Source organism: Liolophura sinensis, chromosome 2 (genome assembly GCF_032854445.1).
Source record: "Liolophura sinensis isolate JHLJ2023 chromosome 2, CUHK_Ljap_v2, whole genome shotgun sequence".
Lineage (NCBI taxonomy): Eukaryota > Metazoa > Mollusca > Polyplacophora > Chitonida > Chitonidae > Liolophura > Liolophura sinensis.
Window position 1 is genome coordinate 20,093,478 of NC_088296.1, and position 72,089 is coordinate 20,165,566.

The 72,089-nt window shown below is 41.0% G+C and overlaps 2 protein-coding genes across 5 annotated transcripts; one reads left to right on the forward strand and one right to left on the reverse strand.

Annotated features, from left to right (window-relative positions):
- Positions 1-9,539: 9,539 nt before the first annotated feature.
- On the reverse strand, positions 9,540-21,701 carry LOC135462891 (sulfotransferase 1C4-like). Of its 2 annotated transcripts, XM_064740189.1 has the most exons (7): positions 21,552-21,701; positions 19,389-19,590; positions 17,378-17,479; positions 15,735-15,847; positions 14,997-15,132; positions 13,435-13,698; positions 9,540-10,248 (listed from the first exon to the last, which is right to left on the reverse strand). In XM_064740189.1, the coding sequence occupies exons 2-7, from the start codon at positions 19,546-19,548 to the stop codon at positions 10,136-10,138; spliced, it is 888 nt and encodes a 295-aa protein (XP_064596259.1). In that variant the 5' UTR covers positions 19,549-19,590; positions 21,552-21,701; the 3' UTR covers positions 9,540-10,135. The 2 variants fall into 2 exon arrangements, with proteins under 2 accessions (XP_064596259.1, XP_064596258.1); XM_064740188.1 differs by lacking the exon at positions 21,552-21,701 and having other exon boundaries at positions 19,389-19,671.
- Positions 21,702-24,154: 2,453 nt separating this feature from the next.
- Positions 24,155-38,796, forward strand: LOC135462977 (sulfotransferase 1C4-like). Of its 3 annotated transcripts, none has more exons than XM_064740300.1 (7): positions 24,155-24,270; positions 29,335-29,778; positions 31,995-32,096; positions 32,593-32,705; positions 34,052-34,184; positions 36,337-36,600; positions 38,257-38,796. In XM_064740300.1, the coding sequence occupies exons 2-7, from the start codon at positions 29,619-29,621 to the stop codon at positions 38,367-38,369; spliced, it is 885 nt and encodes a 294-aa protein (XP_064596370.1). In that variant the 5' UTR covers positions 24,155-24,270; positions 29,335-29,618; the 3' UTR covers positions 38,370-38,796. The 3 variants fall into 3 exon arrangements, with proteins under 3 accessions (XP_064596370.1, XP_064596371.1, XP_064596369.1); XM_064740301.1 differs by lacking the exon at positions 24,155-24,270 and adding an exon at positions 24,585-24,705; XM_064740299.1 differs by lacking the exon at positions 24,155-24,270 and adding an exon at positions 25,939-26,089.
- Positions 38,797-72,089: the final 33,293 nt, after the last annotated feature.

The following is a 72,089-nucleotide window of genomic DNA, read 5'->3' on the forward strand; positions in this document are numbered from 1 at the left end:
AGTGCCCTCTGTATATTACCCACAAAGATAAAAACGAGCACCCACCCAATCGTGCAGTACCCTCTGTATATTACCCACAAAGTTAAAAACGTGCACCCACCCAGTCATGCTGTATCCTCTGTATATTACCCACAAGGATAAAAACGAGCACCCACCCAATCGTGCAGTACCCTCGGTACATTACCAACAAAGTTACAAACGTGCACCCACCCAGTCATGCAGTACCCTCCGTATATTACCCACAAAGTTAAAAACGTGCACCCACCCAGTCGTGCAGTACCCTCTGTATATTACCCACAAAGTTAAAAACGTGCACCCACTCATTCGTGCAGTACCCTCTGTATATTACCCACAAATTTAAAAACGTGCACCCACTCAATCGTGCAGTGCCCTCTGTATATCACCCACAAAGTTAAAAACGTGCACCCACCCAATCGTGCAGTGCCCTCTGTATATCACCCACAAAGTTAAAAACGTGCACCCAACCAGTCATGCAGTATCCTCTGTATATTACCCACAAAGTTAAAAACGAGCACCCACCCAATCTTGCAGTACCCTCTGTATATTAGCCACAAAGTTAAAAACGTGCACCCACCCAGTCGTGCAGTGCCCTCTGTATATTACCCACAAAGTTACAAACGTGCACCCACCCAATCGTGCAGTGCCCTCTGTATATTACCCACAAATTTAAAAACGTGCACCCACCCAGTTATGCAGAACACTCTGTATATTACCCACAAAGATAAAAACGTGCATCCACCCAGTCATGCCGTGCCCACTATATATTACCCACAAAGTTAAAAACGTGCACCCACCCAATCGTGCAGTGCCCTCTGTATATTACCCACAAATTCAAAAACGTGCACCCACCCAATCGTGCAGTGCCCTCTGTATATCACCCACAATGTTAAAAACGTGCACCCACCCAAGCGTGCAGTGCCCTCTGTATATTACCCACATTGTTAAAAACGTGCACCCACCCAGTCGTGCAGTGCCCTCTGTATATTACCCACAAAGTTACAAACGTGCACCCACCCTATCGTGCAGTGACCTCTGTATATTACCCACAAAGTTTAAAACGTGCACCCACCCAATCGTGCAGTGCCCTCTGTATATTACCCACATTGTTACAAACGTGCACCCACCCAGTCGTGCAGTGACCTCTTTATATTGCCCACAAAGTTAAAAACGTGCACCCACCCAGTCGTGCAGTGCCCACTGTATATTACCCACAAAGTTAAAAACGTGCACCCACCCAGTCGTGCAGTGCCCTCTGTATATTACCCACAAAGTTACAAACGTGCACCCACCCAGTCGTGCAGTGCCCTCTGTATATTACCCACAAAGTTACAAACGTGCACACACCCAGTCTTGCAGTGCCCACTGTATATTACCCACAAAGTTAAAAACGTACACCCACCCAGTCGTGCAGTGACCTCTGTATATTACCCACAAAGTTAAAAACGTGCACCCACCCAATCGTGCAGTGCCCCCTGTATATTACCCACAAAGTTAAAAACGTGCACACACCCAGTCGTGCAGTGCCCTCTGTATATTACCAACAAAGTTAAAAACGTGCACCCACCCAGTCGTGCAGTGCCCTCTGTATATTACCCACAAAGTTAAAAACGTGCACCCACCCAGTCGTGCAGTGCCCCCTGTATATTACCCACAAAGTTAAAAACGTGCATCCACCCAATCGTGCTGTGCCCTCTGTATATTACCCACAAAGTTAAAAACGTGCACCCACCCAGTCGTGCAGTGCCCTCTGTATATTACCCACAAAGTTACAAACGTGCACCCACCCAATCGTGCAGTACCCTTTGTATATTACCCACAAAGTTAAAAACGTGCACCCACCCAATCGTGCAGTGCCCTCTGTATATTACCCACATTGTTACAAACATGCACCCACCCAGTCGTGCAGTGCCCTCTGTATATTACCCACAAATTCAAAAACGTGCACCCACCCAATCGTGCAGTGCCCTCTGTATATCACCCACAATGTTAAAAACGTGCACCCACCCAGTCGTGCAGTGCCTCTGTATATTACCCACAAAGTTAAAAACGTGCACCCACCCAGTCGTGCAGTGCCCTCTGTATATTACCCACAAAGCTACAAACGTGCACCCACCCTATCGTGCAGTGACCTCTGTATATTACCCACAAAGTTTAAAACGTGCACCCACCCAATCGTGCAGTGCCCTCTGTATATTACCCACATTGTTACAAACGTGCACCCACCCAGTCGTGCAGTGCTTTCTTTATATTGCCCACAAAGTTAAAAACGTGCACCCACCCAGTCGTGCAGTGCCCTCTGTATATTACCCACAAAGTTAAAAACGTGCACCCACCCAGTCGTGCAGTGCCCACTGTATATTACCCACAAAGTTAAAAACGTGCACCCACCCAATCGTGCAGTGCCCCCTGTATATTACCCACAAAGTTAAAAACGTGCACCCACCCAGTCGTGCAGTACCCTCTGTATATTACCCACAAATTTAAAAACGTGCACCCACCCAGTTATGCAGAACACTCTGTATATTACCCACAAAGATAAAAACGTGCATCCACCCAGTCATGCAGTGCCCACTATATGTTACCCACAAAGTTAAAAATGTTCACCCACCCATTCGTGCAGTGCCCTCTGTATATTACCCACAAAGTTAAAAACGTGCACCCACCCAATCGTGCAGTGCCCTCTGTATATTACCCACAAAGTTAAAAACGTGCACCCACCCAATCCTACAGTACCCTCTGTATATTACCCACAAAGTTAAAAACGTGCACCCACCCAGTCATGCTGTATCCTCTGTATATTACCCACAAAGATAAAAACGTGCTCCCACCCAGTCATGCAGTACCCTCTGTATATTACCCACAAAGTTAAAAACGTGCACCCACCCAATCGTGCAGTGCCCTCTGTATATTACCCACACAGTTACAAACGTGCACCCACCCAGTCTTGCAGTGCCCTCTGTATATTACCCACAAAGTTAAAAACGTACACCCACCCAGTCGTGCAGTACCCTCTGTATATTACCCACAAAGTTAAAAACGTGCACCCACCCAGTCGTGCAGTGCCTCTGTATATTACCCACAAAGTTAAAAACGTGCACCCACCCAGTCGTGCAGTGCCCTCTGTATATTACCCACAAAGTTACAAACGTGCACCCACCCTATCGTGCAGTGACCTCTGTATATTACCCACAAAGTTTAAAACGTGCACCCACCCAATCGTGCAGTGCCCTCTGTATATTACCCACATTGTTACAAACGTGCACCCACCCAGTCGTGCAATGCTTTCTTTATATTGCCCACAAAGTTAAAAACGTGCACCCACCCAGTCGTGCAGTGCCCTCTGTATATTACCCACAAAGTTAAAAACGTGCACCCACCCAGTCGTGCAGTGCCCTCTGTATATTACCCACAAAGTTACAAACGTGCACCCACCCAGTCGTGCAGTGCCCTCTGTATATTACCAACAAAGTTACAAACGTGCACACACCCAGTCTTGCAGTGCCCTCTGTATATTACCCACAAAGTTAAAAACGTACACCCACCCAGTCGTGCAGTGCCCTCTGTATATTACAGACAAAGTTAAAAACGTGCACCCACCCAATCGTGCAGTGCCCACTGTATATTACCCACAAAGTTAAAAACGTGCACACACCCAGTCGTGCAGTGCCCTCTGTATATTACCCACAAAGTTAAAAACGTGCACCCACCCAATCGTGCAGTGCCCTCTGTATATTACCCACAAAGTTACAAACGTGCACCCACCCAATCGTGCAGTGCCCCCTGTATATTACCCACAAAGTTAAAAACTTGCACCCACCCAGTCGTGCAGTACCATCTGTATATTACCCTCAAAGTTAAAAACGTGCATCCACCCAGTCGTGCAGTGCCCTCTGTATATTACCCACAAAGTTAAAAACGTGCACCCACCCTGTCGTGCAGTACCATCTGTATATTACCCTCAAAGTTAAAAACGTGCATCCACCCAGTCGTGCAGTGCCCTCTTTATATTACCCACAAAGTCAAAAACTGATCTATATGAACCTTTTTGCTTATTGTAATTTAGAACGTCTGCCGCAGTAAGATTACCACTATCGGAGAGTAAAGATGAGAAACAGCTGGCCTGTTTAACTTTCAGATTAGAGAAACCTAACATAAGATCAAACAAAGAAACACAAAGATGTTTGAATGAGTTCAATACATAAATTTGAACAAAATAGGCAAACAATACAACTGACAATAAAATACAAAACAATACAACCAATTACACACACACACACACACACACACACACACACACACACACACACATACATTTTCTGGGTTAACTGGGATGAAAAGTACGTGATCGCACAAAAAGACAATGAGCAATACAAGCTCCAAAATATGGCCTTAAAAATAGGAAGTGGCGAAACACAAGCTCACAAAATAATACGTACAGAAAATGGAGCACAAATGACAAACGTCGAATGGCATGAGAGCTGATATCTCCAAACCCAGCAAAATCCTTTACAGTGGATGACAATAAATATGACTGCTCTCAAGTGGCCTTGAGTAAATGACTGCTCACAACTGGACTCGATGAAATCACTCTTTCGCTCATATTTATAGACTGACGTAAAGAAAATTCTAGATGGTTTGATCGTAAACATGTTTACAACACCGATACATAATTCCAGGACGTACACTCTATTTTTAATGACATTAAACCCATTAACACCTAAGCCTCGAGAACGCTCGCATTTGGAGAGGAGAAAATAAAAAAATTTAAAAAAATATAGTACAATGTTTAAAGACACTCCCTCCCCCTTACCCAAAGAAAAGATAACTGTACATAAGTACGGTGATTTTTACAACCACTAAATATAACACATATACAATTACGACAAAATGATGTTATAGGGGATATATGTACATACACAAAGAAATATATATACATATATACACAAATGTCAATCAAGCTCTGGATAGCATGTCAACCACAATGTTATCCTTACCAGCAATATATACAATTTCTAGAGCATAAGGCTGTGAGGTCAGTGACCATGGCAATAATCTCTGATTTGTTGTTGTTAACCTTCTCTAAGAACACCAAAGGGTTGTGATCAGTATACACAGTGACATTACCAGGACAACTGGCCAAATACACTTCGAAATTCTGTACAGCCAGCACCAGGCCTAATGCCTCCTTCTTTACTGTGGAATAATCCTTTTGATATTTATTTAACTTCCTGGAGAGGTAACTAACAGGCTGCTGTGTCCTTTCTGGAGCGAAACAGCTCTTACTCCGATGCCATTATCGTCCACTGCCATCTTAAACGGACGGCTAAAATCCAGAGCTTTCAAAATATGAGCGTTAGATAGAATGGCCTTTAACCTATCAATAGCTGAATGACAGCCATCCGACCATACAAACTTGACATTCTTTTTAAGCAACTGAGTCAATGGAGCAGCGACGTCGTCAAAATTGGGAGCAAGCTTGCGGTAAAAACCACACTCTCCAAGCACCCTAAAATGTCTTTTTCACAAGTAGGCACTGGTAAATCCAGTATGGCCTGGACTTCAGCTGAACGAGGGACTACCTGTCCACCCCCAACCCCATGACCAAGGTATGTCACTTGTCCTTAGGCAAATTCTGCCTTCTTAAGATTAATCACTAAACTTAATATAATATTTTCTTCAGATGTTTACAATGGTTTTCCCACGTGTCACTCACAATATAAATGTCATCTATATAGGCTGTAAGGACGTCCAGCCCTTCTACAATCTTTTTTGCTAACCTTTGAAACGTCGCCGCACTATTTTTCATGCGAAACAGTGTGACACAAAACTGATAAAATCCCAAAGGAGTATCAAAGGCAGATATCTCCTTGACCCTATCTGTTAATGGTACCCGCCAGTAACCGTTAAGATGATCAATCTTGGTAATGAACTTGGCATTCCCTACCCTATCAATACAATCCTCAGTACAGAGAATAGGATGTGAATCTGTCTTGGTTAGAGGACTGACCTTTCTGTATAGACGTATAGAACCATCTGACTTAGGGATAACTACAATTCGTGAACACCAGCCATTCTGGCTAGGCTTTATAACCCCAATGTCTAACATGTACTGCATTTCTTGGTTAGCAAGCTTTAACTTGGCAGGGTTGATTCTGTAGGGGTCCTGTTTGATAGGTACAGCCCCTCCTACATCTACTTCATGTACTGCATCATTAATACGACCTGGTACATCCGAACATATCTTAAGATAAGTCTTGAGCAACATACAAATATCTTGTCTCTGACTTTTAGAAAAATGACTTAACATTTCATCTAAATTGCTCAATACACCTGAATTATTAAACTAAGAATCTAATAGATCAACTTGAATGTTACCCGGGATCTTGGGCTTTGTTCATGTAGTAGACAATTCACCAATCTCCTCTACATGATTTACTATGGTGCTAGTCACATCTACTTACTAGCTCGCGTCACGGGAATTGTACTTCTTGAGCATATTAATATGACATACTCTTTCAGTTTTCCTATGATCAGGCGTGCGAATAATGTAGTTAACATCGCTAACTTTCTTCACAACTGATATGGTCCACTAAACTTGACCTTAAGCTGATCCTGAGGCGAAGACAACAAAACTAGAGCCTGATCCCAGGGAGAAAAACTTCTTGGCTTAGCATTCTTGTTATAGTATAGTTTCATTTTCTTCTGAGAGGTCTTCAGATTGGCACTGGCTATCTCCCAGGTTTTCTAAAACCTGTCCCAAAACTGGGAAAGATACTCTAATAAGTTTTGTCCTGTTTTCGGAGCCAAGATACGCTCCTTCATCAAGGCTAAATGACCTCTAACGTTATGACCATACCCCAACTTAAATGGACTAAACCCAATGAACTCATTAGGAATATCTCTAGTGGCAAACAATGCAAATGGAATCCCTCTGTCCTAACATTCGTTAGCTGATACATAACAGGGTCTATACTTTCTTCTCAACAGCTCATCCTCCATGTAATAACAGACGCATCAGCTATTTCCTCCAAAAACATCCATACTTTAATGACAATGTTCCCCAATGACAATGGTAACCACGCAAGAGAGAAAGATACCTGGAAACTCCTCCTGTAGACCTTAACGTCCAAAACCAGAACATTTCAGACATGACAACCTGCGTTCGCTTAATCTCCTGCTAAATGATTACCCAACAAGAAGGAAATACCTTTCACAGACAAAATAATAACAATCCCTAGAGTTACTAAACCAGTAACCAAAACAGAAGTAAGGACAATACCCTGGATCAAAACATGACTGTTGGCCTTTTCAGAATGTGCAGCATTCACATCTGCCGACATCAAAGACTGACCCCAGCAGCCACAAGTATACAAACGGAGGAGGTAACCTCATTACCAGTAACCACACAACCCGACATGAATCCAGGGTACGTCTATGGAGTCTGCCCTATCTCCCTAACTTGCACTTTAACGATAGGACCAACACTGCCTATTTCTACTTGTAGCCTCATTGGTTTACAACTAGAATTAACAAAAGCTACAGACGTTCGCTCCTCTTTCCTTCTCAGTACTGGGCACGTCGATATTAGGTGTGGTGTGCTAGTACAAGGGCGACAAGAAGATGGGCTTACATCATGAGGTTTGAACTGAAAGGTCTTCTTTTCAGAAGAAAAACCCACATTTGATTTATGCTTCTCAACGTTTGCTTGTCAGTACTAAATACTGAAGTCTTCCTGTTGGAATTCCACTTCCACTTCCACTTCCATTCCTGAAATTTAGTCTGAAATTTTTGCCCATTAGTTCATCAGCAAAACTGGCAGCGGCCTTAAAGCCCTTGATGTTCTGTTCACCTAAATAAACCTTGAACTCATTATGAACACGTCTTAAATTCCTCCAAGAAATTGTCAAAATAATGATCTATCTTCTTAGCCATCTACGAGCTATCAAACAGTGTTTCAGTACCCCTGGGAAACTCCACGTAAGTTTTACCAGACTTCTTCCTTAACTATTTGAACTTCTGTCTACAGGCCTCCACCACAAGCTCTTAAGTAGACAAGATCACTGCCTGAACTGTGGTGTAATTTGAAGACAGATCCTCCGACAAAGCAGCATACACCTCTGCGGCTTTACCTTCAAATGTACCATTCCAAGCTAACAGCCACTTTCTCAAAAGACAGGAAAAAACTTTATACATCCCCGTCATTCAACTTGGGCACCAATCGAATGTTTCGAGCAATATCAAATCCTTGATGGCTACGACCACAGCTACATCATTATCGCTAGTTTTAACCTGAACTTTCCTTCAGTTTCAACTCTTGTTCTAACTCTGTTTCTCTTTCTCTTTCCCTTTCTCTTTCGTCTTTTTCTAACTTAAACCTTTCCATTTCTTTCCATCTTAATCAACTCAGTATCCCCACTTTGGCCCGTAATAGGTAAAGTATTACCAAGTGTTTGCTAATAACATCCACCATTTCACTTTTTCTAAGACTCTGGCTTTAGTCTAATTCCAACTTGTCAGATATTTTCCATAAATTAGCCTTTCTTAACTCAGACACCTTAACAGAAAAATCCTCACTATCATGGAATGAATCTGCATTAAATTCCTCAGCCATAACAACACAATATTGTGAACAAAGAAAATATATAAATAGTTGCACAAAATGTGATTTGATCCAAAACAGGAACCAAAACACCGCTAAACAAGTTGATAATTAACGTGCTATAATCTAGCGTAAAGAGGTTTTAGTTCCCAGACAAGGCCCCAATATGTAAGGTTACCACTACCAAAGAGTAAAGATGAGAAACAACTGGCTTGTTTAACTCTAAGATCAGCGATAGGCCTTACACAAGATTAAACAAAGAAACACAAAGATGCTTGAATAAGTTCAATACATATATTTGAACAAAATAGACAAATAATACAACTGACAATAATATACAAAACAATACAACTAATTACAGCTCCATTGCTCATATCTATGGAACGACGTAAAGAAAATTCTGGATGGTGTGATCGTAAACATGTTTACAACACTGATACATATTTCCAGAATGTGTACTCCATGTACAATGACGCTAAACCCATAACCACCAAAGCCTCGAGAACGCGCGACTGAATTACAGTGCAGGCTATAACATACACAGAGGGACTATATAGGTCAGACACTGACAAATAAAAAAAATTACAAAAGAAAACAATATAATATAGTGTTTAAAAATGGGGTTCGTAACAGCCTCAACGATTAACGAAACTGTTACAGTCCGTTTATTTATGGACGGGTGGTGATGTATGGGATATAGCTCCAGCATCATTAGTTTCCGTAAACGTGTTCACATAACCCTTAAAGATTCAAGAGCTCCACATGAGTAACAGTTTGTAACTTATTTTTTCTTCCCCATTCCGGCTGTCCATGTTCTTACCTTTCTTCTGACCAAATTCGAAGTATAAATACCTTAAATTTGATAAAACGTATGACTTGCTTCGAATCAAGATATTCATGTTTTCTTACACTGTAGTTCCTACTGGTTAGAAGGTTAACTCAATCAGGAAATTACCTGCTGTTCACACACATACCTCCACTAGATGTTTATGGTCTCCTTGCCACTTCGGCAATATTTCAGTTATAACGTGGCGACAAATGGCTACGCTCCAAAATTAACAACTCCCGGGTCGGGTCAGATGTAATCCCCAGCTATTTTTAGATACATTTTCATTTGCACCTGTTGGCTTCCCTTTCTGTTTCTTCTGCTTGTTAAGTGGTGTCATCTTGTAGCAGTGGTTTCAAAGTTTCATACTAGGTATAAATTTGTGTGTTTTTTAGAGAATGATGGCGGATACACATTAGGCAAAAGTAGTGAAAGTACTGTTTCACAGGCCTCTGCCTGGGTGGGTTTCACCCCTATCAGCTGTCAGTTTTGTAAAAAATTTCATCGACCAACCCCTCTGAGGAATTTGACTGGAGTTGTCTCTGGGGAAGTTGGCTGTGAGGCCCTGGGGGGTTCTCTGTTAATAATCAAGTTCCAGACTGCATCTCAAACTCTATAACTCATCTCTCTCTGATGACGTTATATCTCAAAAATTTCAAATTGTATCTCCCATCGCTCTCTGATAGTAATCAGGTTTCAAACTGTATGGCCAGGTCTGTGTCTCCCATCTCCCTCTGATAGACCTCATCAAACATCTCATTCTGCGCCACAGTAAAGTGAGACTTCCAATCACCAACCTGACCTGAAACAGCGCAGAAACAAATGAACAAGTCTTACAAAATGCATCAACGAACAATGACAGGAGATCTACAAATGCCGCTGTCCAAGGTCGGGTTTGAACTCACATCTCCGATGAATCGTGTATAGAAATCGCGCACGTTAGGCTTACTCACTGCTGCCAAAGGCGTAATCAGTGTATATATGCCCGGGTTTTCACGTCATTCATAACAATGTTTCTGTAATATGACGACACTGAGTCATTAGGTGTGTGCACACCTACTTCTTTGCGTGAGGCAAGCCAATTCTATGCCGCCAAAGTGCTGCCGACACTGAAGTACATGCATCATCCTAAAGATACCCGACCTGACACCCCGCTCACGCACATTATTCTGAAACCGGGCGAATCAGTCCAGTTTCCTTGCTCTAACACCTCAGTGTTGGGCGCCAAGTGAGGCAGCTTCAAGCATCAATTTTAAAGTCCCAAAAGTGTATTCAGTGATTTTTCTTTGATATGCTGGTGATCGGATTTATGGATTTAAAGAAAATAGAGTTCCCAGAGTAAACAAACACCTTCGCTGGGAACTATATAAACGTCATGATTTAAAGCCATTCAATAGCTGGGATAGAAAAAGCGTGGGTTCACGGAATTTATAAGGCTCGTTTTGACTCAATGAAATGCAAGCAGTTCAGTGTTTAAATGTTTGAATTCCATGGTTTGAATTCCGTTGTAGGTTTTTGATTCTCAATACATTACGTGAACATGACGTCAAGTATGTTTTTTTTTTCCTCATCACAATTATCGAATTTAATGTCTGAAATTGATCTGTTCTGTGTACACTGAAACACTGTATTGGTAAAATGTCACGTGTTTCAGGCAACCGTAGAAGATATAAGTACAAAAACTCATTTTCATATCAATGGTAAGCAGCACCTTTCATATGGTATACAAAAACCCTCTATAAACGCAGTACAAATCATCTCTCTCTCTCTCTCCTCCCCCAATAAAACCAATAAGGAATAAAAGTGGTTTTGTATATAATTCAACGTAGTAAAAGTTTAGTGAAGGTACGTCTTGTCACAGCTTCAGCTTGTCTCCATTATCGACAGCAAGGTGACGTCACGTTTACTCTAGCTCTCTAACGTCGAAGGTATTTCACGTACTACAATAGTCTAAGCGATAGTGTAGGGCAGATTAAAATTGTGGACTTCGGCGATGAAGGCCCAAGTGATAAGTAGCTTTCTCGGAAATTGGACATACTGGAAGGATATTTCTTTCACTGCTTGAACTGTTCATACGGGAGGCCTACTATATCGTTTATACAGTTTACGAGTAGCCTGCAGATGCATGGCCGGGGTGTTCCTGGTTCAGGTCGTAGTCTTCGGAGGGTTTGTGCTGGTACTGGTACTTCTGACCCATATGAAATGTTTACAAAATTACATGAGGATCGTTGTACAACTGGATTCATGCTCAATTCTTACACAAATGGAAATAGATCTAAGCTCTACTAGGGCTGATCTAGGCATTCAAGTGTCGCTGGATTTTATGTTTCAGTTTTGTTGTGGTGGATGAGAGCAGTGCTGACCTAGTTATCGCGGACGTCAGAGAATGCACCTCGGCTTGAACACGAGTTTTCACCGTGTTTTATAAAACAGAACAGTAATAACATCCCTTATACGCGAGAAAGACAAAGGGCAAAATTTTAATTCTTCAGTTAGAATAAATTCAGAGAAAAAATTGTATCATAAGATATAATTAATTTTAAGCATTGTCCGATGAGATGCCGTCTTCTCATTCCCATAAACCTTCGGCATCCCTAACGAATTTTTTCACTGACTCTGACATTTGTTATTTAGCAACTGCATGCTGAACGACAAAAAATGTATTTGTATGAATCGAACTGCGTGCCTAAGTAGACCTAAGGTCTGCTGGGGTTTGGGAAGGGACGGTATGCTGCTAACTGACATAATTTGTGATACCGTCGGTGAACATGACACGGCTTGTAAATCAACTGAGTTCACGTCTGTGGTGGTCCGTAAATGATACAGATCTGTCCCACAGCACTACGTGAAATGGCTCATCGGCTACACGCAAATACATCGTTGCAAACGATCTAAAAATGATGTTTGATGCAGTAGTTCTGCGTTATCATATGTCATTTCGTGGAGTGAATGGGTAAAGGCTACGTCACAGGTTATGACCTGCAATCTGATAGGAAAGTATTTGGTTGGAGAAAATTCTCACGATGAGTGCCTCGATTCAAACCAGCCATTTGAGCAGTATTGTCAGTTTGTTCTGCATGCTATTCGGCAAAATCTCATTCAATTAATAAAGTATGATGTCTCTTAGAAAGCCTGACTATCCTGCTTTCGATTGAAATATGTTTTAGCCAGGTGCTGTCTTTCCCTTTAAGAGTCGTGCTGCGAACATGTTGCAGTACAGTGTGCTGCAGACCAGAGTTGTCTCCCTTCTCCAAAGGCCGTGCACAATGAACCGAAAGCAACATTTTTCACGTTTGGGCTTCCGCATTATGACTGAGTACCTCATTATAACTTTCGATTTTCAGGGAGGGAAAATGTAACTCTGTGAACTTTAGAGTACATAGTCTTTTCCCCTCCCACCCGGTCATTTTTGGTGCATATGCTTATTATGAAAATAATGGAAATAGTCTAAACAGGAATGACTTTCATTGATGAAAGTTGGAAATTCTTGTGTAGAGGTTTAAAAGAAGTCATGGGGCTGCCAGTGAGGCCCCCTTGATGCTGCTAGGTACTCATGCTTATAGGTCATGGAATTTTTGGGGGCTGAGTTAAGTCACTCAACTTGAATATTGTCGCTTATGGAAAATTAGTAGGAGTGTGGCAAAGGGCGTTTGTTTACTCCGGACACTCCAGTTTCCCCCACTTGCAAATCTCATCTCTGTGTTTCTTTTGAATATTCATGAATATGGTGTCAAACACCCATCATATAAGAGGAAACAATTCCCAGGTTCTTGGCTCGTGTTGGGATCGAACCTAGGAAACAACACGCTCTTTTCACAAACCTATCATACGACATCTACTCTCACGTTCTCATGTTCAACAAAACAAAAATGAAAGTCTTCCGTAAACTGTCTTGGTAGTATAGTAGAAAATATTTTGGATATTTAAAAAAAAGATGAAAAGCTTAACAGATTTATATGCCGCGTTTGCAAATTTGTTATTGCCCAACCTTTCCTCATGAAGACTGAGATTCCGATATTGTCCACCTCTCTATCCTCCGACTCTCCTTCCTTTTTCATATTGTCAAACTGGCATTTGGCTGCAATGGCGGCGGCGCGATTTCCCGAAACGGGGCGGCCTAGAAACTCTGCTATCCTGGAGACGCCATTCGTAAGGTCAGTCTTCAAATCTTCAAACTTCACGAGCAACAGGTTGGGATCATTGCGGTGTTGTAGCCATTTCTTGGTATGACTGAACCAACTGCCGTACGGTACTGAAAGAAAGACAATTATTTATTGAAAAATAAGCACTGGATAATGGATTTGTCTGTTATCAATTTTTATGTTTCCAGGAATCAATTCACATACTTAACTGTAATCTTTTCTAAAGTGCTTTAGGATCAAACACCAAATCTATCTGTTATCTATGATTACGTGCGTGTGTCTCTATCAAACACCGGTTTATCTGTTATCTATGATTTCTTACGTGTCTGTATCACACACCAGATTTATCTGTTATCTATGATTACGAATATGTCTCTGCCTCAAACATTAGATTCATCTGTTATCTATGCTTACCTACGTGTGTCTGTATCAAACACCAGATTTATCTGTTATATATGCTTATGTACGTGTGTCTGTATCAAATACCAGATTTATCTGTTATCTATGTTTACGTACGTGTGTCGGCATTATCCACCAAATTTATCTGTTATCTATGTTTACGTACGTGTGTCTGTATCAAACACCAGATTTATCTGTTATCTGTGTTTACGTTTGTGTGTCTGTATCAAACACCAGACTTAACTGTTATCTATTCTTACGCACGTGTGTCTGTATCAAAGGTCAGGCTTATCTATTATCTATGCTTACGTACGTGTGTCTGTATCAAACACCAGATTTATCTGTTATCTATGCTTACCTACGTGTGTCCGTATCAAACACCAGATGTATCTGTTATCTATGCTTACGCACGTGTGTCTGTATCAAACACCAGATTTATCTGTTATCTATGCTTACGTACGTGTGTCTGTATCAAACACCAGATTTATCTCTTATCTATGCTTACGTACGTGTGTCTGTATCAAACACCAGATTTATCTGTTATCTATTCTTACGCACGTGTGTCTGTATCAGACGTCAAACTTATCTGTTATCTATGCTTACGTACGTGTGTTATCTATTCTTATGTGGGTGAATATTAAACACCAGACTTATCTTTTAGCAATTTTTATGTGCGTCAAGATCAAACATACGATTTAGCTGTTATCTTTTCTGATCAAACATCGGGTTGATGTGTTATCTATTCTTATGTGCGTCAGGATCAAGCGGTGCTATCTGTTATTATGTGAGCCAAGATCAAACACCAGATTTATGTGTTATCTGTTATTATGTGAGCCAAGATCAAACACCAGAATTATGTGTTATCTGTTATTATGTGAACCAAGATCAAACACCAGGATTATGTGTTATTTATTTTCATGTACGCCAGGATCAAACACTAAATTTATGTGTTATTTCTTTTATGTTGTGTTAACATCAAACACCAGAATTCATTTCTATCAATTCTTACATGTGTCAGGAGAAAAGAACACTTCGAAAAAATCTTGCCAAGCGAAGTCGGTGAAGGAGCCAATGCTTTTTATCTTTTTGTGGAAATAAAAATGACTGACAGCCACGTCTTTCGGGTTCCGAATGACCAAAATAATCTGTGAACAGAGACAAAAATGCGAAAAGTTTATATTGCGTTAGGCAATCAACAAGTTAACATAAACTATAATGGGCTTAACAAGCAAGCCGATTTACTAAGCACAGGCTGCTGCAATCGAATGTCAGGTCTTTGGCGGATAAAGTCACGTGTCTGAATCCAGCTCTTACATATTTGCCATGTTTTAAGTCAAGTTTGTATAGTACCTTGCGAAGGTGTGTCGTTTATTTTGGACACTCTGGTTTCTTCACCCAATAAACCTGACCGCTGACACATGGCAGTTTTCACTACAGTGTCACAGCTCAATTAAATACATAAATACATAAATAAATGAATCTGTAGGACAGTGTGTATCACGACATTGTTACATCCTGCGTACCACCTTAAGAAGAGTGTGTACCACATGTGCAATGCCGATAAAAAAAATTAAAACCACAAGTTAACCCGCATCAGCTGGATTCGAACCTGTTACATCACTGGCCATGTATCGATTTACTATGGAAGAACACTGATCAAGTTGGACAAATGATCCAGCTGGGTCAGGCGAGAGGAGATCTGCAGTGTGTTTTTATAACAGTGGGGTTTTCTTGGAGTAATACTTACTTTGCTCTTGCCCTCCTGTATTTCCCTGGGGCAAAGTTCAAAGGGCAGATGAGTTGAGATGACTCGCGGGGACGGGGATTCCTCGAGTAAGTCTAACGATGTCTTCGGCAAGTCTATAAAAAACAATATGTCACTGAGATCTTACGCCATACTTGGAATTTTTTCTATACCATATGTGGTCGTCAGTTATGAGTGAAGTGAAGGGCGCTGGGTAAACCATATATAGCTGTCTTTAACAAGTTACTTTCGAACTTGCCCTCGTGTTACAGACTTGCGAGTCATATTGGTGGGACAAAATGGTTTCTATTACTAAAAAATAACAGTGTGTTAAATTTAACAGGAGGTCTGTTCTCTGGATGATTGCAAGAATGTATTTTGTTTTCGTAGCAAATTATTCTGTTAGATATAACATATACATTCTAATCATTTTCCATAAAGATTCTGTCAGACTATTAACAGAACATTATGTTAACTATGACAGAACATAATCTTATAATGACAGAATACATTACAGCATCACGAAGACATTCTGTTAAAATTAACAGATGAATTTTTTAGTGATATACGATTATATCACGATTACATCACATAAATAAATTATCTGTGCCGAGGGATTTCGGACGCCAGCGCGGCGCAATGACCCAAGAGCCTCTCACCAATGCGATCGCTGTGAGTTCAGGGTTAGCTTGTGCTGACTTCCTCTCCGGTGGTTCATGGGCAGGTCTGCCAGCAGCCTGCAGAAGGTCGTGGGTTTCTCCCCGAGCTCTGCCCTGTTTCCTCCCACCATAATGCTAGTCACCTTCGGATAAGTGAAATATTCTTGAGTAAGGCGTAAAACACCAATCCAATAAACAAATCAAATAAAATAAATTTATTGTTTTCTTTGATTATTGTTTTAACGCGAGTTTTCACCGTGGGTAAACCACATGCGAATCAATAGCTACTGTCAAACTATTCCACATGTACAGGTATGGACACCAGACTAGTGGAAGAACGTTTGACTGAACACACGGCAACACATTTCGCTAACCGATCGTTGTAATCAAAACTGAGGAATATTCAGGTTCCATGTCCGAAGCAGGGTTTGAACTCTCATCTCCTATGTCCTAGCAATTGAAAAAGTTTTAATAACTAGGTGGCTGTTTTGTTTATTTAGTCATTTGATGTTCTACGCCGTACTCCAGACTATTTCACTGATACTTTACGACGGTAGTCAGCATTATGTTGGCAGAACCCCGGGGAAACTCACTAGCAGGATTCCAGGTTGCTGCCAGACCTTCTCACGTATGATTGCAGGGGAAGCCAGACAGATTCGATTTATTTATTTGATTGGTGTTTCACGCCGTACTTAAGAATATTTCAATCATACGACGGCGGTCAGCATTAAGGTGGGAGGAAACCCACGACCATCCGCAGGCTGTTGGCAGACCTTCACACATACCGCCGAAGAGGAAGCTAGGTAGCGAGACTGAGCTGGACCGACTTGAACCCACAACGACGGCATTGGTGAGAGGCTTCTGGGTCATTGCTCCTCTCTGGCACCCCAACCACCTCCGCCAAGAAGTCCTCCAGTTTTCTTTTGGATGCAGTCGCGAATCTGCTCGTTCCCATGACACGAACCTGCACTTGGTTTTAAAACTTACTTGGCGGTGAAACCTCCATAGGGATGGACGGATAGTGCTTGACATTGTCCAGGTCCTCGTCACTCGTCACAAAATGCAGGATACGCTCGACCCAGTGAGTACCTGGGGAAAACGAAAGTAAGTTTAAAAGGGGAGTGATATGCATATAATACATGAAAGACTTATCCTAGCTAAATCGTTTTATGAAATACACTGCGACATATTCTAATGGGTAATATGTAAAAGGGTGGCATGTGATATGCCCGACACTCCCAAAAGTAGTCTGTTCATTTTAGCAGAAAGCCTATTTTCAGTTTTTATAACATAATTACAGTGTCATGTTCAAAATATTAATCAGATAGTCTAATATTTTTTTTTACGTTGAATTAATAGAATACGAGTGCTACATTTAACAGAATAATGCTGAAGGGATACTAAAATATTATTTTGTTACTTTGTTATTGTTACAAACTATTATGTTACTGATGAGACCCTTATTCCGTTGTTCCAACAGAATAATTCTGTTGATGTAATGGGTGATTCATTTGGTTAATTCCAGTTTATTCACAAAATATACAAAAACAAATTTAATCCAGTAATACGGTGATCCATCGAGATTAAAAGCCCGAGGGCTTGTTTTATCCCGAAAACATTACACTTATTTATTTATGTATTTATTTATTGGATTGGGGTTTTACGCCGTACTCAAGAATATTTCACTTACACGACGGCGGCCAGCATTAGGAGGGAGGAAACCGGCCAGAGCCCTGGGGAAACACACGACAATCCGCAGGTTGCTGACAGACCTTCCCAGGTACTGCCGGAGAAAGTCAGCAACATTCCACTTAAGTAGATGAAATAATAGTGGTATACTGTAAAGGGTTGAAATTCTTTCCTCACATGCGTGTTAAGTTAATGACAATCACTTAAGACTGCCATTCGACTCGAAGAGTAGACGAGGAAAGATGATAAAATAACACTGGATAATGTGATGAAATAACACTGGATAATGTGATGAAATAACACTGGGTAAGGTGATGAAATAACACTGGGTAAGGTGATGAAATAACTCTGGGTAAGATGACGTAATAAAACAGAAAGATTGCAAAACGCTGAAATCTTTCACAAATGCGTGTTAAGCTACTGGCAGTCCCTTGGGTTAGATAATGAAATGATAATAAAAGATTGCAAAACACTGTATCGCGGTGAGTTCAAATCTAGATCTGTACGTGGGAAGGTATGACAGCAACCTGTGGATGGTCGTGGGTTTCCCCCGGGCTCTGGCCAGTTCCCACCCACCATAATGTTGAATATAATGAAATAGTCTTGAGTACGGCGAAAAACACCAATCATATAAATAAATGAAATCTAGATGTTGCTGGCTTCCTCTCCGGACGTATGGGGGAAGGCCTGGCAGCAACCTGCTGCCGCTGTCGTGTATACTCTTGAATACGGCCTAAAACATCAGTCAAATGCATAATTCAAAATACTGAAATTATTCACTTTGCTCATGTAGACACGTGTTAAGTTAGTGGCAGTCACCTTACACTGGGTAATAAATGAGATCTCAGCTGTGATCTCAACAGAGATTGAAAGTCTTGTGTTTCAAGTACTAAATATGATATTTTGCTGCGGGTATAATAATCACTTTTAATGTCGCTCAGAATGCAGAATATTATTTTGAATTTAGCGGGTTAATTCAAGAATGAACATATAAATCTATTGTGGGTTTCCCCAGGTCTCCCCCCCCCCCCTCCCCCCGTTTCCTCCCACAATAATGTTGGCCAATGTCGTATAAGTGAAATATTCTTGAGTACAGCGTAAAACACTAATCAAATAAATAAATAAATAAACAAACATAAACCTATGAAATAACACATATTACATGAACTTTGCCCTTGACACGTTGACAGAACCTGAAACTGTCAGATTCGAATTCCACCAGAAAAATTGTCTATGATACATGATTATGCAACTAACACAAGACTAAATTTACAAAGGCTGTATGAAAGATATCAAAACGGCAACGTACCACTTTTTGGGTAACAAGCCACGGTAATATCGTCGGATCTGATAGGGAATTCCCGTATTTTCTCATGTCGTTCCGCTGACCCCGGGTACCACAACCCATTCACTGTGTATCTTGGACTTTGATGTAAAAGCTTGTTGTACCGCTCTGTGGCGGTAGCCATGGCAACTCTGACTGATAAACTCCGACTTCAGATCTGAGAATGCTGAAACGTATACTTGAAAAAGGCACACAGTTCAAAGATCAAACTCTCATGAGACAGGCCTTTTATCGTCTAAGTAAACTCAGAAAGGTTGATGATGGTAGAATGTTCCAAGTCTCTATGTTGGATTACCAGGAGAGCATTTGAAAAACCCAAAGAACGTCACAATTATCTGCAAAAACATAAAACATTTCAAGATGGCTTAAGTAAGGTATTTGATGAAGGTATACATTTATCTCCGTTTTGGGGTTTACCTAAGAAACCCAAGGGTATTTCGCAGACCGGGGTTTCGAGTGAAGGAAATTGCGTAATGGCTCTGCCCCTCACTGTGTATGATATCCATTACTTCACGAATGTCAAGACGAAAGCCGAAGTGGAGGCAGAGTTATATCCTAGCTTCGAATACGTCATTACAGCTGATACCGTCCTATTTCCAGCAGCGAGAAGCAAATTGACCGCTACGATTCTTCGTTTCGGTCCAGTTAACGGTGTCCAACATGGAGACAACATCTATAAAGGTTTGTAACCAAGTTTAGAGCAGTCACATAATGATTATCTGCAATAAGATACATGTACATACTAAGCTAGATCCTGAACGCCTGTCTTGAAAATGCAACGTCACTGACAGATTCTTATATATATTCAAATATTACATCAGCCATGACAAAATGTTACACAAGTGCATTGAGTGTGAACAAATGCACCCAATTGCAAGCCTGAATTTCAGCATACATACTGTGCGGCGTCTGTTAACATGTTAGCCGGCTTTCCCGGTTACATCCCGTCTAAGCCGTAGGCCTACACGCAACCGCTTGGCTTTATGTATGCTCACATACAACCTTTGTCTGCAGTAGCGTAGGTCAGTTGACACAAATGTCTGTCCCTATGCGTTCACATTTACACTAGATATGAGGGGATAAAATATCTGTCAAACGTATAGGCCAAGGACAGGGGAAATTGGGGTACAGAGGACATTTGAGATAAAGGTTGAAAATGTAGGTACGTAGCTTACTCTGTAGATCCTAAGCTGTGGGGCCTCCCTGGCCGAGGTTGTCATCATGCCGGCGTAGCGCAGTGCCTCGGGAGCCTCTCACCATTGCAATCGCTGCGTGTTTAAGCTCAGCTCGTGCTGACCTCCTCTGTCGGAAGTGATATGTACTACCACACTAGCACATACCGCAATAGTGAATACCACAGAAATACATACCACAATAGTACATACCACAGTACTAGTGCATGTCTAAGATGTACACTATAGACATTTATACACTTACATATACGAGTGTTTGTATGAGGACGTGTACCCTGGTGCTACAGCTATAGACCCCGGTAGACGACAGTACATGTCCCGTATTTCACCGGTTACGTGTAATCATTTACCAGCTATCACACTCTTTGCTTTACTCACTATGCTGTACGTCTTTAATTATACTGTATTCTTGCCTAAAGCAGGAATCTGCTGGTGTAATAAGCATCCCCGAGGCCTGGTTTCTATACATAGCTTTAATGTGATTGTATGTCAAATGTGACCATTGACGTCTAATAAATTGCAATTAACACCACTGCAGTTTTATTTTCTTTTTACCCAATTCTGCTGAAGTCATGGTGCAAGGGGGTGTGTAAATTGCTACCATTTTTATCTATGTACATGAACAGTTAGAATAAAACCCTAAATGAGGTAAACTGACAAGAGACCCTGTTTCATGGCTTACGTGTGAGCATTTGGCAATCATTACACTGTCGTCGCTGCTCTGGCTTTGGCGTCTTCAATGCTGTTCGTCTTTATACCGTATGTCCAAATCATACCGCAGACATTAAGACATGTAAATATACTTCCACGTATTTACCAGGACCTTAATTAATACGTGTGTCTATCCTTCGTGACGGTCTACAAGTTTGGTACACATGCCACCGTGGTGGGGACTTTGGCAGCGAACTTCTCCTGAATCGTTTGTGACACTTACCTAAGCTGTGTCAGTCCCCGTTACACGTGCAATTCTCTCTTATGAGCCTGGTCTTTCTTCGGAACAGGTAACAATCCCCACTAGATTTACCTGTCACGCCTTTCTGGCTGACCCTGGGCCGGGTTTACGTAACATGTTGTTTCCACGTAGCATTCCCCAAAACTCAGGCTCGGTTATTATTGACCTAACAACAACGTCACAAGGTCGGGCGATTTGTAAATATACTACAGTAGTAAAGTCAGTGGAGCGTCAGCCGACTATAGTTATTTGTAGGTCCAACATTATTTGTAATTGACAGTAACTGATGTGTGACAGTAAAATGTCAGATCCGCTCGGATATGCCCTAGCCACGTGATAGTAGTTTTTGTTAAATCCGGAGATGTTTACTTTTTCACAAATCCACGTGCCCGTTCACGCATGACATGTTCGTCATACCTCAGTGCGTCAACAAAAATCATGGGTCTGTATATTCAGAAAGTGTAATCCCTATTAACAATAATACTGTTAGAGTATTCAAAGTTAAACCAGGCCTAAACCTTAACACCTGTATTGGTCTAATGCAAAACTAATTACACTTTGGTCCAGAATAAAGTTAGTATCAGGCATAACTGTTAACGCACTATTGAACAACCACGCCCGGCTTGAGCAGCGACTACAGTGTGATAGATGACAAGTGGTCACATGTATACGGTTAAATCCGGCGTCATGTCAATTTACCTCAGGGTTTCACGTCATTTGATGTTCATATAGTAGTAACTTAGACGTCCTCTAGCGCAATGGCTGCTGCAGGATTAGGTAAAACAATTGCCTGTGATTTTAACAACAACTTAGTGGACATCACTGATCTTTACTTTCGTCAAATATTATCCTAAGAATGGTACATATCAAGACCTACTGAAAGCGAACATCAGCATACACTTAAGGGTCAGCCCCACAACTGATTGTTGGCAGGCCAAAATGGCTACCAGCTACGGCAGTACTTTCTAAAAACTGGATCCTGGAACTGGAACTGGTTTCTGCTGTTACATCGCGTTTGGGAACTGGTCTTGCGACTGTTGATTTGAAACGCCCTTATTGGTTGAAGGCTGGCATACCAATGTCTGTTTCTCATCTCTTGGTCCATAATTTGTTTACATTCAGTTTATCGTCTACTTAAAGCTACATAAATCACGTTTGGGCTGAGAGCAATTCGCGATAAGGCGGTTGCATTATTCCTAAAGAGCGAATCTAAATTTGCGTTACGTCATTGGCAGGGGATGAGTATTGTCCCTTTTGCCTTGCTGAACTGCTATTGCTGAGTCGGCCTGGTTTGTGTGTAACGCATAAGAAAAGAGATACCTAACCAGTTCTTGGGAAAATATGGTTATCTGGAAGACGGTGAAGAAAACCAAGTGATAAAAGATTTTCACCTGTATCAATGTGGTCGGAGTTATATGAATGTAGAAAGCCAAGTGCTATGCGGAAAGCACTGTCCTTTACCAGGCTTATAGTTTAAGCCACCGTCAAATTAGGGACAGCTGAATACAAACTGTCAGCCATACTCCTTACAACGCATGCGCCCCTCTCTACATTTGTTTTTCATCACTGCCACCACTAGCCAGCAACGCTAAGGTCACTATGGTCACGACGTTGAGACAAGACAAAATATGTCTCACTCTTTGCTACCAATAATACACTCTGTGCAAGAATTCGCAAAATGAGTCCACCTTCGAAACATCTGAAAGAATTTTACTTATTTGTAAACTTCAAAAAAATAATCAGTTAATTTTAACATAAACTCTGTTGACTCAGAGATGCTAGAATGCGTACTGTGTCATATTCAACGTAACATCCTACTAGAATATTTATACTGAACTTTACTAAAATATTTGTAGTGAATTAATAGAATATATGAGTTCCATTCAACTGGCTAATTGGTTGCAATGGCAGAAGACATGCTGTCATCATTCAGACAACACGTGCGCTAAAAGGGGTATGGTTAGCAGCTTGATTCCCCCTTCAGACAGAGGCCGTAGCCTTATAGCCTACCAAACTCTACTGAAACATCATGCATATCCTTGTATGGGGATCTAGAGACGGCTAATTCAGATTGACCAATGGAAACGTTCCTACTATCCCAAAGCGGGGTTAATCATGGATATTAAAGAAAACACACATCCACCTCTACCAATGAAAATTTGTAATCTCGAGCGAAAACTTTCCGCGTGTAGGAGTATTCAATGGCTAACAATGGTTGTGTCAGTTATCACTTGCACCAGAAAATCGGGAAAACCTGACTTCTGCGAGACTGTGTTAACGAGATCTCTCGTGAACACAACAATCGGTCAACTACGTGTAATACCGTATACACATGTCTTTGTGCACATTCTGTGACGCTATTTACCGGCACAGTTCGGTACGCATCAAAGCAAAGGCGAATATGTTTAACCTCATTTCGAGCAGGCACAGAATGTTAACTACAGAACCTGAAGTTCACAAGTCACACTTCAGTGACGCGAAAACTAACAGCGTTACCCAATTACAGCCGTTCACATCATGTTGCCGGGAAGCAGGTGGTAAGGCTTATCTGCACATGCTCCGTTTAAGCCATGCCTTAACAGATACAGGTACATTGTACTCTTTAGCCTCTCCGAGAGACATTACACACTGAAGCAAATTCTGTGAGAGTAGTACACGTGTAACAGGTACCGTCACTACTCTCTGTTCTTCATCAGCATAGGTAAGTGTCCATTACCAACTCGCAAGAAGGTCTCCGGTTAAGTCTCTACCAAGGTGCACGAGAAGCAAAACGCGCCCTTATTCTTGTCTATCCTAATCTAAAACTTACACATCCTGGGTACTTCATGAACTTGTATGAAGCAGAGAAAAGAAGGCGACTAGAGCAGCGCGGGCATGCGAACGTAGGCCCGTTAATCAAATGAAAAACGGGCCATACATGTATACTCTGAGAACTACCCAGCAGTTCACTGAAACAGGCGTACGTCTATACCACTACGTTCAGGCGTATGTGTACACCACTGTGAAGCAGGCGTAGATGTACACCACTGTGAAGCAGGCGTAGGTGTACACCACTGTGAAGCAGGCGTAGATGTACACCACTGTGAAGCAGGCGTAGGTGTACACCACTGTGAAGCAGGCGTATATCCATGCCAGTGTGAGTTTATACCACTTTGAATCAAGCGTTCGTCAATACCACTGTGATACAGGCGTACGTCTATGCCAGTGTGAATGAGGGGTATGCGTATATCAATGTGAATCAGGTGATCGTCTATATACCTGTGAATCAGGTGTGCGTCTACAACAGTTGGGATTCAGGAGCATGTCTATACCACTGTGAATTAGGAACATGTCTATACCATTATGAACCAGTTGTATGTCTATACCACTGTGAATCAGACGTATGTCTATACCACTATGAACCATGCAGGTGTATGTCTATACCATTGTGAACCATGTATATGTATGTCTATACCAATGTGAATCAGACGTATGTCTATACCACTGTGAACCATGCAGGTGTATGTCTATACTATTGTGAGCCATGTATATGTATGTCTATACCAATGTGAATCAGACGTATGTCTATACCACTGTGAACCTTGCAGGTGTATGTCTATAGCGCTGTGAAACATCATGCGCATTTCCATACCACTGTAAAACCATGCAGGAATATGTCTATACCACTGTGATGGTATAATATATACAATCCAAAGTGCTGGTCTGTGTTGCCGTAGATAGCAAGTGTAGTGGTTTTCGGTACAGGATGAAGTCATTATTGAGTGGCGCGATTATAACTGTTTGAGATACCGTGTACCGTCTGGCAAAATTGTTGAGTAATGTGGCGATCCATGCAGCCTTTAAGGCCATTCTGGTTACCTGACTATCATGCTTGCGAGGCTCATGAATACTTAACCTAAGTTAACCACTCACAACATATCTTTGCCAGTCAATCAGATCTGGGCTGAATTATTCAAATGAGGTATGATGCCATATATGAGACGATGTTGAAATAACTATTATAACCAAAACTGAGTCGTGGTAGATAGGTACAGTAATGTGTTATTTCACTAAGTAAAGGAACTGAACTCTTAGCCATAAGAACAAGCTGAACTGTGTCCATTCATAGCTTTATAAAGTGAAATTGATTTAACTGATCTGCCGATTAGGTAAAATCCCCTAGTTCTCACGTAATTACCGGAGAAGTTTAATATAGCTTGTTCTTCTGTAATTCCATCATTATAGTTAATTTTCAGTTTACTTTGAGTGTCTCATTAAATTCGTTTATTTACTATCGACTTATGGAATTCTTGATTGATATCACAGAGCATGTGACATGACCATAGAACTGGTCCCTATCGCAACCGTGTTTAACACTGCACACCTGAAAACGCTTTTCATGTAGTTTACGGTAATACTGACCTACATTCCCTGCAGAGAAAAGCTAAAACTAGGCTGAACTGTATCAGACGCGCCCGTTCTTCGCAACTCCCCGCGGTACTAGTTCTGTCCTTTGACCTTAACCGAGAACAGCTTTTTGGGTAAGCTCAGTTTCTTTGACACTTAATCCATGTCTTCTGGTGGGTGGACAATTCTCTATAAAGCCATATTTGGATGAAGCCGCGAATTAATCGAACGACACGAGGTGAATATACTGCATATGTGTTTGTTAGTGAGTGTAGAGATCGAGTTGTCTGTATGGACTGAGTGGGGTATGCTACTGGGGGACGTGCATGTGTACGTACACTGGTCAGGTCAGTATGAAGGGACCTGTGAATGGAAGAGGAAGGTAACTAAGAGAGTGCCCGTTTAGGAGGTCTAGCAGTCGCGTCCCTGGCGTGAGCATCCAAGAACCAGTATGGTCTATCTTCTGGTAAGAGCTTTGTGTTGTTGCACGGGTTACCTTCAGTATGAGTGTGTTCCTCCAACGTAATTTTTAATGTATAGAATTACGTACGGCGTGAAATATTACAACACAGTAAAGGGACAAGCTCTATAGCGCAGTGGGAGGGTTGTCCGAGATTACTCTGAGGTAAGACTTGGCCAAATTTTGTTCGGCAAGGCATGGCCCAAACCAACGTAAGAGCGCGCTCCATTTAAAAACCCGATGCAGTTACCTGCCCTTGTCAAATGCATGTGGATGATGTCACTACAACGGTTCGCTTTGAGCATCACCAGTTGGGAATCTCGACTCCACGTGGTCTGTGAAATAAGCAATCGACGTTGTGTTTGTGATACCCCGACAGATGAAAACATAAGGAGCATAAGTGTTTGTAAACTATATTATTTGAAGCGTAATCCGGTTTTTAAAGAAAGAGCGCTGTGACGTTGGCTTGACCAACCCCAACGTCAGTGCAGTCTCGGACGAGTTAGAGCCGCTTGTGTTAAGACTCCGTGTTTCTTTTGTTCTGATTTTGACAATCAACGCCACATTGTTATGTAGCCATTTAAAACTGTCCACAGTTGAGTGAATGACAAGTGATATCATTCATGTAAATAGATAACGAAGTTTGAGACTGAAATCAACGGACTGGTCCTGCAGACTAGTAACCTGCAGGTTTGACTTATGGTAGAACATTTCTCACTTTCTCATGTGAGGTTTCTACTACCCATAAACCTGGCCGGCGAGATGTACTTGTTTATTGATTTATATATTTATTTGTTGATTTATATATTTATTTGTTGATTTATTTATTTATTTTGTTATTTGTTATTTATTCATGTGTTTATTTTTTGATATTATTTACTTATTATTTAATAGTTTACTTGGTATTCTTTTATTTATTGGTTTATTCCTTGGGTATTATTTATTTGGTATTATGTTATTTATTTATTTAGTTGGTGTTATTTTATTTATTTATTTGGTATCATTTTTACTTGGTATTTTTTATTTATTTGGTATTATTTTTTACTTCGTATTATTTATTTATTTGGTATTATTTTTACTTGGTATTATTTATTTATTTGGTATTATTTTTTTCTTGGTATTATTTATTTATTTGGTATTATTTTTTTCTTGGTATTATTTATTTATTTGGTATTATTTTTTACCTGGTATTATTAATTTTTTTGGTATAATTTTTTACTTGGTATTATTTATTTATTTGGTATTATTTTTGTACTTGGTATTATTTTTGTACTTGGTATTATTTTTTACTTGGTATTATTTATTTATTTGGTATTATTTTATTTCTTTATTTATTTGGAATTATGTATATATTTATTTATTCTTGTGATTGATCTTTTACACTGTACTCAAGAAGATTTGAGATGACGGCGGCCAGATTTACGGTAGGAGGGAATTGGATTATCCCGGAATAAACATTCTGCAGGTGCCTGACAAACATTCTGCAGGTGCCTGACAAACAGTCTGCAGGTGCCTGACAAACATTCTGCAGGTGCCTGACAAATCTGCTGAAGATGCCTGACAAACGTTATGTAGGTGCCTGACAAACCTGCTGCAGGTGCCTGACAAACCTTCTGCAGGTGCCTGACAAACAGTCTGCAGGTGCCTGACAAACAGTCTGCAGGTGCGTGACAAACAGTCTGCAGGTGCCTGACAAACATTCTGCAGGAGCCTGACAAACATTCTGCAGGAGCCTGACAAACCTGCCGCAGGTGCCTGACAAACCTGCTGCAGGTGCCAGACAAACCTTCTGCAGGTGCCTGACAAACAGTCTGCAGGTGCGTGACAAACAGTCTGCAGGTGCCTGACAAACAGTCTGCAGGTGCGTGACAAACATTCTGCAGGTGACTGACAAACATTCTGCAGGTGCCTGACAAACATTCTGCAGGAGCCTGACAAACATTCTGCAGGTGCCTGACAAACCTGCTGCAGGTGCCTGACAAACATTCTGCAGGTGCCTGACAAACCTGCTGAAGATGCCTGACAAACATTCTACATGTGCCTGACAAACATTCTGCAGGTGCCTGACAAACATTCTGCAGGTGCCTGACAAACCTGCTGAAGATGCCTGACAAACGTTCTGCATGTGCTTGACAAACCTGTTGAAGGTGCCTGACAAACCTGCTGCCGGTGCCTGACAAACCTGCTGCAGGTGTCTGACAAACCTGCTGCAGGTGCCTGACAAATCTGCTGCAGGTGTCTGACAAACCTGCTGCCGGTGCCTGACAAACCTGCTGCAGGTGCCTGAAAAACCTGCTGAAGGTGCCAGACAAACCTGCTGCAGGTGTCTGACAAACCTTCTGCAGGTGCCTGACAATCCTGCTGCAGGTGCCTGACAAACCTGCTCTAGGTGCCTGACAAACCTTCTGACGTAATTAAAGTCACACTCGATATAGAGAGAGCTGGACTGGAACACACGAAGTCATTGGTCACGTTCATGATGGTCGCAGCAAACAAGCGCTAACCATCTGAGCCAGAGAGGCCCCGAAATATCTTTGAATGGGGGCCTGTTTCACAAAGCCTTTGAGGGTTCAATTCGATATATTTAGACCTAGGTGTTTATTTAAGTTTTACACTATGGCACAAAATTGGAAACAGAAAAGTTCCCCTAAATCTACGAAATACCATTTTCTAAGGCATGGCTCTATTTCTTCTCTTTTTGATTCCAGGCAGTTCCTCTAATGCTCTTGGCATATTGATCCAAAATCTAGGTTTACAGACACTGAATGTTAACACCCCAACCCCCTCAAGGATTAGCATCTCAGTTAGATGCTATACGGTCTCCTTAATTAATAGTGTGAAATATACATCTGGGCGCTGTGAGATCATAGTGAAGTTCTACACCCAGGTTCTGAAGCCAGAGTGAATTTCTGTACACAGGTTCTGATGTCAGAGTGAAGTTCTACACCCAGTTTCTGAGGCCAGAGTGAAGTTCTACACCCAGGTTCTGAGGCCAGAGTGAAGTTCTATACCCAGGTTCTGAGGCCCGAGTGAAGCTCTACACACAGGTTCTGAGGCCAGAGTGAACTAGTGTACCCCAGTTTCGAAGGTCAGAGTGAAGTTCTACACCCAGGTTCTGAGGCCAGAGTGAAGTTCTTCACCCAGGTTCTGAGGTCAGAGTGAAGTTCTACACTCAAAGTCGAAATTCATCGGTCCCTGTTTCCATGGCAACCGCGACAGAGAGATACAAAAGCCATATAGACAAAACGAAATGGTACGAAGTAAATGGGGTGTTATACCCAGGTACAGCCGAAAGACACGAACATATCCGAGGATTTCCGATCAAGTCCGATGATATCACCGTGGTGTGTTACCCCAAAAGTGGTATGTTGCCTTTTAAAATGGGTATAAAATCTTTTGACGGATCTACTGTATTATGTACGTATGCTTGGGGTTTAACGTCGTACTTTTTTGCAGTCGTATGACGAGGATTCATTAGGTGCGTGTGTATATTTTGTCTCTTCCTTTGGCCGGGCGAGTCCATGCCGTCAAGGTGCTGCAGTCACTGAGGTATCATGCCGATGACAACAGACAAGATACCTCACCCAGCCTTATTATTCTGACATCGGGCCATATTCATAATCATATTTCTTTTTTCTTGCTCTAAGGTCTCAGTGCTGAGCGCCAAGCAAGGCAGCAGCAAGTACCATTTTTAAAGCCTTCGGTATGACCCGATCCGGGTTGGATCCCGGTCTCCCCACTTCTCTGCTGTATTAATTTGTACAACATGCACGCCCCATAACGCCATGCCTTAAGCAGAGTTAGGTACATTTACCTCAGTCAGGGTTTATTCTGCCTGTTCATGTAAAGGCATAGATAGTAGCAACAAACACGCCCCATAACACCATGCCTTAAGCAGAGTTAGGTACATTTACCTCAGTCAGGGTTTATTCTGCCTGTTCATGTAAAGGCATAGATAGTAGCAACAAACACGCCCCATAACACCATGCCTTAAGCAGAGTTAGGTACATTTACCTCAGTCAGGGTTCATTCTGCCTGTTCATGTAAAGGCATAGATAGTAGCAACAAACACGCCCCATAACACCATGCTTTAAGCAGAGTTAGGTACATTTACCTCAGTCAGGGTTTATTCTGCCTGTTCATGTAAAGGCATAGATAGTAGCAACAAACACGCCCCATAACACCATGCCTTAAGCAGAGTTAGGTACATTTACCTCAGTCAGGGTTTATTCTGCCTGTTCATGTAAAGGCATAGATAGTAGCAACAAACACGCCCCATAACACCATGCCTTAAGCAGAGTTCGGTACATTTACCTCAGTCAGGGTTTATTCTGCCTGTTCATGTAAAGGCATAGATAGTAGCAACAAACACGCCCCATAACACCATGCCTTAAGCAGAGTTAGGTACATTTACCTCAGTCAGGGTTTATTCTGCCTGTTCATGTAAAGGCATAGATAGTAGCAACAAACACGCCCCATAACACCATGCCTTAAGCAGAGTTAGGTACATTTACCTCAGTCAGGGTTTATTCTGCCTGTTCATGTAAAGGCATAGATAGTAGCAACAAACACGCCCCATAACACCATGCCTTAAGCAGAGTTAGGTACATTTACCTCAGTCAGGATTTATTCTGCCTGTTCATGTAAAGGCATAGATAGTAGCAACAAACACGCCCCATAACACCATGCCTTAAGCAGAGTTAGGTACATTTACCTCAGTCAGGATTTATTCTGCCTGTTCATGTAAAGGCATAGATAGTAGCAACAAACACGCCCCATAACACCATGCCTTAAGCAGAGTTAGGTACATTTACCTCAGTCAGGATTTATTCTGCCTGTTCATGTAAAGGCATAGATAGTAGCAACAAACACGCCCCATAACACCATGCCTTAAGCAGAGTTAGGTACATTTACCTCAGTCAGGGTTCATTCTGCCTGTTCATGTAAAGGCATAGATAGTAGCAACAAACACGCCCCATAACACCATGCCTTAAGCAGAGTTAGGTACATTTACCTCAGTCAGGATTTATTCTGCCTGTTCATGTAAAGGCATAGATAGTAACAACAAACACGCCCCATAACACCATGTCTTAAGCAGAATTAGGTAAAAAAATACAGTTATGTTATTGTTATTTATTAGACGTCATTGATCTAAAATTACTCCAAGTGCTGTATTGTCATCACATTTAACATACAATGACAGAAAACAATGCAAAGGGGCCGTACCCTCGGGGATGAAACGCCATAAAAAAGTATGCTTTATTCTTTTTTTCTAAAGGATGCTTACTTCACCTGCAAAACCCTGACTTATGCAGGAATGCAATATAATTAAAGACGTACGGTGTAGAGAGTATAACTAGAGCAGGGAAGACAGTTTGACAGACGTACAACGTAGAGAGTAAAACCAGAGCAGCTTTATGTCGACAGGTTTGGCGGGTAGAACTGGTTTACACCGAGCACCCAGGTTTCTGCCACCCATAAACCTGATGCCGTCATGTAAGCGAAATGTTTCTTAGCACGACATTAAACACGCATTCATCAATGCATTCTGACCTTACTTGCACTTTCCTTTTCCGTAGGCACTCATTGGGTTGAACGTATTCTGCACTACCTGACGAGTGAAGAGGCCCTCGACAAAGTTCAGCACCACACGTCCATACCTATAGAGGTTATAGTACCACGTAAGTTTTAAAATCAGACTTCGAACATTTAACTCATATTGTCTCGAGAGCGACTCCAACTAACAGGTATGCGATGTACCGATTCAATCCCGGCCGGAAACAGGGAATTTTACGATTCCCTCGCTCAATGCGTTGTTCACTATGCATTGATGACAATTAACGCTTGAGGTTACGTTGTGGCATTTTGGAACGCAAACGAACTTCCAGATACCCAAAAAAAGCTAGAATTGTTTAGTACAACACCCACGTAACCAGTCTTTTTTTTATTTTGATTGGTGTTTTACGCCGTGCTCAAGAATATTTCACTCATACGACGGCGGCCAGCATTATGGTGGGTGGAAACCGGGCAGAACCCGGGGGAAACCCACGACCATCCGCAGGTAGCTGACAGACCTTCCCACATACGGCCGGAGAGAAAGCCAGCATGAGCTGGACTTGAACTCTTTACATGTAAAGTCTCTTTACATCTTCACTCTCTTGCCTTTTTGCTGAATAGATCTACCCAAGACGCAGTTAGAAGTGCTCAGGGAATCTCCGTCCCCTCGGATCATCACGACTCATCTCCCTTTCGAACTTTGTCCCCGGGAATCTCAGGAAGGCAAGGGTAAAGTAAGTAGTAATCGACGAAGGCCTAGTCTCTTTATCTCCTGTCGGTTGACTGCGTTGACCCATTTTCTCAATAGCTGTTCACACCACAGGGTATCGGTGTGAACCGATTGTAGGTTCAAGTCTGGCTTACGGTACTTTGAATGCGGGTGTTAGACAAACATTTTATTTTTCAGGTTCATGACGATATTCCTACACGGAACACCTTTGTTCATTCTTTAACACCAATTAAATAAGTATAGTGTTCAAATATAAAAATATATAACTATATGAACAAAGCAATGAATATGTCCTGTCATTTGATGTTAGTCTCAGCTCTCCACACATCCTTGCCGTCTTTGTTTTTTGACTTCAACGATTCAGTTGATTTTTCCTTCGTTTGGTTACATCCAGGGTTTGTCCCAATGTACCAGTCTATTCAAACAAATTTACTTCATGTCGAATAAGGCCTGCATCGGCTTGCTTGCTCAGTTTTACAGCCTTAAAATATTACAAATCCGAAAGCCACCGAGAATGAGGTTTTCGCATTCGATAGAAAGCTGATGCAGCACTATGCGTCATTCTGGTGAGAAAACAGTGCTTATAGTGTCCAGAAACAAGGCCCTTTCATTCTCTCTGCCTTATGAAGCCACATTTGAGCCTCACTTGTACAAATCGTAATCAGACCGCCGTTGGGTGAGGCTGATGTAAGAATTATCCTCTGACAATAAGAACCCCATGTGTTGGTGACGCGGTCTTTATCAATATTGTTTTACATTCAGGCGTTAAAATTAGTTTGTATCGGTCATCTTTGTTTAGCTATTTTTTCCATGTGTTTGTAAACTAAAAGCAAGAAGTTCTGCAAAAGCTAGATTTTTACATTGCTTACATACTTACTATCGTAACTGAATAGCACTGAAATTTGTTACAAGTAGTGCCACCATCGTATAAGTGAAATATTCTTGAGTACGGCGTAAAACACCAATCAGATGAATAAATAAATATGTATGTTACAAGTACAAGTGGAATTGCAGTAATGACAAAATGCCTATCAAAAGCTCACTGTGGACATTTCTCCAAGGAAGGACGCAGGTGTTCACCATTTCTTATCCATTTCTTTTGGGGGGCGGAGGGGGGAGGGTAGTGTTTTACGCCGTTCTCAATAAGCTTTCCCTGATATGACAGCGGACTTGCTTTTGAAGGTGATGACGTTATTGAGTGCCACCGCAAATTTCCTGACAAGCTTCCTGACTTAACCTTTAGAAGAGTCAGAGTACAAGTCGTTTTTTGCCTATTGCTTCAGCTTGATGTTTTCACGATATTAACTTTTGCAAATATTAATTTTTTGCATTTTTCGTTATTGTTCACAGATTATCCTAGTCATTCGGAACCCCAAGGACGTGGTTGTCAGCCATTACTTGTTCCATCAGAAGGTTAATCCAAAAGCCTGGAGTAACTTTGCCTGGGACGATTTTCTTCAAGTGTTCTCTGATCCTGACACACGTAAGCACAGATACACTGAAAAAATAATCTATCAGGTTTTAACAGATTTATCTATTTATTTATTTCACTGGTGTTTCATGCGGGGTCGGGGATAGTTATATTTCATTTATATACGAGGGTCGTCATCATTATGGTGGAAGACTCTCAACATATAGTCAATTGTGTGAGTGATGCTAAGAGTATTGTGTTATAACATACTGCAATATACTATAATACTGTGAGTGAGTGCTTGGGGTGTACGTCGTAACAATTTTTCAGTCATATGACGACGAAGGAATCCTTCGTGTTCTCCGATAATTTGTGTTTTATACAAAAATACTGCCACATTTTGCCTTGAACTCTGAAATCAATAAAGAACATAATAGAAAGACATAAAGATAACAAAGAAAGAAAGAAATCACGCATGATTTGCGTTAGATCCACCTAAACCGTTGCGAAACCAACTTGCTCCCTTGAGCACCGCATGTTCGACACAAGTCTCCAACTAGCGTTCTTGGAAAGGCTGCCTCAAGGAAAAAATTGTAAAAAAATATAAAAGGCCAGAGTTTTATTTTTTCCAATGGAATTGATGTGTTTAGAGAACTTCAAAAGAATGACAGAGGGTGAGTGAGTGAGTGAGTGAGTGAGTGCTTGGGGTTTAACGTCGTACTTAACAATTTTTCAGTCATATGACGACAAAGGAATCCTTAGAGTGCATGTAATGTGCCTCCTTGTTGCAGGACGGATTTCTACCGCTCTTTTATCTAGTGCTGCTTCACTGAGACGCCTTGCCGAAGCCAAGTAAGGCGCCCCGCCGGAGACATTATACTGATACGGGTCAACCAGCCGTTGCATTATCCCCTTCAAGCTGAACGCTAAGCGGGTGAAGTTACAACTTCTACTTTTAAGGTCTTAGGTGTGACTCGACCCGGTAATGACTTTGGATTTACCACTCCTGAAGCGCATAATACTGTGTCTATTCAAGAGAATATCATGTTAGTCTAATACTATATATATTCTGCTGGCCTCCATGGGAGTGGTGCTTAGCAGGTGCTTGCGGACGCTGTAAGTTCAAGCCTAGCTCATGCTGGCTTCCTCTTCGGTACGTGGAAAGGTCCTGCAGCAACCTGCCCGGTCCCCCCCCCTCTCACCCACTATTATGCTGGCCGCCGTCGTATAAGTGAAATATTATTGAGTAAGTGTAAAACACCAATCGAATAAATAAATAAATAATTATTTCTGATGAATGAGTGGAATTTGTGTGCTATATTTAATAGAATAAGCTAATGCAATGACAGGATAATCTTCTGCAACAAAAAGCAGACATTCTAGCGTCATTCTGATTTTCAGTTGTATTAAAAAGATTATTTTTAAAGAGTATCAGATGAATATGGTGTCTTTTTCCCACACATATAAGCATAGGTAGCAGAAGAATATAATGTTTGATTAAGCAATCATAAATAAAAGATGAATATGGTGTTTGTATTCCAACACATGTAAACAAAGATAACAGAATGATCTAATGTTTGATTAAGAAACACGTAATCGGAAAAAACAGATGAATATTGTGTTTTATTCCAACACATGTAAGCATAGATAACAGAAGAATATAGTGTTTGATTACGATACGTGAAATCATAATTTACAGATGAATCTGGTGTTTTAAATCGCAGAATGTGAACATGCGTAACAAAAGAATCTACCATTAGATTACTACACACCTAATCAGAAAAAAAACAGTTGAATATGATGTTTTTATTCTCACAATCTGTATTTGAGTGAGTGAGTGCTTGGGGTTTAATGTCGTGCTCAATGATTTTTCAGTCATATGACCCTAAGAAATCCTTAGGGGGTATGTAATGTCCTGTAACGGGGCGGATTTCCACCGCTCTTTTATCTAGTGCTGCTTCACTGAGACGACTTACTGAAGGCAAGTAAGCCGCCCAGCCCGAGTCATTATACTGATACGGGTCAACCAGTCGCTGCACTATCCCCGTCATGCTGAACGCTAAGCGGGTGAAGATACAACTTCCTCTTATAAAGTCTTAGGTGTGACTCGACCCAGGATTGATCCTGGATCTACCGCTCCCGTAGCTCTACCAACTGTGCTACCCGGGCCGGTTCAATCTGTGTTTGTGGAACGATTCTGAATGATTCCCTGTCTTTCCTTCAGTACCATACGGCAGCTGGTTTAATCACGTGAAGAAATGGCTAGAACATCGTAATGACTCTAATCTGTTGATCGTGAAGTTCGAAGATTTGAAGAGGGACCTCACGAATGGCGTCTCCAGGATAGCAGACTTTGTAGGCCGCCCTATCTCTGGAGATCTCGCCTCTGCCATTGCAGCCAAATGTCAGTTTGACAATGTTAAGAAGGAAGGACAGTCGGAGAAACCAGAGCAGGGCAATGTAGGAATTTCGCTTTATTTGAGGAAAGGTAAGGACGGCTATAAACGAATACATAGATCAACTTCTCTTTTTTGTTAGGTTATGGAATAGTGGAGTTTAGAGTTTGAACTCTTTTATCGCTAAAAGTAAAACAAAATGTCGATCCGACTAACCTGTGACCTGTCAAAAGTGTTAGGCAACTGCTATTTATCACATATACTATAATATGACCATCTGCAAAAAAGGTTCACAAAAAATTATTTAGAGGAGACGAACAATAGAAAGAACTTAGGAACTGAACGTTTATGAACGTGAGAAAATTCCTAAAGCAAAGATTTGTCGCCTGCCTGTGGAACACGGTGAGGTAGGTGAACTAGTAAATCAATAAATTAATATCATCCGAGGTTGTCGAACATTTTTAACAGTTAACTTGATATAGTTGGACTATTTCGAAAAAGTTCTAACCCAAATCTCCGCTTTTTCCGAATTGTATTTCCACGCATGTGTATACGTAGAAAAAAATGTTAACTGTTGGGTTCCTTGAACTTGATTTTATTTATTTATTTCATTGGTGTTTTACGCCGTACTCAAGAACATTTCACTTATACGACGGCGGTAAACATTATGGTGGGTGGAAACCGGGCAGAGCCCGGGGGAAACCCACGACCATTCGCGCGTTGCTGGAAGACTTTCCCACTTACGGCCGGAGAGGAACCTTGTATTTGATATGGACTCGTGAAAAAAGACCTTGGAACTGGTTATTCTGTGAGTATAGATCGTTCTCCGGAACTTACCAGATTTACCCGCTTCGCCCTAGTTTCTGGGCCCAGTCACTACAAAAGTGGCGTTTCAAGTGATGGGGGGCCTCCGTGGCTCAGTCGGTTAGCGCGCTAGCGCAGCGTAATGACCCAGAAGCCTCTCACCAATGCTGTTGCTGTGATTTCAAGCCCAGCTCATGCTGGCTTCCTCTCCGGCCGTAAGTGGATAGGTCTGCCAGCAACCTGCGGATGGTCGTGGGTTTCCCCCGGGCTGTGCCCGGTTTCCTCCCACCATAATGCTGGCTGCCGTCGTATAAGTGAAATATTCTTGAGTACGGCGTAAAACACCAATCAAATTTCAAGTGATGTGATGTCCGGGAGTCACGATCTCCCCGCTTTTACTGTTCACGCGTGTGGCCGACACTCGTGAACGACCTGCATGTACGAGTACGACTCTTAGCCAAGCTAACTCGTGACATTAGGACGGAAAATTTTTTAAGCTACTCGAATTACACAAAGTGCGTCCAGAAAGTAAATTAGATCAATGCTTTATTTTCATGTAGTCAACGGTGACAAATATTACGAATTACGCACAGCAGAACGCTGTTTACATGTTTCCAGCATGGACTGGGCTTGAAAACAGCGGCACGTACGCTCTATCGTTATCGCACAGTGTCATATGCATAGAATACATGTAGTTGAAAACTTATATTTCTACATCTTTGTTATGACCCGACCGGATTTTGATCCCGAGTCTAAGACTTCGAAGCGGACGCTCTAACCATTAGGCCACCGAAGCCCTCTGCCGTAGGTTTAATCCATTCTTAAAACTGACCACCATCATATAGATGACAAATCGCCTTGGTTAAATACCAAACAAATAAATAGATGTTGTTTATATGCCACTTGTTTTGACAATTATGTGTTTCTTTTTGGCGCCGTTTCAGGTCAGGTTGGTGATTGGAAGTCTCACTTTACCGTGGCGCAGAATGAGATGTTTGATGAGGTCTATCAGAGGGAGATGGGTGATACAGAACTGGCGATACAGTTTGAAACCTGATGACTATCGAAGAGAGATGGGAATATAGAGCAGGGGATACAGTTTGGAATCTCATTACTATTAGAGAGAGCTGACGATACAGAGCGGGGGATACAGTTTAAAATCTCATTACTATAAGATAGAGATGGGAGATTTAAATCTGGGGATCAGTCCGAAACCTGATTACTATCAGAAAGAGATAACGTCATTGGAGAGAGAGAGATGGGAGATATATAGCTGAAGATGTGGGATGAATCTCGATTACTGCCCGAGAGAGATGAGAATACAGGAATTAAGATATAGTTTGAAACCACATTGCTCAATACCAGGCTGGTGTAGATATATTTATTGAAAATACCTCATTGAAGCTAATCGAAAATTTGTTACTTTTATACGTCTGTCCATTGTCACAAAAGGAATCGGTGAATAAACACGTTTTAACATACGACAAAACAACAACAATTCTGCGTTTTCATTGTAAAGATTACGAAGAAAGACAATATCTCACTAATGTTTATGTCCACTGAAAGACTACTATTCAAAGTATTTTAAGTCGGCATTAAATGTTTTTTCAACCCAGAAAAATTTTAGTGAAACTTCGTCTCGACACAGCTTCAGCACGTCTCCATTATCGAGGGCAAGATGACTCTACCTTTCTAACTTCGAATTTATTTCCGGTATAATAGTCTAAGCAGAAGCCATGGCAGATAAAAGTCGTGGATTTCGACGATGAAGGACCAAGTAATAAATAGCTTTCTCGGAAATAGGACATACTAAAAGGATAAAGCATGGACTGTTCATACGGTAGGCCTAGGCCTACTAAATCATTTATACAGTTTACGAGCAGCCGGGGTATGCCTGGTTCAGGTGGTAGCCTTCAGAGGGGTAGTTCTGGTACCGGTAGTTCTGAACCCTGTTAAATGTTAATAAAATTACAGTGGGATTGTTGTACAATTGGATTCATGCTCAATTCTGACATCACTGGAAAAAAATCTGGGCACCACTGGGGCAGATCTAGACATTCGACTCTCGCTGGATTTTATTCTTCAGTTTTGTAGTGGTGACTTCTAAGATGAGAGCAGTGCTGACCTAGTTATCGCGGACGTCAGTGAAAGCACCTCGGCTTGAACTTGGCGTTTAAATAATTTTACTGTATTTTATAAAAGAGAACAGGAAAAACATTCCTTATATGGGAGAAAGACAGACCACCTCGACGATTAAATGAACAATAATACGTACATCCACCGTCGGCGGTGGAATCATCTCCACGTGATAGAAATTGGTGAATTGTTCGACTGTGAAGTGGTCAGGCTTTTGAGTGGTGTAAACTAAGTGTTCAGGGTAAACTAGTGCAGTACTTTTTCAAGCCAGGTATCTGACAAACCTGTTTTATTATTGTCTATATTATTTTGTAGCACGTCTGTATTAAAGTCTGTACCACTATGTTAATAGACGAGATGTTTTCAAAATCAGGTTTAAGCAGTCAAATGATAAACCGGGTTTAAGCCATTGTACGATAGACTGGGCTGGAGGAATTGAACAAGGCGACGCGTGAGATATATGTAATTTCTTATACAAGGTGATTTGAATCATCGCCTTAGGCTTCGCTTGTTCCTGACCTATATAAAAGACTTACCCACCTGTGTATCATAATGCTTAATAATACGTGGTGAATAGACGAGGTAACACAGATATTTGTGTGTACGCAGACGTTCGCCTTTCTACGCAAACACATCTCTTCATGTCATAGGTCCTATATAGATGTAGCTGTACTTCCATAAACACGAGTGTCTATCGACACGGTATAAATACGAACTGATGAGGTCTTGAAAAAGGTAGACTGTGTTTTGATGGACTTCTCACTGTGAACGACGAAAGTCGACACTGTTTTCAGTGTGGCCACTGTGTGCACGGTTATAGCAGTAGGGCGCGTAACTCACGTAATATGACATGGCGTGGAATGCACTGGAGTGAGTTCGAATGCGCATTAATCAAGTTGACAACCGATGCAATTATCTGACGATGAACATAGGGTCACATTTAGGATACAGTGTGCGGTAAATTAATTGTTATTCACCAATATACCATATATATCGTAAGTTTCATACAGAGATGTACCAATACAGAAATGTACTGGTGAAAACAAAGCTCCATAGAGCTTACTCCATACCACTGTAGTTCTACGTTAACACTGATGACGGTTAAACGAGAATTACATACCACAGCTGCCCCAGAGTGCATGGTCCGTATATGCTGTTGTGCGAACACTTTGTAATAAGCATATGTTGCAATAGTTCAAGCTCTAGTTTTAAACAGAGATGTACAAGGCTGGGGTCAGTTTCACGACGCAGTCGCAAACTTTGCCTGGCGTAATTTCCATGGCAACATATAGTAAATGCGCACAAGTAGCGTAGTTCTGCGAAAGCTTTGTAAAACGGACCTCACACTCTTGATTGCTGTTGATAATTTATTCAACGAGTTATTTCAAAATTACTGGATTTGCAAAGCAGACCATCAAAAGTCATATGTTTAGGCTTGCATACAGCAATACAACTCTAGTCAAAACACTTCACCATCTTAACTTAAAGAGGATATGTACACACGAATCAAATCTGCTGTCATTGGGGTCGGCCTGAATGATACAAGGAGACCCCTTTGTGATACACCCTGAATACTGTTGAGGGGACGTCACAGAATCTCCTCTGGCTGAGAATTGAACACAACTGATAAATCAAGTGGTTTAATCACTAGAGGTAGGCTTCAGTCACTTGCTGATACAGATATGCTCTCAGAAATTATTCTGTTGAATTTAACAGAAAATCTTCTATCTGAATGATGATTCTCTGTTAAATTTAACGAATTAATTTTTCAGTGTAGCTGAGGTGTTCCTTTCCCTGATGAAGTTAAATCAATTACTAGTATGGTCACGAGTCTATAGAAGGGCGGAGATCGAAGATCTTTTTTTCTCCCATAAACGTTACAGATAAATGGAAAATTTTGTTAAATACAGGATAAGGCTCACATTAAGTCAATGTAAACATTGAACAAGTTCCTTCACTGAGCAAGCACTAAATGCTTTATGTTTTTCCAAGCAGGCAGTTCCAGTTCTTCTTGAGAGCCTATACAGGGCGATGAAAAATCTGAGGTTAGATGCTCAGTAATACTACCATCCCAAACCGCGAGTTCTGCGAGAATTCTGGGTTTAGTTAGACATCGTTAAAGCTCTTTGGTAGTCTGGTGTTAGGACTGCGTTCCTTGCTTAAATACGCTTTTTGGTGTTCTGATTAGAAGTCAGATTGAAGTTCTGCACCAAGAATCGAAGTTTATCGGCACGTATTACCATGGCAACAGCCACCCAGACATACAAAAACCTTTCACACAAGGAGCCAAGGAGACACGAACATATCCGGAAACTTCCGATCAGGCCCGATGATATCACAGTGGTTTAGTACCTCAATAGTGGTAAATAGCATCTGAAACCTTTACAAAGTTTTTACATAAAGAATAAATGCATTTGATATAGCCTGTTATTCAGATATCAAAGATGTTGTCTTCTGATTGGTGAAAAAAGTAAGAAAAAAAATTATATAGATCTGAGAGTGTCAGACAGGCAATTCTATAAGTTCTACCAAAAAATCTCATATGATCTACATGTAAAATCGGAATGCGTAAGAGTCCCATTCGTACGATTTAAGGACTTTCGCGATTGCTTCAGGGTAATTTCAACGTGTAAAGTCTTTACATGTTGATTGTTTTTTTAAAAAATTCATAATAAGGTTATTTCAGAAACATAACTACAGTAGCATTTTATTTCCATGCATTCAGGTTTTTATGTCCTCTCCAAGCTTACGTTGAGAAGGTCTTCTAGCTACCTGCGGATGGTCGCGGGTTTCCACCAGTCTCTGCCTGGTTTCCTCCCACCATAATGCTGGTCGCCGTCGTATAAGTGAAATATTCTTGAGTACGGCGTAAAACACCAGTCAAGTACGTAAGGTTTTACGTTATGCTTCATGTGTCACATCAGCCCAGAAACAGAAAAATTAAAGTGTGCACTCAAACATGTCGTGAGGAGAGGATGTTAGATTTTACAATTTCTTTATACACTTGTCCTTTAAAGAAAAGATATCGTATAAACGTATATTGATAAAGTTTAATTGTTATGTCGATGAACTAATTAGGAATTATAGACAGGTATGTCCATGCCGCACTGTTATATATCACACATCAGAATACATCGTACCCCATTTGAATCAGTTTTGTGCAGCTTAATTTCTACGGATGTCATGTATTCCATTCTCTATTTTTAACTTAGTTTCGCTTTCGTTTTCCATAGGTACCCACTGGATGGAGCGTGTTTTACATTTCGTGACGAGTGACGAGGACCTGGATGATGCTAAACATTGCACGTTCATACCTAAAATTTCACCGTCAAGTGAGTGTTAAAATCAATTTACATGCTAGTAGCACGTTAGTACACCTTTCTCATATACAAAGATTCTCGACCTGAACAACGAAGTTCAATCCCGATGTTGGACAGGGAATTACTAGATTCCCCTGCTCTCACTGCTTGTGGGACACAGGGCCATTGAGGACGGTGCTGTGGCCCTTTGGACAGGGTTGTGTGGCCATTTGGACAGGGTTGTGTGGCCATTTGGCCACTCTGCAGTTCGTTAAAACCACTTGTTTTCCAACCAATATATGGTGTGCGTATCTGTAGGTCACTCGTGGAAAAGTTGTTGATTTATCTGCCAAAAGTGAGTGGTTTACCTCGGGCATTGCTGTTTCCTCCACCCTTCTAACTTTCTGCCATCGTATAAGTCAATAATTCTTCGGTATACATGACGTTAGACAAAAAGAAATATATATTCAAATTAAAGTAGGAACTTTGGCGTCCGATTCATTTGCCCACTGACGTTTTCCTGATTATGGGGCTCAAAAGAAAAAAAATGCTGCTTCATCTAAAGCCAGTATTCTTTTTTACATTGCTTTGTCCGACCTAATACTCGTGGACACTCAAAATATGAATCCGTTAAATTTAACAGAATGTCTGTTCTCTGAGTGATGCTAAAATATATTCTTTTTTTTACACAACACTGTGTCACATTCAACGTATTATCCTGTTAGTCTAATACAATGGTTATGTTGAAGTAATAGAATATGTGTGTTACATTTAACAGAATAATCTGCTACAATAACAGAATTCATTCAAGCATCACTCAGATAACAGACCTTCTGTTAAGTTTAACAGGTTAACTTTTTGAGTGAAACTTTCCTCCGCATGTAGATTCTAATTTCATAATTTTCGCGTCATCTTGTTTACTGAATGCTGTGCCTTCGCCACGCGGCCCGTCTGACGGTACTTCAAAACTCTCAGCAAGGAAATATTTGGTCCGCCGCAGGGCCCCAACGTCTTCATGGTGCAGTGATAACGTGAAAAGCAGAGCTCAACTCCCTGGAAACAAACAACGCAATGGTTTATCTGTTGTATGCTATAGACAGTATAAGGTATCCCGTGTTCTTAAGAGCTATATAAGAGCTCAATCCAGTTTTTCTTGGGATCAAGTTACTTATTAAATCTAACTACATAAAACTAAAAACTAAAAAAAACTAAAATAACATAAAACCAAAGTTTACTTGTATTGTTTGCAATAGGGTCAGTTGTTGTCCTATCCCAGACCCAATTAAACGTACTCGAGGAATCCCCGTGACCGCGGGTAATCGCAACGCATCTGCCCTTTGAACTTTTCCCACAGGAAATACAGGGAAGGCAAGCGTAAAGTAAGTAAGTGCAATTCCTGGAAGACTCATGAATTCCTGTCCGCCGGATGAGATATATTCATTTGCCCGATGCCGCAGCGGATTGACCTCGGGTCAGTGAGGACCGTCGCATATTCGGATCCAGGTTTCGCTGATAAATCCCCCTGTGGCTTTTAGAAAAAAGTACTCACGTTCGTGACAAGATGCCATGACAGAAGGCTCTCAGGCTTCGCCCCAGTATTAGCCTAATCATCGTTGTAAAAAGAGAAGAAAAAAAACAAAGTACGAGTTAAGATAAGGGTAATTTTTCCTGGACCTATCCCGACATTGGATATGGTTGTTCAGTGAGGGATTGTATATACAGATACAGGGGGCTGAAAACAAATTCCGTAGGAGTTAAAGAAGCAACGTTTTGAAGGGCTGACTACTGTGGTCAACTTTTAGATCACATAGGAAGAATTAGATTTGTGGTGTTACACTCCATTAATAATTGGATCAATATATTGGAATTGATAAATATTATCTTGTTGATTTGATATTGATTGTATTCCTGCATTGGTGTTATATCAATCCAGTCATTGTACTTGGTTTACTTCAAGGCATATGCTGACACTGAATCATCTGGTGATGTTGCAAATTTGGTTGAGCAGTTATTAAAATCAACCTAGCTGATTGTTGTGGTTAAAAAAGTCAGCTTTTTTCGGAGCGCGAGTTTAGGAGTTAAGTTAGTGTTATAGGAGGGTCAGACATCATACTAATGAGAGTTACACATGGGCGCGTTACGGCTGTCAGGTGTCTGGGGTGGAAGATAAAGGTAGAATGCTCGGGATAATTCAGCGTATTTCACAAATATTTCCTACATCCCCGTTTTCTGTTGTTATCTAGAAGCGATCTAAACTTTGTTTTTATTCACAGATTATTTTTATCGTTCGTAACCCCAAAGACCTGACTCTCAGTTATCACTATTTCATCAAGAAGGTCAAGGCCGTTGGCGACTTCAGCCAGTTGTCCTAGGATGATATTGTATGAGTGTTTTATGATCGTGATACACGTCAGCGTAGACAACAGAGAGCTCCGCTTCAGCATTCCTACTCACCTATGAACACGAAACAAAGGTGATGTTTGATTTCTCCTCACGTACGAGTAGATAACAGAAAAATCTGGAGTTTACTCGCTACACACGTATGAACAAATTTCAAACGTTTTATATGATTTTATATATCTTGTTTGGTGCTCTCGACATATTAGCCTACGCACATATATTATAATCAGGGGCCTCCGTGGCTCAGTTGGTTAGCACGCTAGCGCAGCGTAATGACCCAGGAGCCTCGTGGGAAGGTCTGCCAGCCGCCTGCGGATGGTCGTGGGTTTCCCCCGGGCTCTGCCCGGTTTCCTCCAACACTGGCAGCCGCCGTATAAGTGAAATATTCTTGAGTACGGTGTAAAACACCAATCAAATAAATAAATATACAGCAATCACGACAAACGGAATCAGTTGTTACAGAATAAGTATCCGGTATCCTGATCCAGTATCAAATACACTTTAAGCAGAAGAAAAGAATGACGGGTACCTTAATAACGAGTTGTCCTTTCTTCAGTACTTTACAGCAGCTGGTTTAATCACACGAAGAAATTGTTACAACACCGCACTGACCACAACATGTTGTTCGTAAAGTTCGAAGATTTTGAAGCGAATGGCGTCTGTAGGATAGCAGAGTTTTTAAGCCGCCCCGCGTCGGGATATCGCGCTTCCGCCACTGCTGTCAAGTGACAGTTTGACAATATGAAGACAGAAGGACAGTCGGAGAAACCAGGGCAGGATAGTGTGGGAATTTTGCTCCGCTGGAGAAAAGGTACAGTAAGGCAGGTCATCAACTAATTCATATATTTGTGTTACATTCTTATTTTTACTGGACAAACTGACTTATGTTGAGGGTAACGGTAGCATTCTTCTCTCTGCGATGCTTACGTCTAAATTTTCTTGCCGATGGTCTTCAGTTTTTTCAGCATCTCTGTCCGGTTTCCTTCAACTATTATGCTGGTCATTGTCGTACAAGTGAAATATTTTTAAGTACGGCCTAACGGCGTAAAACTGTACTGTACCCCAGAATGATTTGTTTGATGAGGTCTATCACAGAGAGATGTCGGATACAGGCCTGTAGATAGCGTTTAAAACGCGATTCCTGTCAAAGAGATATGACGCCATCAGAGAGAGAGACGGGCTAAAGATATAGTTTGAGACCTGATTACTACCAGAGAGAGATGGGGGATACAGGATGGAGAGTCAGTTTGAAACTTGATTACAGTCAGAGGAAAATTGGAAATACAGAGCTGCAGATTTTGGTATGGAACTTGATTAGGCTACTATCACAGAAAGATGGTTGGGGGTGGGGGAGGTACAGAGCTATACTGGATTACTATCACAGATATAGCATCTTTTAGAGAGAGAGATGGGAGATACAGAGCTAGAGTACAGTTTAAAACCAGATAAGTGAATATCGGATGAAAATATATTTATTCAAAATACCTGATTAAATGTAAACAGAAAATATACATATGCTATGTGACATTTCTAAGGTACGAATTTCAGAGACAAAAAATGTACAAACCAGGTGTTTACTTATTTATTTATTTGTAGAAATCCCTGGTGTTTTGCGTGGAGCACTGTAGCCGTTTACGTGTACCACAGCTGTCAGATTTATCAACTGAGGAATCGTAAGTTTCAGTAGGAGCTGAATTAGACACATGCGTCCACGTTGTTACACAATCTGATATGATATGCGATTAATCCACAAATCTGAATCTCAGTCACCGAGTGCTAAAGATCTGACAGATCAGTGCTGAGTGAATCCGCCAGGATACAATAGCAATAATGCTGTAAGCAATGTTAAACCACAAGCAAACAAGTGAATGAGTAACAAAAAAATGACTCATGCGTAATAAGTACCAGTGCTATTGTATTTTGGAACAGTAAAGGGAGGCAATCTTTGTGACGTTTTCCAAAGCCCTGGCGTGTAGAGATTATCTCCCTTGCAACTATCCAGCCGCTTCTAATTTGCAAAGCTATGATAAACTCGGCATTGACCTTAATTTTATCGTACTAACCTTACCTAAAGAGACACAGCATTCACGTTAATGCTCGGCAGTCAGGGGGAAGCCCATGAAAGGGAAACCCACGCAGCAAGGCTGCGGAAAGATCTTCCCATGTACGGCAGGTAAAACCAGCATGAGCTGGACTTGAACTCGCAGCGACCGTTTTGGCGATAGTCTGCTTTGTCATTGTCCTGAGGCCGCCTAGTAATATATATTTGAATCAGACGGTTTCTCAGAGTGAGGCATGTTCAGGTATAATACAGTCAGGCTTGGTGCCGAAATTGCGTGGCACCGGCCTTTACTTTTTTCCTAAATCAATTTTCTTCGTTATGCAAAAACTCATGAATGTCAATCGTCTATTCAGACCACCGGGAATAAGTAAGTTGAGTGTTACAACAATTACAAGTTGATTTCCCTTGTGCTTCACACCGTAATCGATGACACTTCTTGTAGTTAAGTGTGACCAAGTAGATGATATATGGAACTGGCTCACATAAAACCGTCGCACCTTTGCTTAAGTGCGTTATTTTTACCTGGATACAAAAGAATATAGATTGGTTGATTGATTTATTTTTTATCATCGAACGTATTTATTATTTTTCATGAAATCTGTTTCATTTTAATAGATATTGATGGCAACCTGAGAATGATCGTGGGTTTTCCTTAAGTGCACTCTAAGACAGGTTGATTCTTCAAGACATCCGATGTCGTTCTTTGCTACACAGGTAGAACCAAAGTTTGAACTAAACAAAAAAGCAAACGTAAAACTTTTTCTTTTCGATGCACCGAGTTCTCCGATCTGCAGCCACGCGCAAACATGACCTATAGACCAATAAAGCGAATCGTCACTGGCCAACACTGCAATTTTGGCACTGATTCTTCTCGATCTACACCACCAGAGAGCCTTTAAGGTTGAACCAGAGCCATCTAACGGTCGCGAGAGTACCTATAGTGTTACGGTATTGAAAACAGCAACAGAAAACAGACTCAGTGACTCAATATTACAATGTAAACAATGGCTTTATATATAAAATGAGACGTACGGTTTTACAGACAGTTCAACAACAACAACATAAAAAACATACACATCAGTATTACCGGTCTTTAAAAGTTTCCAGTTCACCTTTGCATCCCAAGGAACGTATTCCAGGAGATCCAACGTAAAGACCATGGGATAAACACACAATTCACACAAGTCACAAATTGTCCCCGTCCGGTACCGTATGAGGCGAACGCAAACACAGTACACAGGTTACACAGAGCTGGAACAATCAAGCCTTTGAACGACGTCACACCCACAGAGCACAACACAGGGTAAACCCAGGCATGGAGGTATAATCCACTTTAGAACAGTCACAGCTCCCGCAGAAGCTCACAAACGAGCCGTTCAGAGACGTAGAGTAATGTCACCTTGTGGCAGAACGAACGTCCTTTGCAAAACTGAAAACTTCAGTTTAGAGTCCTTGACGACCTTGTCGGTCAGGTGAGGTCAGCGTGTTAAACAAATTACACAGTCAACACTGTATAATCATAATAAAGATCCGAACACCAATAAACGTGACTTCCGCAGAAATTCACATAAACCAGACATCAGTGCTACTGTGGTACACAAACGGTGCCGGCATAAAAATCTGTCCTCCCAAACGAAACTGGCATCACCAGCTCATATAAATATAATTGACTCGATACGAGAGCATCGCACACTCTCCTGGCTCCCAGTGGATGCAGCAAAAATACCTCCTCTCTGCACAGAAAACACGGCTTATATACGCTCCAGGTGGATTCAACTATTTTTAAACACAGAATTAACAGCCAGTGAAATAAACAGAGCATTAAACAAGGTACTTTCCACTAGGTCCGCGCTGTACATATATAACAGGGCCTGTTATGCTTTCACAAAGGTCCGCAGACTAACAGTACATGAAAACGTTAAATAGTCATACATAACGATAGCCAACACTGGGTTAGATTTCACACCTCTTCCAGAGGCGTTTATTGCTTACCCTTGCACTAATAATCAAATATTTTGGATTATATTACATATATACCAACAGGTTCCATAGAGAACCAATTATGAGAGTGAAGAACCACCATGAATAACCAAGACTTCTGAGAGTGTACGTCGTAAAACACTAATCAAATGAGATGAATAAACACTTTATTACACACTGTGGTCAGTTTCATGGACACAAACAACATTCGCATGTATTTGCGAACTAAAATACAAAATATTGGTGGAAGGCACCATATCTTCTGTGTAACACCATCTGATACGCAACTGGGAAAAAGTTCATGTAATGCAAAATCCCATTTCTCAAAGTGACTTTTTCTCAAAATTATATCACTTTCACTTGAACAAAGTTCTATCTGATACAACCCAATTCTCGCTGTAAAGCGAGATTTCGCCTTACATCATTTTTGCGGAAAGGTTAAAAGAAAGGGCTTGACCAGACTAAAGGTAAATATGTCGGTATAGTTTCCGTCGTGGAATTTAAAAAGCAAAACTTTGTGTCTTTGTGGTGTTGCATAGCGGAGATAGTGCAGTTTAAAGTAAGCAAAATCGCAATCACTGCACCGCCATGTTATCGATTTTGATCAGTCAAGCGCGAGTTATTTTTATAACCGAAGAACGCAGATGTTTCCGCTGACGTCACCCAAACCCTGGTTTCTTTCCGGTTGCATCAACAAAGCACGTCCCATGCCTAGTAAGAATTCCAGATTGAATTTTTATTTATTGAGTGAGCAAGCACATCAGAAAAACCTTGTTTCCGCCCCTCTTCCTAAATAATTCTGGTTGTTGCTGGAGGGGGGGGGGGTGCTTTCCTGTTAATACCTCCAAGGGAGAATACGAGAATGAGTGCCCGGGAATCTTGAAAGTTTTCTTTCTGAGGCTGGAATTGAGCCACAATCTGGTTTGTCCGATTGACTGCAAGATGGAATATCAGGTGTACATATTTTGTGTTATTATGTTTATTTGAAGTGACATAATGCCAACAATCATGATATATATACTCTTGTTTTCAACGAAACTTTTCTAAGTGCTATCGTCATTCTTACATTGCTCCTGGGTGGGTGTGACACATACACCACCTTCCAATCAGCCAAGCCACATTGAAAAAATGTCACAATAAAAAGGAAAAAGGAAAAATGCCAACAGGTTTGAGTGAGAGGGCTGATAATTTATTCATGACTTCCTCAACAGGCTTGTGAATGCTTCCTAAGGTATGACGTTAAACTCAGTTTTTTTACTCAGATGATCTATTCTCTTCAGGCAATAGCATTGGGAAAAACTGGACCTATTTTGCCAATAATAAAATGTTGTTTGACGACTCGCTAGTCCCTAAGGAGAGACACAGATGTCAAGTTTGGAAGATAAAACATTTATTTCATATTTCGCTCCAGACATTCACTTATAAAAATAGGGTTAAATCAACCTTAATGTGTCATCAGGCGTTAAACTTTACACAGGATAATAAAGAAGTTCAATCTGAGATGAAAAGTGAAACTGTTGTTTATATGTATGAAGTTTTAGCCACTTGATGAATATGTATAAGTTACTCGCCAATCGGTCATATTTAATGGTTGGAAATTTTTTGAAGGCTGTGGTAATAGTAAATCAATTTATTTATTTATTTGATATGTGTTTTACGCCGTACTCAAGAATATTACACTTATACGACTGCGCCCCGCATTATGGTGAGCGTAAACCGGCAAAGCCCGGGGGAACAGGTTGGTGGCATTTGTAGCTCGAAGATCAGTTTCAAGAAGCGAAATTAGTGCCCTGTCAAAACGTTTTTCACCGAGAGACACAGATGTCAAGTTTGGAAGATAAAACATTTATTTCATATTTCGCTCCAGACAGTTTACTCGGAACACGCCACCTCAAAAAGAAAAGACCGGACCACACGTTTGTTTGGTTTTCCAATTTACGATTGCGAATGGAAGAAAACCCGAATAAAACACATATTACACACCGTACGTGAAATTGTTGCGTGCCTGTCTTACAATAGCAGGAGTCTTTGGAAATGATAAGTAGGTGTCAAGATTTGATAGCTAAAGACATGCTATTCCTAAACTAGGGAGACGAGTCACCATTCCTGACCCTAACGAGACGAAGGTGGGAGAGATTAACTGTACAGGTCGAGTCAATCACGGGTGGCTCGGATCAGTTTTATCCGACTATCTCAGACAGCTACCATACGCCTCGGAAGATCCTCGGGGATAGGATATCGATCAGAATGTGGGTATCTTGTACAGAAAGGCCTTGTTTGGGTTAGAGATCCAAGTGCACCTTTTTCTACTATGTATAGCTCAGACAATATTGTGTGTATCGAGAACGTGAGTGCTTGGGGTTTAACGTCGTACTCAACAATTTTTCAGTCATATGACGACGAAGGAATCATTAGGGTGCATGCACGTGTAATGTGCCTCCTTGTTGCAGGACGGATTTCCACCGCTCTTTCATTTATTGCTGCTTCACTGAGACGACTTACCGAAGGCAAGTAAGCCGCCCCGCCCGAGCCATTATACTGATACGGGTCAACCAACTATCCCCTTCATGCTGAACGCCAAGCGAGGAAGTTACAACTTCCTCTTTTAAAGTTTTAGGTGTGACTCGATCAAGGATTGATCCTGGATCTACCGGTCCCGAAGCTGACGCTCTACCAACTGTGCTATCCGGGCCGGACGCATACGAGACCGAGAGCTTAAGGTGACCAAGGGCGGCGCTATCATCCAGGAGCCTCGGTTTAAGTCCTTCCTCTCTGGTTGTTCGTTCGAAGCAACCTGAGGATGGTCGTGAGTTTCCCAAGGGTTCTGCCCGGTTTCCTTTCACTATAATACTGGCGGCCACCGTATAAGTGAAATATTTATAAATATGGCCTGAATAAATAAATACAAATATTAACTGTCAATACACAAAGAAAATCCTTGAGTAGCTAACAATCCAAAGCATAAATAAAACAGAACGTATACATTTAAAACTGAGAGATGACTGACATTATGACCCATTAGTAATACAACTGTGTTTTTTTTTCACCTCGTTTCATTAAAGAATGATTTAGTTTTTTTACTGACCACGTAAAGCACCGAATGGAAATGAGGCACGTTATTGATTTACGAGTTTATTAAAGCTTTGGTGGGAAAACAGAGTTGTTTATGGTCAAGCAAAAATTCTAGGCAGGCGACTAGTTCAATTCCATGTTTCAAAAAGCAAACCCAGGGATTTTGGGCAAATAAAATCTATCAGCGTCGATTCAGTTGAATTTATCCCATTATTTTGGAATAACCCAATTAATTACCTCTTACAAACTGTCAGCCTCGTCCGTGCACTCGACGACGCGATATGGTTCCTAATGTCTATACAGTGGGTCGACCGTTTCGGTGAACCAATAGTGTGAGTGTCCGTCTCCAACACGGGAGGCCCGGGATCAAACTCCTTTCGGGTGATACCACAGACTTTAAGAATGGTGCTTGTTGCTGCCTCGCTGGGCGCTCAGAGGAAGAAAGCAAGACTGGTTGACCACGTGTCAGTATAATGTGACTTGGTGGGTGCATGTCTGGTGTGTTCGGCATTTCAGATATTTCAGTTGCGGCGGCGCTTTGAAGATATAGTGTGTGCACCAAATGACTCCTCGTCGTTAAACCTCCGAACAAATACATATACACACATTATAAAACGGCCCTCTTTTTAGAACCGTAAATAGTTCAGTTCCCAATCTGTTATTTACTGAAAAGCAATTAGTTGAGTTATTCCTGTTAAATACAAAAAATTTGATTTCATTAGCGAATAGACTTTGTATCTCAAACGTATGCGTATTGAAAACAGTTTTAAAAGACACTGACGAATGAAGAATATTCAGTTGTTCGAGGTGTCAGATCTGGTGTGTTGTGACTATACTCGAGGATAGTGCCCCAACACACCCGTGTGCTAATTTTAATAGTTACATTAAACCCTAAATAAACAAAGAAAGAAGTCCACAGTACTAAGTAGTTTACTGTCTTCATTTCCAATGCTCATGGTACTGGTCACTGGGACATGAGTGCAATAGATTGGATTTTCAGATGATTTATTTATGGCGCATGACACTGTAAGATCACCTACTCCTCAGTGTTCTCTTCAAGAATAATGGAAGTGTGGACATTTGAGGAGGAACTGGTTGATTGATTGTTGTTGCGTGCAGTTGCCAAGACTTGTTTCACTTTGTTCACGGTTACGTTTATGGCTTGACGAAACCGCAGTGCTCGGTATAAATCACACACCTTTATACAAGGCAAGGCATTTTAACACGTGTCACGTGCAGCCATGTACGCCGTATTGGTGAAAAAAGTTGTTGCAAAAAGACTTATTGCCACCAAGGACTAACATTATAATATTTATTTATCTGCCGTTTTATTCCGTACTTAAGAATGTTTTATTTATACACCGGAGGCTAGTGTTATGGTGGGAGGAAACCGGACAGAGCTTCGGGAAAACCCATCAAATCTGCATATTGTTGGCTGACCTTCCCACTGACGGTCAGAAAGGAAACCAGAATGATCTGGACTGGAACTCACCGCCACCACCTTGATGAGAGACACCTGAGCCATTACGCCGCCCTGGAAATCGGTCACGAAGGTCAGCATTATCATAAATGCAACATGATAATTTCATCAACTCCAGATTTTAGCATGAATACAGTGAGTTAGTGAGTGCTTGGGGTTTAACGTCGTACTTAACATATGGTGACGAAGGAGTCCTTAGAGTGTATGTAATGTGCCTCCTTGTTGCAAGACGGATTTCCACCGCTCTTTTTATCTAGTGCTGCTTCACTGAGACGACTTACCGAAGACAAGTACCCGACGGAGCCATTATACTGATACGGGTCAACCAGTCGTTGCACTATCCTCTTAATGCTGAACATCAAGCAAGGAAGTTACAGCTTCCTCTTTTAAGGTCTCAGGTGTGACCCGACCCAGGATTGACCCCGGATCTTTCGCTCCGGACGCGGACGCTCTACCAACTGTGCTATCGGAGAAGGTAGCATGAATAGAGCCCATTGATTTAATGAGATTTAATAACATTAAGCACTTGCGTAGAAAGTAGAGGTGAACGGAAGGAATGGTAGCGGTTGGAGATATCAAGGGTTAATTTTTATTAAATTATTGGTAAAACTTCTCTTATCGTTACGTCCTGGACAGATACCCGTGTCCCTAGGTATTTTAGGCGAGGGCAACGTTGATACTGTTAAGAGACAACAAACGAAAAGCCAAGCTGTTATATAGTTCACTGGCTGGAGAACTGTAACCACTAGTTTCTATACATTTCTGATATTTCTCTCCTTGGCACATCTGTTTTAAGCCTTGTTCTCTCCGTAGACGATTGGTCAACAATCAATGAGGGTTAAGGTTCAAATCCAGCTTTAGTTGGTTTCACTTTTATACTTGAGGACATATTATACAAATAAATTCTTTAAAATTTTCTCCCAAAAAGGAAAAGAAAAAAATCTGTACATAACATTACATTGTATTATAAAATTATCGTCATGGATTGAACATACCAAATTAGGCTTCAACCATTCGACTTCATCCACATTCAGTAGATGGAAGTGTCAAAAACAATTTTGTTTCGCCCGGTCATCTTCTTGTCGCTTACTCCGTTCATCTATGTCGGTGAATAAAACATCGAATACTCAAGTTTAAACAGCTGAATACTAGTTACTTGACTGGTTGTTAGTTTTGATGTCTGAGATCGAACATTCTGGATTAATGGCATTATGATGAGAGAGGTCTTTTTTGTCTCTTTCTTCTTCTGGTGATACGAGATGTTGATTCAATACAATTCTCGAACAGCAAACTTTCCTCACTGGCCTTCATCCATTGCCCAAGGGGCACGGTAGAGGGCTCTCCGATGACCTTTCCTGGACATGTAGAACTGGGGACTTTACCAATAACTCGCCAAAGGTTGGTGGTTTACTTCGGACAGTCCGGTTTCATCCATCGATCTCTGACCGCCATCATACATACTGTATGGCGTTATACATAAAACAAAATAACTCTCAAATACATGTCTGAGCCTTACTTTCTCGGACAACAAGGAAAATTTGTTTGAAGACCACTAGAGTACGTATTAATCATACAAAATGTTGGCTACTACACTTTGGAGGTCTTTTGAGGAGACAACTGATGAATCCCACTGGCGTTTTTATCAGCTCTGCAATAAAACACGCTTAAAAGTTCGTATCTGGAACGAAGTATCGATATGCTATTGTGGACACAACAGGAACAGATGAGCCCCAAAAGAGCCTCAAACACACCTCTAATCCACCCTAACAGGGCGGTTCAGTACTTAGTGAAGTAGTTCCCGGATCAGCCGATATTGCGCGCAATTGACAGACACGACTAATCGATCAGCGTCCATGGGCTGACACATAAAATATCAAATTACAGCCTTTTTATGTGGAGGATAGTGTACAGAGAGCCTGGTCCTGTGCGTGACTGAGATTCCTTTGTTTTTACGTTGTACTTCGATCCTTCACGGCGCGGAGAAAAGAGGACCAGATCTGCACATATCGACTCATCCTGCTTAGGTTTGTGAAGAGCAGACTCAGTCGAGAAGGTGAGATCCAACGAAGCTCTGGAAACATGCAACAACAGTTGCAAGGCAGAATATTTATTTCGATTAAAATTGAATTCCAGAGTGGTGTGAAGTATATTGGAACTGCCATACACCGCTGGAACATTAGATCATTCATCAAACTTGAAATTTTATCCACACGTTAGCTGCACTTCATCAACCAGAGATTGTTTGATAACAATTGTGGTCGAGGTACCATGATGTGATTGATTAACCCTACAGAGTCTAAAACCAGATGCATTCTGCTGAAAAAACTAGTGCAAGACCTGACTGATTCAACGAAGTTTTTAAATTTGGCCTCATATCTGGACTATTGGCATCCATATCACAATTCGTGTCGTTTACCGGTAAAACATTATCCAAATTCAAATTCCTCATAAGCCATGTTCATTACGAGAAATTGCATCATAGTCTCCAAGAAATGTATGTAACTAAACATAACCTGGGGTCACCCTAGAATTAAAAGATGTCAGTAGTTTTCGCTGATGTCGAAAAAATTTACGACATATTATACGGTAAATCCCATTCGTAGTCTACTGCACTTTATACGACATACAACATATTATACGGTAAATCCGTTTAGTAGTCCAGAGCACTTTATACCACATATGATATATTATGCGATAAATCCCGTTCGTAGTCCAGAGCACTTTATACCACATACGACATATTATACGGTAAATCCCTTTAGTAGTCCAGAGCACTTTATACGACATATGATATATTATGCGATAAATCCCGTTCGTAGTCCAGAGCACTTTATACCACATACGACATATTATACGGTAAATCCCTTTAGTAGTCCAGAGCACTTTATACGACATACGATATATTATACGATAAATCCCGTTCGTAGTCCAGAGTACTTTATACGACATACGGCATATTATATGGTAAATCCCATTCGTAGTCCAGAGCACTTTATACGACATACGACATATTATACGGTATATCCCGTTCTTAGTCCAGAGCACTTTATACCACATACGATATATTATACGATAAATCCCTTTAGTAGTCCAGAGCACTTTATACGACATACGATATATTATACGATGAATCCCGTTCGTAGTCCAGAGCACTTTATACCACATACGATATATTATACGATAAATCCCTTTAGTAGTCCAGAGCACTTTATACCACATACGATATATTATACGATAAATCCCGTTTGTAGTCCAGAGCACTTTATACGACATACGGCATATTATACGGTATATCCCTTTAGTAGTCCAGAGCACTTTATACGACATACGACATATTATACGGTATATCCCGTTCGTAGTCCAGAGCACTTCATACGACATACGACATATTATACGGTATATCCCGTTCGTAGTCCAGAGCACTTTATACGACATACGACATATTATACGGTATATCCCGTTCGTAGTCCAGAGCACTTCATACGACATACGACATATTATACGGTATATCCCGTTCTTAGTCCAGAGCACTTTGTGTTAATGAAACAATAAAAGATCCATGTACATATCATATAAAATGTGCCGTCATAAAACAGGAAAAAGTACACAAGTATCTCAGTTATGCTTTTATTTTCTGTATTAGTCCATGCTATGACAATACGTAGTAAAAATTACTGATATGTGAGACAAAAAATTACCTTGACTTGGAAGTCATTGCAGCATTGTTTTTTTGATGTAGATTGTAATCGTCCATGTTAGCACACGGTTTAGCGTATGCAACTGTTGGCGAGATATGAATGCACTATAAAAAAGGGCTTTCATCAATAAATTGTTTTTATTGGTACACAAAACCAGATTACATGTGCCTTCTGAGGATCCAGTGGTCTCCTTCAAACTCCGTCATCATGAATATATTTTTTTCACTACTCTATAGGATATATATGTATATATATATAGTATGGTGAATACAAAGCAGAAGGGTTTATGTATATTGATTTTCAGTATTGTCCACATATACACGTACATGTAGCCGTGCATGTGTTCATATGAGAATAAGTAAAAGTCTGCTATTAGGGCAGCGCCGTGAGTTTCCATTGGAGGGCCTATGTGACGTTGATGTATCGCCCTGTCAAATTTGACGTTCATGTTACTCAGGTGCCGGATTAAATCCTGATGAGGGATTGCTATGTAAAGTCGAGAAGTCCCAAGTGGATATATGTTTTACTCCAATACAGCTTGCAACACCTTCTGCCCCCTTCTGCCATTACTGACCCCGATAGAACAGTTAGTAGAGCTTCGGAAGCGGTAGATCCAGGGTCAATCCTGGTTCGAGTCACACCTAAGACTTTAAAATAGGAAGTTGTAACTTCCTCGCTTGACGTTCCGCATTAAGGGAATAGTGCAACGACTGGTTGACCCGGATTAGTATAAGGGCTCGGGCGGGGGGAGGGGGGGGGGGGCTTGGGGGGGGCTGACTTGTCTCAGTTGTCTCAGTGAAGCAGCACTAGATAAAAGAACGGCTGGAACCCGACCTGCATCCAGGAGGCACATCAGATGCACTGCAAGGATTCCTTCGTTGTAATATGACTGAAAAATTGCTAAGTACGACTTTAAACCCCAAGCACTTACTCACTCACTCACTCACTCACCTTCAGCCATTCCTTTGGAGTTCTCTAAACACATCAATTCCATCTGAAAAAATAAAACTATGGCCTTTGATATTTTTTCACAATTTTTTCCTTGAGGCAGCCTTTCCAAGAATGCTAGTGGGAGACTTGTGTCGAACATGCGGTGCTCAAGGGAGCAAGTTTGTTTCGGAACGGTTAAAGTGGATGTAACGCAAATCACGTGTGATTTTTTTTCTTTCTTTGTTATCTTTATGTCTTTCCATTATGTTCTTTATCAATTTCACAGTTCAAGGCAAAATGTGGCAAAATATTTGTATAAAACACAAATTATTGGAGAACACAATCTTTATATACTGCTACTGTATTTAATTAAGACCGAAAGGCACAAGGCACACAATCGTCTAAAGTGTCAGATAAGGGGAGAGACCAAAAACTCTTTTACCCGATTTCGGTATCAAAATGTGATTAGTTAGCGTGAAATGCAGTGACTACATTAAGTATGTTACGTCTTCGACACAACGGGCAGTCACGTAAGAGTTAGTTTTTCTTGAACATATCATAGGCCTACCTCCTCACAGTTATCGCTTCAACGTTTCAGGCCAGTCACAAAACAAGGTTAAAAGCGTAAGTCTGGTATTTAGCATTGATATACCATTGGCAGAAAATAGACTCAGAAGAACCCCAAAAGAGCCTCACAACAACCCCTAATCCGCCCTGTAAAATCCTCGAAATGGTTCGGTACCCCGTCCGGCTGTTGTGGGGTTCAATTGACATGTAAGACTACCCCATGGCGAATAAATACAGTATCAAATTACAGCTTTTTTTACACGGAAGCCTGAGTACAGACGGCCTGGCCCTGTGCGTGACTGACGTTCCGCTGTTTTTACGTTGTGCTTCGATCGCAGCCGATTAAACTCTTCACGGCGCAGAGAAGAGACGATTGGATCTCGACATATCGACTCGTGCTGCTGGAATTCGGTGAGTTTGAGAAGAAGAGACTCGATCAGGTGAGAGGGGGTAAGATCAAACGAGACGAACAACGTATTGTCCATACTCGTATAACAAACATCTATCGGTAGAAGGAGACCGATGATTATTAATTGAACCACTAAGGTATGTTCAGTAGGATGATGCGCCATGAAGCATCCACAAAAATATAAATTTTAATCGAAAGTCAGCGGCTTTTCATCAGAATCTAACCATTTTAAGGGACAACGCACGTACATGTTAGTTGATAAAGCCAAACAGCATATTAGCCCCATACCAGATCCAGTCCTGGAAAATCATTTCTGCGCCTTAAATGATTTATTGAAGAACGAGGCTCATACAAGTTAACTCTTCGACCAATTTGTCCACTGTGGGTCAATATGTGACTCTAGAGGGTTAAATGTCGCATCCTATGCCTACAATTGAATATCGCCTTTTTTGTCTCTCATAGAACGAACATGCTTTTCTGTGATCTCTTTGACTTCATTTTTTTCTCTGTGGGAAGTCAGCGAAACCTTTCCGACCAACCATCTTCTGGAATGTCTTTAATGAATTTATTTTTTAGCCAAGAACGGACACCAGTATCTTACTTTGCCTCATTTTCAACCAATCACAAACATGCTCTTTGCAATTCAGTCAATTAAAGACCAAGGATGTCAGATTTTAAGTCTTAGCTATAAAATATTTTAAAAATGATGTCAAAAATGAATGTAAAAATGAAAACTAAATCTTTTTGGAAATTTAAACAATATTATTTTCGTTCTACGTTTTAAGAACATTTGTTATCCTGAGTCACTTGTTCCAATGTGGATTGAAGTTGAGTCTAACATAAATTTTTGTACCAGTCACATCCAGATGCAGTGAATCGCCCTTTAGTCTGAACTAAAGTTAATACCGGGTTTATGTCCTAATGCCTTTTGAATGGACAGGAATGGAAACAAATTTTAAAAATTTCTTTAAGATTTTACCTAAAATAAAAACTGTAACTTGACTACTACAAATTTTCTGACACTTTAATTTGTGCACCATTTTAATGTTGGGATAAGACGTTACCACCTACGAATCTTCGGGTCCAAGAAGAAGCATTTGTTTCAGAACCGCTCGTCAGGTCCTGTCCTCTGTCGTCGTATTGTCCAAAACACTGTATCGATCTTAAGAAATTCTTTGGAAGTTCTCTAAACACTTGTCGTGCTCATCAATTTTATTTCAAAAAATGAAACTCAAGACTTTGATGTTTTACGTTACCTGTTATTCAGGTTATTGTTCATACCAAAATATGGCTGCGTGTTTTTGCTAATTTTTGTATTGAAGAACACAAAACATACAATTTAACCCTTTACCTTTTTTTTTGTTTTTTTTTGCTGTCCATGAAAGTGGGGCCCTAATGTTTTACATGTGACTTCCTGTGCTCACAACTGAATACCGTCTTTAGTTCCTGTCATTTACGACGGCGTTCTTTTCTTTGATCTCTTTGATTTTATTCTTTTATATTAGAATGTGGTACATTATTAATTTTCGGAAGACAACGTAACCTGCTGTTGACCTTATTTCCAGCGAGTCATCTTCTGGGATGTCTGCCGTAATCTATTCAAACACGTTTTTAGCCCATAATCGAGAAAGTTGTCTTACTTCGGCTCATTTAAAAACAGTCATATACATAGTTTTTGGTCACTAGGGAAAAGTTTCATTCCAACCGACGTCACACTTGTTGTCTGTTTTTCAATTCTTTTCTTTTATAGAGTAATTTGCTCATTTACTTAACGCATTCAGCTGACATTTGAATAGACTGTGGTACATTATTAATTCTTTAATTTGCGAGAGCGTAGCAATATATCGACTTAGTTTAACACACCGAGAAGCGAATTGTTGCCTTACTGTGATGATCCAAATCCAGTACCATTTGGAGTCACACAAAATTCTTCTCAATCTGAAAATGTAGTGTTTTCACTGAGTATGTTGCGTCTTCGACAAAACGGGAAGACATGTCAGGGGTTGCTTTTTTCGAACATATTATAGGCCTGCCTCACTGCATTTATATTCCGTTGATTAAAAAAAGCACAGAAGAACCCCAATAGAACCTCAGAACAACTTCTAAACCGCCCTATAAGAACCTCAGCACGCTTCAGTACCTCGTCGAACTGTTCCCGGATACGGCGATGTGGCGCGCAATTGACAGGCACGACTAATCAGTCAGCGTCCAGGAGAGAAAAAATAAAATATCAAATAACAGTCTTTTTGGGTGGGAGCCTGAGTGCGGATAGCCTGGTCATGCGCATGACTGAGGTTCCGCAGTTTTTACGTTGTTGTTCGATCGCAGCCGATCAAATTCTTCTCGGAGCGGACAAAAGTCGATCGGATCTTCACATGTCGACTCGTGCTGCTGGAATTGGGTGAGTTTGAGAAGAGCAGATAGGGTAAGATCAAACGAGACGCATAATTTATGTGTGATAGTCGACGATAAATTATTTTTAAAATGGCACGTCAAAAATAAATGTACAAATAAAGACTAAATGTTTTGGTAATTTAAACTAAATTATCTACGTGCTACGTTTTAGGAATATTTCTTATCCTGAGTCATTTGCTGAAATGTGAAAGTGAACTTAAGTACTTAAAATTAGTTAGTTAAGTAATTAGAATTAGTTAAGTAATAAAATGTAAGTACCGGCCACATACTGATACCTTAGTCTGAACTAAAGCTAATACCGGGCTTAAGTCCTAATATCCTTTCAACCAATTAAGCTAGAAGCAAGATTTTGAGATTTCTTTAATGCTCAAAGTAGATTTAAGAATTTACTTAAACTGAAAATTGAAACTTGACTACTGCAATAAAATTTCTGCAATGTTAACCGATGTGCGATTCCCATGTTGGGATAAGGCATTACCACTTACAACTTGAGACTTCGACGTCGAACATCAGGCATTAAATTAACTTTTAAGATTTGTTGAGCCGGTGAAAAAAACAGTCCCTTAGGTTTTATCTTCTGACGTTGCATATTACTAAACATTGCCCTGATCTTCGCCAATTCCTTTGTGGTTCTCTGAACACTTGCTCATTAATTCCATTTAAAAAATAAAACTCAACCTTTGGATATTTTTTCCACATTTTTGCCGTTGAGAAGGCCTTTACTTAAGTGCTAATGGAAGATTTGTGTCGATCACACGGTATTAAGTGGCTGTCCTTCTGTTCCAAATGACCAGTCTTTTAGTCTGAAGGGAGCCATTTTCTCTCGGTAGGACTTAATGTGGATCCAACATAAATTATCATTTGTTTTACCATTTTTTTATGCAGCATCATTTTAATTTTGTTTTATAATGTCCTGTATTGTTGTAATTCGTGAAAATGAAAAAAATATGCCTGCGTATGTGGCGTTCAACACAAATTATAGGGTGGCATTCTCCTTCCATGTTGTATTAATCACACAAGATGGTGTCGAGGAAAATTACAACAATTGTTTTGTATTATTTCGATTTTTTCCAAATTCATCAGCCAAAAATTTTGAATTAAATTTGGTGCATGTAAGCCCAAGGTGTTGTGTGCACAATATTATATGTTTACTCAATTTTTACAATTTCTGCTTTGAATTGATAAATTGGTTTATTTTTTATAACGATATTAAAACGAATTCTTGTTCCTACGATCCTACGGCCTGTTGGATCTGCGGCAGAAGACAAAGTGCCTGGGGTAAAACCACGCCCCACTGAAGAGTTACTAATGAGCTTTTTGTCATTTTAGTGACGAAAAAGTAGTCTTCAACTAACTTCATGACAGATATCTAAACGCTTAGTTTCACCAAGTCTCACGTACAGTGACTGTTGTAAATTACGTGTCAAAAGCTGGGTTTGATTTGATTGATTGATTTGTTTGATCGGTATTTTACGCCGTACTCAGGAATACTTCACTTATACGACGGCAGCCAGCATTATGGTGGGAGGAGACAAAAGCTGGTTTTGAGCCCAAAGTTCGTGTATCTCAAGATCTCGGTGTAGGGCGCCTTACTGAGCTAGTTAACACATGGTCTCAGGTTTTCAGATCTTGGTGATTCGTTAATGCCACACAGAAAGTCCACAGAAATATTACCGTTTATAAGCCTTTTAGCAGTGTGTATCAATGGAAAACTTGCTGTCTACCTAAAAGTGACAGGGTAACTGGAAAACGAAAGAGTGTGCATAAAAAATAAGTCATTCTTCAACGTCAAAGGTGAGAAAGAACTTTGGGTTTTAACTAGGTATTTATAGTGAAGATACCTTTACAGGCCGAGTCATTCACGAGTCTGTTTTTAGTCGCCTGCATGTATCTCAAACAGTTCTATACACCCATTGAGGTTAGTACCGAGAGGACGGGGTATTGGTTAGACGTTTTTATAACTAGACCTTTAATGGGTTAGAAATTCATGTATATCATGTAGAATAGACGAGGACATTGTGGTATGTACTAAGAACAGTTGCAAGTAGTGTAAGCTACTGCTCTATATGCGTCGAACTGACATTCGTAGTAACCGCCAAACAAAATCGACGTTCCAGGTCAGTAATCGCAAGGCCATCTCCCAAAGCGACGTTTAGAAGAAATCACCAAAGACCAAAGAAAGTACGAAATTTGGACAGAATGAAGGAACGAGAAGCAAATCGCAGTTTTCAACGAAAGAGTGGAGAAAGACGGAAGGACTGTTCTAGGCCAATTAGTGAAATCAGTATTGATCTCTTTAATTTGATTGTTTACTCCCGGAAGTCAGTGTAACCTGTCGTTGACCTGATTCCCAGTCTTCTTCTGTGATGCCTTTTCAATTCAATCACGTTTCTAGCCCATAACGAACCGAGGTATCTTACTTCGCCTCATTTACTTACAGACATACACTTATTTTTAGTCACTAGTGAAAAATTTCGTTCTAACCGACTTCACTAGTAGTCTGCTTTTCTTGTATAGAATATTTTGCAATGTGGTTAGTTAGGGGTGCAAAATGTAGTGCCTTGACTTGGTATGTTACGTCTTCGACATAACGGGCAGACATGTAACAGGTTATTTTTTTCGAACAGATCATAGGTCTGGGGCACCGTTACGCTTTCTATGTGTTCAGACCTGCCAAAAATAGGGTTAAAGCGTAAGCTTCTTGCATTCAGCATTGGTATGCTGTTGGTAAAAGGAAGACACAGAAGGACCACAATAATCCTTAACCCGCCCTGCAAGATCCCCTGAACGGTTCAGAACCTCGCACGACTGTTCCCGGATCATTTTCGTTGCGGGTCTATCTGGACCTCTAAAGGGTTAAATGTCGCATCCTATGCCTGCAAATGAATATCGTCTTTATTGTCTCACATTAGCCCGGGCATGCTTTTCTGTTATCTCTGTGACTGGCCTATTTCTTTACTCTCGGATGTCAGCAAATCTTGCCATTGACCTCAAAATTCTGGTATGTCTTCACTGGATTTAAATTTTAGCCAATAATGGACATAAATATCTTACATTTCCACATTTTTACCAATCATAAACATACTTTTCTGTCATTATTGGAAAATCTGGTTCTAGCCGATTGAATACAAAGAATGACGTCAAGCATGTAGTCTTGAAAATAAGTTACTGAAAACTTTGACAGATGCAATCAATTTAAAATTGAAGTTGGGAAATTTAAATTAAGTAGACCTCAAAGTGCATGTAAGAACTTACCTGAAATAAAATCTTACCCTTACCCTAAATCGTGACTACTGCTATATGAGTGGAGTCTTCAGGGTCGATGAAGAAGCATTATTTTAACTTTTGTTGAACACGTTTTTTGTAGAATCAGTCCCTTGGGTTCTATTTTCTGACGTCGTATATTACAAGACTAAGCTTTGGTCTGATGCAATTCTTTTGAAGTTCTCGGAACACTTGTCGTGCTCCTCATTTCCATTTGAAAAAATGAAACTCTGTCCGTGGATATTTTTTCCACATTTTTTTTTGAACCAGCCTTTATATACGCTGATGGCAGTGGTTCGTTTAATTAGTTCAGTGCCTTGCGGGAAAGGTACGCGGAAGACAATTGTCAGTGAGAAGGATACAGCGTCACAATCCCGAGACAGACATCTGCCCAGCAGTCGGAAGGTACCCATATGGAAGCCATGCCTCAATAACAACAACGTCAGCGACATCCCGGCATGGGCCAACAGGGCCTGCTGGGTGAATTGAACGCATTCGACTTGGGTAAGACTGGTACCCAAGGTACGGATAGCGCTTCAGCGTAATGCTACATGTAACTTTCAATTTGTCGAAGCTTTAAATGTATTTGGAAAAATTTCTTCAATGCTTGAAGAAACACGATCACATGTAGAAAAATTGCGAACACTAGTCGTTTAGGATGAGGGACAGGGTAGTAGCAAGAATTCACTAACGCCTGTGCAAACATGTACCCCGGCCACGGTTAGTAAAGCCTCAGAAATAGTCAGCCCGCTGTGTCAGGTGACCAATGTTCCATTGTTGTCAGGGTCAGCTGATGTTGTTGGGTTGGGATACTCCGGTCAATCTTTAAACAGAACTGGCGATCTGTTGCCCATGTATGAGCCCACCCCAGTGCATGGCCTTTCAGATGCAATGAGTAATCACATCCCTGATAGTATAAAAGAAAAAATCTGGAAAGGTGATTTTGTTGATTTTGGGGTATTGGTAAAGTTGACCAGGGATATTTTAGAGCCTTCATATTCTCTTAACTTTGGGATAAATGACGGAAAAGCCATCATGCAGCCAAGAGTTTTAGCGCGTCCTGTCAAAGACATCAATATGTGGGTCACAGCATTCCCTATTTTCATGGATGTGTATCTTCAGAGGCACCCCAAAAAGGTCAGAGGCATGTTAAAATACATGAGTACAGTTAGGACAATTGCTTCTCGACATGGTACTTTGGCCTGGTTCAGATATGATGAACAGTTCCGCTAGAGAATGGCAAAGAATCCATTAAGGTCGTGCGCAGAGATAGATAGTGAGATATGGATTATGACGGTAACAGCTCCAGTTGGACAAAGCACACAGTTGATGTCTCCAAAAAAGCACTAATGTGTGCTTCAGCTAAAACCAGGGTAGATGCGAATACGCCCACTTTAAGTACTTGCATGCATGTAAATTTTGTGGTTCGTTAGGGTCGACCCGAACTAAGATGTTTTAAAGCTAATAACTCTAAGAGGAATCCCCAGAGCGGCAAGCAGCCCTTTCGATCTGGCCTCCACCCCAATCAAGGTGGAGGAGCTGGAAGGTCAACTTAAAGATTACACTAATCGGCAAGATGCCAAGTACCTGTTAGAGGGATTTAAATACGGATTCCCTTTGCATTATAACTGGCCTGAGGCGTCTTTTGAGGCCAACAACTTAAGATCAGTTAGGGACGATACTGAAATAGCCATACAAAAGATAAACAAGGAGATACAAGAAAACAGGATAGCGGGTCCTTTTCAGTTACCTCCCTTTGATTCTGTACCCTGAGACCCTTTCAGTCTCCCCAATTGGACTAGTTCCAAAAAAGGCGGACGGTGAATTTAGACTAATACACCACTTATCATATCCAGAGGGTGAACCACTTAATGATTATATATAGATCCGGAAAAGTGTTCGGTTTGGTATTCCAGCATTGATGATGCAGTTGGTTTGATTAAACAGATAGGTGGTGATAGGTATTTTTTCAGATCTTGCGTAAATTGTGATGACTTTAATCTGCGCCACAAGTAGTTAGTTCAAAAACTAGATTGTCAGGGATACTCCATCAAACGCCTTCATTCTAAGTTTCTCAAATTTTAGAATGAGTACAACACCCTCGTTGGCAGGTTTGGATTTATTTATTTATTTGATTGGTGTCTTACGCCGTACTCAAGAATATTTACTTATATGACGGCGGCCAGCATTATGGTGGGTGGAAACCGGGCAGAGCCCGGGGGAAACCCACGACCATCCGCAGGTTGCTGAAAGACCTTCCCACGTACGGCCGGAGAGGAAGCCAGCATGAGCTGGACTTGAACTCACAGCGACCGCATTGGTGAGAGACTTCTGGGTCATTACGTTGCACTACCGCGCTAACCAACTGAGCCACGTAGGCCCCCGGCAGGTTTGGACAGAGCGTTCAGAATCACTGGCGAGCTGCATTGTGATCAACCACATAGACGGCGCTGGTATCCTTATCCATCTTGTAGACAGCTTTTATACAGACCAGCATGTCCTGTGTGACATCATAGTTGGCGCCTCTTGTAGTATGAGATCCTTACATATTGACGGGAAAGATGTGATCGTCCGTTACGTTTGATTCACAATCTGTTCGGTTAAGGTCTGTAACGCTCGTCATTTTCGGACTGTATCTAATACTGCTTAACCTGGGGAAAGGGGCCGTGAATGTAGCCATGTTCATTACATCAGCATGATGCCTTTATAAACAATTGCAATCAAAGCGCGACTGAGATATCTCGTTTAATTGTTATTTATCATTAATGGACTATGAATTTGAACTCTGATATGGAATTCATGCCTGGAATATCCACTGTCTGCTCGCATCACTGAAAACTGATGACCCCTTCTCTCTTGTGTGTTACCGGCTTTATTTCCTATCTGTATAATTTCTTACATACTTTTGTCTTTTTAAGCTAGTGTTAAACGTTGTTTTGGAAATGGACCTTGCGATTATCGACTTGAAACGCCCTTTACGGACTACGAATGGTATACAAATGTCGGGCATGACGCTTGTATTTGGCAAAGGCAGATATCAAATCAGCCTCCAGGCTTCTTCCTGTGCATCCGAAAGATTTTAACCAGTTAGGGTTTAAATCTCAAGGCTCTTATTATGTAGACAAAACTCTGCCAATGGGGAGTTCGATATCTTGTGCCACATTTGACACCTTTAGTACCTTTGTAAAATATCGAGCTAAGCAAGCGTCAGGTAAGTAGAGTGTTGCTAAATATCTAGATGAATTTTTCTTCGTGGGAGAGTCAAGGAGTGTTTGTCAACACATTCTAGATAGTTTTAGGAGTGTCTGTGGCTCGTTGGGAATACCTGTGCCTGAAGAAAAGACGAAAGGATCGGCAGAGAATTCAGTATTTTTAGGCCTGGAAATAGACACATACTCTAATCAGATATCCCTGCCATCTCCGAAGGTGGAACAGCTGAATTTGGACTTACGGTTATGTCTTGTGCGAGACAAACTGAGAATTAGAGAGTTACAATCTCTTATAGGGACTGTAAACTTTGCTTGCAGAGCAATTAAACAGGGAAGAGCATTTTGTAGGACATTAACTGATGCCACTTGTCATGTTAAGAAGCCACATCATTACATTCGAGTGACCTCAGGAATGAAAGCCGATCTCCTCATGTGGCAAAGCTTCTTAGGAAGGTTTAATGGTACACTGTACTTTTCAGACAGATTTTGGCTGTCTAATGACAGGATACAGTTATTTACAGGCGCATCTGGGTCGTGCGGCTTTGGGGCATAGTTCAGTGGCAAATGGATGTGTGGCGGTTGGCCGGTGAATTGGGTAAAACAGGGGATTTGCTCGGACAGAACTGTTTTAGAAATATTTCCGATAGTTTTGGCGTGTATAGTTTGGGGAAAGCTTCTTGTCAACAAGAAAGTTGTTTTTCGATGTGATAATCAGGCTGTGGTTACTATTCTAAATAAGGCGTCCTCGAAGTTCCCACGGGTGATGAAATTAGTTCGCTTCGCAGTGCATGACTCACCATATAGTACTGGAGGCTGTTCATGTCCGTGGAGTAGAGAGCAATGTTGCTGATTCTCTTTCTCGTTTACAGTTAGCAAAATTCCGAAGACTTGCAACTATGGCAGACAAGGCAGCAACGGCAGTCCCAGCAGCAATATGGCACATTTGTGGGTAGAGACCGTGGAATTGTTAAATAATGCACTGGCAGCACGAACGTGGAAAGTTTTTTCTACTGGCCTTCAGGCATTTATATCTGTCAGAAGACGCCTGCATACCCAACAGCAATGGCCAGCACCCGTTAGTTATGTCATTTTGTTTATTGCAGACCTGTCAGCAAATGGGTTTTTGGCTTCGTCTACAGCTACTTACCTATCTGGTGTGAGAAATATGCAAAAATGAATGGCTTGGGAAGACTCTACTCAGCACTTTAGTGTAACAAAGTTACTTGAAGGTTTCAGGCGTAAGTCCGTCCGCTGTGACACCCGTTCTCCAGTTATATTTGGTATTTTAATGACATTAATTGGGACTTTTCCTCAAGTATGAATATCTCTTTATGAATTGATAGTGTTCAGATCAGCGTACCTGCTCGAAATCCAATGAATTCATGCTGATACTTGTTTTGTCACTTTGATAGCAGCCCTGTTACACTTTATCAATTCACTTCGTTGTTGAAGAAAGCCCTAACTTTTGCAAACATCCCATGCGATACTTACTCCTCACATTCATTCCGAATTGGGGCTGCCACTACGGCTGCGCTAATGACCCGCCTAATGAAGGACTTGACAACTTTGCCAACTCCAGATATTATCATCATCCTTCTGGGGGCTAATGATCTGACCTGGAGAGAGCCAGTTCAACTTTTATACAGTATCCTGCATGATCTAGAGAGAATAAGTCAAGAGTTACCAGGCTGCCATGTTAGGTGGTCTTGCATGATGCCAAGGCTAGAGTGGATTACAGCGAATGATGCTCTCGCAAGAGACAGGGCACGTAAGAAAATAAGAAAGAAAGTCAGTGCAAAGTGCGGACTTAATCCCTGGACTATGTACACTCCCTATCAATTTTAATAAATGCTGCGGCCAATTTAAATCCACACTACTCATGTTCGTGGAGTGTATTTCAGTTTTATTTCAACTATTTAGGGTATTATTTGTTTCCCAGTCTCAAGATAAGATTTTCTTGTTAACTATCATTTTAATTTGATTTTTATTTCTTGTATTGTTTTTATTGCTGAAAATGCAAAAATATGTGATGTATGTGATGTTCATCACAAATTATTGGAAAACACTCTCATTGCATAATGTACTCATCGCACAAGATGACGTCGTGGGAAATTACATCCATTCCTTTATGTTAGTTCGACCTACTTTTCAAGTTCTTCACCGAGAAATTTTGAATTAAGAAAAGGGCATGACTATCGATGGTGCATCTAAGTCCAAGGCGTTCAGTACACAGAGATGTATGTTTACGCAATTCCTACAATTTCTGCTTCAAACTAATTAATTTATTCATTGTATTTTTTAAAGATATACCTACGAATTTTTGTTCCTAAGATGGCGGTCATCTGTGAAACAAGACAGAGTACCTGGGGTAAAACCACGCAACATGAAAAAGTTACCAACGACCTTTTCCACGTATTAATTACAGTTTTACTGATTTCGGACTGTCATGATTCCACACTGTCGCATTAAAACTGCTGAGAAATAACGCCGTTCATAAACCTTGCAGCAGTTTGTGCCAATTGAAAATTTGCTGTCTGTTTAGTCGTAACTGAGTAACTGCAAAACGACAGAGCGTGTCTAAAAAATGAGTCATTGTTTAATTTCAAAGGTGAGAGAGAATTTTAAGTTAAGATACCCTTACAGGCCTAGTTAGTTACGGCTTGGGAGAATCAGTTCCCATAAGCCCATTGAGACTGGTACCGAGGCTGCGGGGTATTGATTAGACGTCACTATCTCCTAAGACAGACCTTTATTGGCTTAGGGATTCACCTATATCCTGTAGAACAGACGAGGACATGGTGGCGTGTGAAAAGAACGTACGCATTTGGAGCAGTGTAACCCGCTACTCTACATACGTTGAAATAGACTTTCGTGGAGCAGCCATCAACGAAAATGGACGTCATAGGTTAATAATCGCAAGGCCAACTCCCAAAACGACGTTGAAAACAATCCACCAAAGCACTAAGAAGGTATGAAATTAGGACAGAATGAAGCAACGAGAAGCAAGGAGCAGTTTTCAATGATGTTGGAAAGACACAAGGTCTGATCTAAGCGAATGGGTGAAATCTGAATTCAAATTCTGTAACGTGCTAGTATATAAGTTGTCGATAATAAACCCGAATAGGGAATTAATGTAACTGCAAGAACCCCAGAAGGGCCTCACAACAAACCTCTAATCCACCCTATAACAACCTCACAACGGTTCAGTACATCGTATGGCTGTTCCCGGATCAGTCGATGTGGCGCGTAATTGACAGGCACGACTAATCGATCACCATCCCGAGTCGTATAAATAAAATGTCAAATTACAGCCTTGTTAGGTAGAAGTCTGAGTACAGAGAGCCTTGTCCTGTGCGTGACTGAGATTCCGCTGTTTTTAGGTTGTACTTCGATCGCAGCCGATTAAACTCTTCACGGCGCGGAGAAAAGACGATCGGATCTCTACATATCGCCTCCTGCTGCTACCATTGGGTGAGTTTGGGAAGAGCAGACTCGGTCGGGGTAGAGAGGGTAAGATCAAACGAGGGTAAGATCAGACGACCTATGTGTGACGTTCGCACAACAGATATCTATTGGAAGAAGGAAATTGAAGATTATTCTTTTCGTGTTATACCTTAAAACCGCTAAACGTATGCCCAGCCAAGTGCTGTACCATTGCTTTACCATATACTTGAGAGACCATAAAACTATGAATTTTAATCAAACATCAGCTAGTTTTCATCAGAATCTGACCATTTTAAGGGATAACACAGGAAACGTTGTCAATGACGGAAAACAGGCATAAGTACCCAAAACCGGCTCCAGGAGTGCGAAATCATTTGATTTTTTGAAGACCAAGAAACATAGAAGCTTACCT

Coding starts and splice junctions, on each gene's coding strand:
- LOC135462891 (XM_064740189.1), bottom strand. CDS start 19,548: ATGGCTACCGCCACAGAGCGGTACAACAAGCTTTTACATCAAAGTCCA. Junction 17,480..19,388: donor GGCTTGTTACCCAAAAAGTG/GTACGTTGCCGT, acceptor CGTTTTCCCCAG/GTACTCACTGGGTCGAGCGT. Junction 15,848..17,377: donor TATGGAGGTTTCACCGCCAA/GTAAGTTTTAAA, acceptor TGTTTTTTATAG/ACTTGCCGAAGACATCGTTA.
- LOC135462977 (XM_064740300.1), top strand. CDS start 29,619: ATGGCAACCGCGACAGAGAGATACAAAAGCCATATAGACAAAACGAAA. Junction 32,706..34,051: donor CTCAGGAAGGCAAGGGTAAA/GTAAGTAGTAAT, acceptor TATTGTTCACAG/ATTATCCTAGTCATTCGGAA. Junction 34,185..36,336: donor GTTCTCTGATCCTGACACAC/GTAAGCACAGAT, acceptor TCTTTCCTTCAG/TACCATACGGCAGCTGGTTT.